Source organism: Neltuma alba, unplaced genomic scaffold (genome assembly GCF_004799145.2).
Source record: "Neltuma alba isolate B1F8T4 unplaced genomic scaffold, ASM479914v2 tig00010097_pilon, whole genome shotgun sequence".
NCBI classification, from domain to species: domain Eukaryota; kingdom Viridiplantae; phylum Streptophyta; class Magnoliopsida; order Fabales; family Fabaceae; genus Neltuma; species Neltuma alba.
The window spans coordinates 265,068-337,156 of record NW_021635051.1 but is presented as its reverse complement, the minus strand read 5'-3'; the positions used below and the strand labels follow the sequence as shown (position 1 = coordinate 337,156).

General features: G+C 35.3%; 3 protein-coding genes across 4 annotated transcripts; all 3 read left to right on the top strand.

Annotated features, from left to right (window-relative positions):
* Window positions 1–33,837: 33,837 nt before the first annotated feature.
* LOC114754193 (uncharacterized) lies at window positions 33,838–34,476 on the top strand. Its single transcript, XM_028942963.1, has 3 exons — window positions 33,838–33,859; window positions 33,990–34,298; window positions 34,393–34,476. Exons 1-3 carry the CDS (start codon window positions 33,854–33,856, stop codon window positions 34,474–34,476), a joined length of 399 nt encoding a protein of 132 aa, XP_028798796.1. The 5' UTR covers window positions 33,838–33,853.
* Window positions 34,477–35,116: 640 nt separating this feature from the next.
* LOC114754192 (uncharacterized) lies at window positions 35,117–36,272 on the top strand. The gene is made up of 4 exons (XM_028942962.1): window positions 35,117–35,312; window positions 35,392–35,652; window positions 35,729–36,006; window positions 36,083–36,272. Exons 1-4 carry the CDS (start codon window positions 35,160–35,162, stop codon window positions 36,270–36,272), a joined length of 882 nt encoding a protein of 293 aa, XP_028798795.1. The 5' UTR covers window positions 35,117–35,159.
* A 21,779-nt stretch (window positions 36,273–58,051) lies between these two features.
* On the top strand, window positions 58,052–61,704 carry LOC114754185 (protein DETOXIFICATION 35). 2 transcript variants are annotated; one of them, XM_028942952.1, is made up of 7 exons: window positions 58,052–58,352; window positions 59,132–59,757; window positions 59,952–60,008; window positions 60,291–60,529; window positions 60,628–60,746; window positions 61,222–61,308; window positions 61,435–61,704. In XM_028942952.1, exons 1-7 carry the CDS (start codon window positions 58,065–58,067, stop codon window positions 61,522–61,524), a joined length of 1,506 nt encoding a protein of 501 aa, XP_028798785.1. In that variant the 5' UTR covers window positions 58,052–58,064; the 3' UTR covers window positions 61,525–61,704. The 2 variants fall into 2 exon arrangements, with proteins under 2 accessions (XP_028798785.1, XP_028798786.1); XM_028942953.1 differs by lacking the exon at window positions 59,952–60,008.
* Window positions 61,705–72,089: the final 10,385 nt, after the last annotated feature.

The following is a 72,089-nucleotide window of genomic DNA, read 5'->3' as shown; positions in this document are numbered from 1 at the left end:
AATATTTCTCATGGAATTGCTCCAGGAACACTTCCCATGTCACCCTCGTGTTCCAAGCATCCCAAATAAGTTTAGTATTCTTCCACCAGCGGTCAGCATCTTTCTCTAACTTGTAAATTGCCATTTGGGCTTTCCACTCCATCGGGCAGTCTAATACTTTAAAGATCTTCTCCAAGCAGTTAATCTAGTCTTCTGCTGCTTAGACGTCAAACACTCCGTTGAATGCGGCGGGTCGTACTTGTAAAAGCGAGTCATCCACTACTAGATGCTATCTGGGTCTACTGCTGGCATTGCCGGTCTAAGCAATGATTCTATTGCTTATGCTGCTGAGGTTTCTTCCTCTGGTTGCCTCCTGTCAAGGTTAGCCATTGTCGCTACTACCACTGCAGCTATCGCGGTGTCCCTCTCTTGTTCCTGGCGAGCTTTTACTGCCCTCATCTCTTAAATGGTCTTTTGTTGTTGCTCGAGACGATCCAGAATTATTTGTAATGGGTCGGGAGGGACCCTTACGTCCTGATCTGGGGGTCTCTCTGGTGAAGGATTTTATCGAGTTCTAACCATCGTATTTAACTACTCGGATAGTATAATAAAGGAATAAGAAGTAAACATCATGCTTGGATTTCATTTACCAAAACATTCAGCATACAATACTTATGCATCAACCAAAGCAGCAAGTTCATAACATATATGAAAAGCAAACAACAATATAACCAAGCATGACCAGCCTAACCTACTATGGTTAGCTGAAACAAAACATGTCCTATGTTAGTATTACGAGGATCTAACTATCTAAAAGTAGTGTAGCATAACAAAGTTTTCAAGACACTGAATATAATCCTTAACACCTAAACCCACTATCTGGTCCAGGCGACAAAACTCATTTACCCATGAGGGTAAATATGGAAGCATGTCCGTCATCATGTAAACCCAGTCTTCGGTATCTAGATAAAGGTTATCTGGTCCATAAGTCTGATACAACACCTTTACCCCCTAAAGGTAATCTAGGTAAATGTTTGGCTCTTACTGATCCTCATCTTTCTTGATATGACGACCCAAGAACTCTAACTTTCCTTTTAGCTGCTCATGACTATGGATCCTAAGCTCTGTTAAAGCAGGGTCAGGCATTGTAGATGCCGGTTTCACTGGCCTGGTACAAGGTCCGAGAATGTCGCATGGACGCACCTTTGGGGTAACAGGCTGTTTGATGGATTGAATGTAAAGGCCAAGATCCAATGGTTCCTGGTATAGGCTAGTTACAAGATCTATCAGGTCACTGGGTCCAGGTAGGTACAGTAATTATTCTTTGGTAATCCCTAAAAGGTTAGCCCAATGTTCTGGATAAGTGTTGAACCCCTTTGCTGAGTATCCTGGGCTAGTAGTCTCCATAGTCCATTTAACTAGATCCTCTTCTTTGGTGAGATCAATTGTCACACCTTACTTATATAGTACCTTAGCATTCATTTAGAACCATTCCAGACCATGTTGGATGGTCTTACACTTAAAAATTTCAATTTGGACGTTAATTTTCGGAAAATTACTGTTCACTGTCTAGTTTTCAGATTACAGGTCCAACTTTGAAAAATCATAACTAATTGTAGAAAAATTGTATGGAGGTGTTCCAAAATTCTATGGAAAGCTCTTTCAATGCTCTTTAAGGGAAAAATATTCAACTGAACTCACCCTCACTAAAAACGTACAGTTTATTGGATTAAGATTACTATTTGCTTGGTAAAATCTGGACTTTCCAGATTCTCCGCCTTAACTTTGAAAATTCATATCTCTTCGTATACACATCCAAATGAGGTGATCTACCTCTCATTTTAAAGCTTGGGATGTGTACTATAAGTCTACCAAATCTCGTGACTTAACTCATTCATTTGATAGGTCAAACTGAAGTTCAAAACTAACTGCTTCAGGACCTACGTTTTATCCCTTAACATCTCTTTACTTTAATTCTTTTTATTTCTTTGGCATGCCTAACATGGGCTTACTTTTTCCCATTCATGCTCATGCATTCCTATACATACCATAATCTTTATAATTAAATACATGACATTCACAACATAATTATAACATAGGAGAATTATACATTGAATATTAGTATCAATCATTAGCATCAATAATTCTCCACTTCTTCTCCTTGCTTCTCATGCCATTAGTGCCCATCATTGATTGACCTAAATGGTTGGTTACGAAGGGGTGAGATTCAGGGGAATCTCAGTAGTAAACATTACCACATACATGCACAAGATGGATGCTAGTGTATGGTGTGTAGTTTTTCATAAACTTAAGTTAACTAGTGACATGCCATCATACTTTACGCTTGGTATAAAAATGCATGGCCATGGGAACATATTAAAAACATCATTTCTAGCAACAATCATCATGTCACAACATCATTCAAATAACAAATACAAACCAACACATGAGCATACCATGTCAAGCACATAAAGGGTAAGTTCACTACCTTGCACCTCAAGCTTTCCTCTTACTTTTCCTTTGACTCCCTTGACTTTCCAACCATGTGGGCATTCGGTCAATATCGCCAAACATCCTCTTGGATGTTTCAAAGGTCCTAAACATAACCATAACGATCACACAATCCATTAGAACCATTAGATTACATAAAGTTCAAGACTAGCTTTCTTGAACCTTAACCCTTTCTCTTAGTCTTAGGGTTTTCTTTCTAACTTTTATAATATAAATCTTATCATTTTCCATCCTTAAAATTCATTTCTTGTCAATTAGGACCACTTTAGATAGCCTTAGATTCAAGAATACCAAATCTGGAAATTTTGGTTCACGGGTACTGTTCACGCAGAATCTCCAGAATTTTTTTTTCTCAATTTTGAAAATTCATAATTAAATCTATAAAAATCCAAATTGAGTGCTTCCAAGTCTCACTGAAAGCTCCTTAAGTTAAATTTAAAGGAAAAATAGTTTCAGGAACCAATTCTATGCTGAACAATACCAGAATTGTACGGAACTCGACACTTTCCCAAAAGTTCAACACTGTTTCCATATTTAGAGCCCTAACTTTGAAAAATCACCATAAATCGTACACATATCCAAATAAAGTGTTCTACCCATGGATTTAAAGCTCACAGAGTGTACTTTAAACATACCAAATTTCAGAACCAGATATGAATAGTAACTAATTCGAAATAGGCATCAAATCAGCTGTCAGCACATAATTCTTCCAATTTTCACATAGATCCACTTGGATCTACCATACTTTGAGGTGTTCTAGCAAGATCTAACAACCAAACTCCCTTCCCCACTCATCAACCATTTTGACCAGCCATCAAAAGGGAGAGAAGACAGATTTTTCAACCTTAAAAGAGAAGGAAAACAAGACAAGAATACATCTAGAACCAAGATCTCACCTTGAATCCTTGATTGATGACCAAAGTTGATAGCTTTCTTTGGTTTTCCTTCCAAAACCCTCTCTTTTCCTCTCCTCTTTGCCTTGGACGAAATTCCCATCTGATTTAGGGGAGAGATGAGCTCATTAATGTGTACAAAATATCCCACCAACCATCATTAATGTTATGCCAAGTGTCATTAGCCTACTTAATCTTAATCCTCTCTCTTAATTAACTTAAATCATAATGTAATTAAATTTCAAAGTCAAGATCCTCTCCATTGGTAGCTTGACACTTGGAAAGCTTTAATTACCATCCATTAACGGCTTGACAAGTGGCGACTTGTGGGCCAAGCAAAGTGTAAGACTCTGATTAACACTTTATCGGTGCACTTTTACTCCGGGTTTAACTTCTTTTCTATAATTACAGTGCTCTGGCCTCTGTAATTATTTTTTGTTAGATCCATAAATTCCCTTTAATTCTAGAGAGTATCTATGAATTTTCTTAGGCCATAACACTTCCTTTAAGCCTTGCATAAAATTCATTTACTAAAATACCCTTTTATCGGCAAAACCGACTCTTTAATTTATTAAAGCCACTCCACTGGCCTTTTGGTTGCGGGACTAATTTTATAAATTAGTACAACCTTTTAACCATTTAATCTCATTTTTGTATACATTTTTGAGTTCTCTTGCTATTTTAAATAATTACCTCAAATGGTATACTTTTTACTGGCCATAATCTCATAAATTCCATTTAAGCTGCCTCAGGGGTATTTTTGTCATTTCTCTTCACAGAAGAGTCTTAGAATATTATTTCCCATTTTCTGGGATTTTTCTTAGAATTTTTTGTACCCTCTTCCACTTTTACCCCTGTTGGTCATAACTTTCAGAATTTACAGTTTAGTCCCTGGTTGGACTTAACTTCATATAATCCTCTCTTTGAGGCTTCTAACTCAACCTTTGGCCTATATCTAGTCTCTTTTCTCTCTCTAGGCCTTCAAGACTTTATTGGAGTCTCTAACCTTGATTATACTGAGCCCCCTGAAAAACTTTTACTTTGCAGTTTAGTCCCTGAAACTGCTTTGACTTCCTTTCTCATCTTTGGGACTTCTGCTCAAAAAGGGTTTGGTAGCCTATCCAATTCAGGCTACTTCTAATGCTTCTAGGCCCAAAAGTCTGGATGTTACATCAATTATGTTAGTATCCTAATCATTAACTGAGGCCTCTGATCTAGCATCCCAATCCATTGTGTTTTCCATCTCAACTCTTGCAAAAACTTGTCAGTTCCTCCTTAACCAACCCTGTTATCTAACGAGCAACTTAATCAGAGCGTTCTATCCTATGCCAGAACCTCAGCTCTGATACCAAAAATATTATAACTTACTATTGTATCGTCTTAGGGTTCAATTAAAACCATTTTAGACCACATTGGATGGTCTTGGGCTCAATTTTATCTAAAAAATGCTAATTTTCGTATTTTCACTGTTCATTGGGTAAACATCCAGTTTTCTGGCCCAACTTCAAAAATTCATAACATAATCTAGAAAAATCAAAATAGAGTGGTTCAAAATTTTGTAAAAATTTCTTTGAATGCTCTTTCAGGAAAAAATAGTCTTGTGAACCAATTCTATTGGAAAAAGCATCAGGGTTTTGTGAAAGTCACCTCTGTCTATTAGGCAAAAACCCTTTTTCCAAATTCTGAACCTTAACTTTGAAAAATCATTAAAAATCGTGTAGTTGGTCATTTTTAATGTGTTAGCTATCAAAATGAAGCTCAGAACATAACCTACAAACATGCCAAATTTTGTAATTAAACACATTCAGAAACTTAATCAAAACGTCACTTAAAGGTGGCGGTGTCAGTGAATTTACAGCACTGCCCAGCATAATATTACATAACCCAAAAGTCCATGAATTTTTATGGTATGATACCATAAATTTAACCTTCAATCTACAGCTTGCCCTTAGATATTTTAGGTCCTAAAATGTTAGATTGTATTTAGGGAATGAGATTTCATTGAAATCCCAATAGCAAATTAACCAACTATATCATCAACAAGCATCATCATTATGCATAACTACATTAACTACTATTGGCGAACTAGCATGCTTATCATTTGGCAAACTCAATCATGCAAAGGCCAAAGCAAGAAAGTGCAAAGAGCAGCCACATCACAATCAAGAAAGTTCATCCACATAATAGCAATTAATCATGCAATAATTAATAATGCCAAGTCAATGTTAGTAGTTAGGTTCAACTTGCTACCTTGCTCCAAAAGCTTGAGTTTTCTTTATTTCTCTTCTTCTCCTTCACAAATATCAAACCCTAGCATGGCATTCCACCAAAAAGGGCAGCAAGAATCATTAACCAAACAAAGTAAAAGCAAGAACACAACTTAAACATAACTCTTGCTCTTTAAAGCTTCCACCTTTGTTCTTTCATTTATGACTTTTGTTTTCCATAAACCCTAAAATTACTTTTTGACTTATTCCCACATGATTTTTCATGTAGATTCTAAATATGTGCTTAGATTTGAGAAAATAAAATTTGTCCTTTTAGTTCTCTCTTGACCGAACCAAAAGGGTTCATTATCCAAAAATTACAACTTTGATTCTTATGGCTTCCAACACTTGTTCTTTAGGTTCATCCTATACTATTTTCGATTTTGAACATAATGGAAGCCTCAAAATTTTGAAAAACACATCCTAAGGTTTAGTTTTGAAAGTGGCCGAAAGGTCCTTCTAACAAATCCACCATGAAAAACTTCCAACCACATCTTAAACCACTTGAAAACATCATGATTTAAATTGTTCTAACAAGATTTGCCAACAAAACTTCCTCCTCTACAATATATATGTTTTGGCCAGCATCAAAAGGAAAGAGAAACTAAAATTTTCAACCATACAACTTAAGTAAACAAGCAAGGAATCATCTTAGAACAACTTTCCAAGCTTGAATCTTAGTTGGAAGATCAAAGTAGGTTTCTTTTCTCTTAATTTCCATTCAAGCTCACTCTTTTCTCTCTTGATCTCTTTTTGGCCAAATTATGATCTGATTTAGGGGGAGGAAGAGCTTAATTAATGCATCAAAATATCCCAACCGCCATCATAAATGAGTTGCCAAGTGTCACCCTCCTACTTAGTCTTGAAAGCTCTCTCTTAATTAAGTAAATTATAATGTAATTAAATTCCAAAGTCAAGATCCTCTCCACTTAATGCATGACACTTGGAAAGCTTTAATTACCATCCATTAGATGCCTGACAAGTGGCGACTTGTAGGCCAAGTAAAGTGCAAGACTCTAGTCTTCACTTTATCGGTGCACTTTAGTCCAGGTTTAAATTCTTTTTCTATAATTACAGTGCTCTGGCCTCTGTAATTGTTTTCTGTCAGATCCATAATTCATTCTCTTCATTTTTATCTTCCTAAATTGTCCTCTTTGTCTCAAATTTAATTTCCCAATAATTAAATAAAAGGGAAAACTAATTTCCTTCTCTTTAGTGATTTTTCCACTTTTCAAAGAAATTGAAAAGAAATCTTAGATACTTGAAGGTCTTCTTTTAATTCCATAATCTCTTATAATCCCTTGGGACATCAAAGGAATTTTCTTGGAATTTTATTCTCCTTCCAAATATTTATTTGGAATTTTCTAAGTAAAAGGCCTTAAGCTAGCTTAAATCGCCCTTAAATTCCTTTGTAATTTCTGTAAGGGTAATTTGCTTATTTTTCCTTAATTTTCTTAGGCTTGGAAATATTTTTCATAATTATTCTTGATCAATTTTTCTTAATTAGTCAAACTTTTCATAATCGACTTGGAAAAATTATAATAATTATTTTCTATCAAAATTCTTCTATTTCTCCTTGTCACTTTTGACCCTTAATTATTTAGTAATATTCCTTATTCCTAATTACCCTATTGCCGGGTGTGACAGATCACACGTTTGATAAATATGAAGAATACACAAGAATGCTGAAGACAATTATCGATCAAGTTATGGAGCAATAAATTATCGATCACATTATCGATAAAAGTTAATGAGAGAAATGCGTACCTGGTCTGGTTTATCGATCATTTGATCAATTAAAGGTTTATCGATCAGCTTATCGATAATTCTTACCATCTGATTCTGAAATCCTCGTTGCTCTTGATCGATGTGTTGATCGATACCTAACTTATCGATCAGCTTATCGATAACATTCCTTCCATCTTCGTTCTTTTCTCTATATACCTTATGTAGGGAATTGAAAGACGACGCGCAGCGGAAAAACAACTCAAAATTTTAAAAACTTTCAACCCCTTCCCGGATCTACCAATCGCGTTTAAGTCAGGTAGTAAGAAACATTACCTTTGGTGTTCGATTTCCTGGTGACTCGATGATTCGGCCGTTTAGGATGCTTCTGATCGCCTCCTTTGTCGTTCGAAGTCGACAACTCCGGTCGACTTCCTCTACCGGTATCCACACGAGTAGCCCTCAAGCTCGAACGGCGTGCTAGCGCCTATGTCCGTCTAGGGTTTTCAAAATCCGTCCTCTCTCCTCTCTTAGGCCGTCTCTTATCTGTTGGTGCTCTCGCTCTAAAACCCTAGCTCCTCATATCAAATATATAGGATGCTATAGGTTTAATGAATAATATTTAATTTCGAAATTAACTCTAAATTAATTCCGAAATTAATACAATATTAAATATTGCCTAATCAGATAAGAGAACAATTAAATAAATATGGTTTAAATTAAATCCGTCTCACAGATTTAATTCACTTATTTATTTAATAAAGAGATGACGGAATTTATATATTTAATTTATCCTTATAAATTAATATCTCTTATATTTATATATATATATATACGAATTTATTTATATACATATCCACCCTATATTATTCATTGAATCTGGACATATCTTAGATTCAATGAATCTGGACATCATAACTCGCGTTGGGCTATTTTGTGTGCGACCCTGTAGGCCCATATGAAGTTGGCAGTGGGCCATTAACTATAACGACTCACAAGTCGTAAGTAGTCTCTAGCAAGACATCACGACTACCCAAAACATATGAGGATCATAGAACGATGCAACCTTTCATACAACCATATCACGTCCCTTTTGTCACACGACATTTTGGTCATGGATGAGGCATGGAGAACGTCATCCTCCTATTCATGACCGTTACTTTCTCGATCCCTGAGTAGTCTGAGTATAGAAACGGAACTGCCTTTCCATTATAGTATGGCCATACATTTCTCAGACTCACTCATCGAGGGGCCCAGTAATGTCTCTCTACGAATGTGAGGGACAAATTCCATCTTGACCATTCACATTCCTTCGCATGAAAAACCACTAAGCCTGAACATAGTCTTTATGATCACTCGGTCAAAAGTGACTTTTGACTAGGTCAAAGCTAAGCGTTTCTCATGTAGGAATCCATGATGATCTCAGGTCAAAGGGCATAGTGACGTGGTTTGTATATGAGAGAAGCTTATGACTTAACCCATGCAGCTCTCTCATAGCGGGTCGGTCCAACACCTTGTACTCTTACATGTGCCTATGACTTTAATTTATATCTCTATATATCTTTAAAGTCATACTGGTCTTATTTCATCTTTGCTCCCACATAGATGACCGACCAGGGACATTTAGGATAAACCATGAGTTATCCAAGGATAGTCATCACAGTAAACATGCAAATAATATGATAACTTAATTAATAAATTCATAAATTAACAATGTTCAAAACAGAATGATTGGCCCCTAGGGCACAATTTCCAACACCTTATTTATCGATCAATTGATCAATAAATCAATCCTTACTTACATTATGATTATCGATGTCCTTATCGATCATTCTATACTTTGTTTGCCTCTGTTTTTTCGTGATAAAATAGAGCTTCCTGCAAAACAAATTTCTATACACTCTGATGCTTAAGTTAGTCTTTTAATCATCAAAACATTAAATCTAAAGACACAAATTAGAGAGATAATATGAGATTTCTTATAGCTTATTGGGATTTACCATTCCCAATTCTCTTCTGAAGTAGTTGAACTTCTGTTGATCGAGAGGCTTCGTGAAAATGTCTGCTATTTGATATTCAGTGGGGATGAATTCTACTTTTACATCTTTCTTTTGAACATGATCCCGAATGAAATGATGTCAAATGTCAATGTGCTTAGTTCAGGCATGATGAACTGGATTCTTGGACAGACTTATTATACTCGTGTTGTCACAAAGAATTGCAATCTCTCTCAAGTTGATTCCCAAATCTTGTAGTTGTTGTTTTAACCATAGAATCTGATCACAACAGCTGGCAGTGGCAATATATTCTGATTATGTGGAGGAAATTGCCACAGTATTCTGCTTTTTACTTGACCACGAGACAAGACATCCTTCGAGGAATTGACATTGACCACTAGTACTCTTTCTGTCTGTCTTATAACCTCCATGATCTGTATCTGAAAATCCCATTAGATATTCTACTCCCTTCTTCAGATACCAGATTCCCAAATTTTGTGTTCCGATAAGATATCTGAGGATTCTCTTGACGACTTCTTCATGTGATTCCTTGGGGCCTGATTGATATCTTGCACACACTGAATTGAATATCTAGTCTGCTTACTGTGAGATAGAGTAATGACCCAATCATTCCTCTATACTTGGTTAGATTCACGTCCTTGCCCTTCTCATCTGCATCCAATGAAATGGTTGAGCTCGTAGGAGTTTTTACACTTTTGGCATTTTCTAATCCATATTTCTTTAGTAATTCCTTGAGATACTTTGTCTGGGATATGAATATCCCATTTTTCTTTTGCCTAATTTGCAATCCCAGAAAGAAGTTCAGTTCTCCCATCATCAACATTTCGAACTCACCCTGCATTAACTTGGCAAACTCTTGACAGAGATCCTCATTAGTAGCTCTGAATATAATATCATCCACGTAAATTTGAACAATCAACAGTTCCTTTCTACTTCTTTTAATGAAAAGTATAGCGTCCACTTTGCCTCTTTCAAAACCTTTTTCTATCAGGAAATTGCTAAGGCGTTCGTACCAAGCTCTAGGAGCTTATTTTAAACTATATAAAGCTTTTTTCAGTTTGTAAACATGATCAGGGAAGTTTGAGTCTTTGAAACTAGGAGGTTGTTTGATAAAAACTTCTTCTAAAATATAGCCATTCAAAAATGCACATTTAACATCCATTTGATATAATTTGAAATCTTTTATGCAAGCAAAGGCTAAGAGTACTTGTATGGCCTCCAACCTAGCTACTGGAGTATATGTTTCCTCATAATCAATTCCTTCTTCCTGATTATAGCCTTTAGCTACTAGTCTGGCTTTATTTCTAACGATTTGTGCAGATTCATCGAGCTTATTCTTGAACACCCATTTGGTGCCTATGACCGGTCATTAGGTCTAGGTACCAATTCCCAAACTTGATTTCTTTCAAATTGGTTCAGCTCTTCCTGCATTGCAACTATCCAGAATTCATCGGATAGAGCCTCGTCAACATTAGTTGGTTCAATATGTGAGATGAATGCAGAGAAGCGCACTTCATTGAACACTTGTCTTCGGGTTTTGACCCCTTCATTGACTTCACCAATGACTTGTTCCAAAGGATGGTTTCTATTATGCCTCCAAGCCTTAGGCTATTCTAAATTTTCTTGTGGAAGAGGTTCATTCGAATCATCTTTGTTTTCTAAAAATTCTTCTGAAGGTACTTCATTTGAAGATTTGTTTAAATTCATTTTTTGAAAGTTTTGAATGATCTCAGCATCATCATCTAGAGGTTTTGAAATCGGCTCAGTTTCAGCAAACACGACATGTATTGACTCTTCAATTATGAAAGTGCATTTGTTGAAAACTCTATAAGCTTTACTGCGATTAGAGTAACTGAGAAATAAACCTTCATCAGCGTTAGGATCAAATTTACCGAGATTCTCTTTGTTGTTGTTGTTAATAGAGCACTTACTCCTAAAGATCTTCAGATGAGCCAGGTTAGGGTTTCTTCCTTTGTATAGCTCATATGGAGCTTTCCCGAGCAGTGTTCTGATGTAAGCTCTATTGGAGATGTAGCAAGCCTTGTTCATTGCTTCGGCCTAGAACACTTGTGAAATCCCTTTCTCATTCAGCATTACTCTTGCCATTTCCATGAGCACTCTATTCTTTCATTCTACAACTCTATTTTGTTGAGGAGTTCTTAGTGCTGAGAAGTTGTGATCAATCTCATTCTCGTCACAGTAGTCTGCGAATTTGTTGTTCTTGAATTCACCTCCGTGATCAGATCTGATTGATGCAATAGAAATACCTTTCTCATTTTGGACCTTTTTGGCAAAAACAATGAATGCATTAAATGTCTCATCTTTAGAGGAAAGAAACAGAATCCAGGTGAATCTTGAATAGTCATCAACTATCACAAGAGTATACAAATTTCCACCAAAACTTTTGACTCTTGACAGACTAACCAAATCCATATGAAGCATTTGGAGTCGCCTTTCAATTGAGACTAACTTCGTTGATTTAAATGAGGACTTTGTTTGTTTACCCTTCTGACAAGCATCGCAAATAATATCATGTTCATATTGAATTTTTAGTAAACCAATAACCAAGTCCCTCTTTGTTAATTTTGAAAGATGATTCATGTTAACATGTACAAGACGTTTATGCCAAACCCAACTTTCCTTGTTTTTGCTAATAAAACAGTTTTCAGAAAATTTTGAATCAATTTGAAGAGTATAACAATTACCATCCCTTGGAGCTCTTAGTTTTACGTTCAATTCTTCCTTCTTTAGTGGCAAGTCATCTTTGCTTATTACTAAGCATTCTTCTGAATCGAAGATTATCCAATTGTTTTTGTCAGTACTCTGACTCACATTAAGTAGATTGTGACACAAGCCTTCTATGTAGTACACATCTTCAACCTTCATCCCTTTGTCCCTTCCTATTTCTCTGATTCCAGTAATTCTTCTAGATTGATTGCCACCGAAGCTTACTTTGCCTCCTTCTCTTAGTTTGAGTGGTGTGAATTTCTTGGTATCACCCATCATATGTCTGGAGCATCCACTGTCGATGTACTATTTGTTTGTTCTGGATGCTTTGAGACATACCTACAACAACACAATCATGTTTTAGGTACCCATGCCTTCTTGGGTCCTTTTTGGTTAGTATGGATTGTCCTAGGCACATAAGTACCTTTGGGCACCTATTTTAATGTCCCGTAAATTCCTTCTTGTGATAACAAGAAGAGGTTGTATGATCTTTACGATTGCAATAAGAACATAATGCAAAAGGGTTAGAGGAATGAACAGTATTTCTAAAGAAGGTAAGATACGACCGACCACCACTTTTCTTCTTTCCTTTTGTCTTATCTTGAACAGGATCATATCCTATTCTTGTTTTATCCATTGAACACTGTTGAGCTCCCAGAATCAATTTGAGCGTTTCACTACCCTTAGTGAATTTTTCCAAGGTTCTTGTGAGATCCTCGGCCTTTCTTCTGTTCTGTTCATATTCCATACATATTGGAGGTGGAACTATGTTATCTTTCTGCTTCGCTTGCTGTTCCTCCAAAAGCTTTATTTTTTTCTTAGAGCTTACCAACTCCTTTGCAATTATGACTAATTCTGAATGTAATGCATTGTATTCAAATTGTAATTCATCATAGGAGGGTTCAGAAGTAAGTACCTCCTCTATCTCTGAATCTTTATCTTCCTGAGCCACGAGACAGATGTTAGCGGTTTCTTCGTCGTCGCTTTCTTCTTCCTTTGAGGAACTATCTCCCCAGATTGACGTGACAAAGGCTTTCTTCTTTTTGAAATTTTCTTTCTTCTTTTCTTTGTCCTTTATCTTGGACAGCTGAGGACACTCTGCTTTGATATGCCCCGACTTTTTGCATTCGAAGCAGATGATTGGTTCCTTTGGCTCATTTTGAGATGTGGAGATTTTGCGTTTTGATTGAAACCTCCTTCTGGCTTTGTTTCTTTAGAATTTCTTGAACCTTCTGATGATAAGACCCATTTCGTCATCTTTCGGGTTCTCTTCGTTGTCATCTTCACTCTCTTGAGTTCTGAGAGCAATGCTTTTGCTGTTTTTCTCATTCATTTCCTTTTTATATTTTTGCTTGCTCTCATATTCTGCAAAACTTCTAAATAGCACTGCAACTGAGCCAATTGATTCTCCTTTTGTTTCCTCAATAGCTGTTACTTTCGGCTCCTATTCTTTTGTGAGATCGCTTAAGATTTTCCTTACCTAGTCTTCCTGACTATACTTCTTTCTGAGTGCAGTGAGGTGATTTATGAGGTGTGAGAATCTAACTTCCATGTCTCATGCACTCTCCATCCTTCATTCTGAATAATTTGAATTCTGTGGTGAGAGTGTTGATTCTGTTCTGTTTTATACCGATGGTTCCTTTGTGTCACACCTTACTATAATATTGACTTAGGTTCCTTTCAAAATCATTTTTGACCACATTGGATGGTCTTGGGCTCACTTTTTACCATAAAAACGCTAATTTTCGGATTTTTACTGTTCATCGGGTAAAAATCCAGTTTTTCTGGCTCAACTTAAAAAATTCATAACTTATTCTACAAAAATCCAATTGGGGTGGTTAAAAATTCTACTTAAATCTCTTTAAGTCCTCTTTCAAGGAAAAATAATCTCATTGTCAAATTCTTTATGAGAAAGCGTCAGGTTTTTGAACCGGTCAGGGTCAGTGTGCTTCCTTATAACAAAAAGTCACGTGAACCGGTCAGGGTCAGTGTGCTTCCAGCACTGTTAGTTTAATATGTACATGACGAAAATATTATCACGAAATTTTGTGGCTAAACTCCACAAATAAACCTTCAATCTGCAGCTTCTCCTTGGAGGATTCAGGTCCTAAAATGTTACATTATTTTTGGGCGATGAGATTTTTGAAAATCCCAGTAGCAAATTAATCAACTATAACACCAAGCAAGCATCATTATTATGCATGATCATATTAGCTACTATTGGTGAACTAACATGCTTATCATTTGGCAACTCAAACATGCAAAGGCCAAAGCAAGAACTATAAAGAGCAGCCATATAACAATCAAGAAAGCTCAACCACAATAATAGTAATTAACCATACAATAATCAATAATGCTAGTTAGTGGTAGTAGCTAGGTTTAACTTACTACCTTGTTCCAAAAGTCTTAGCCTTTCTTCCTTCTCCTCTTTCCCTTGGCAAATATCAAACCCTAACCATGTGATCCAACAAAAATGGCAGCAGGAATCATTATCCAACCATGAAAAAGCAAGAACATATATCAAAATGATTCTTGAACCATAAAGTTCCCTCCTTTGTTCACTAGTTTTAGATTTGGTTCTCTTTAACCCTAAAAATCACTCCTTGACTTGTTCCTACATGAATTTTCATGTAGATTCCAAAAATGGGCTTAGATTTATGAAAATAAATTTGCTTCTTCCAGCCATACCTTGACCAAACCACTAGAGGTTTTGACCTAAAATTTTCAGCTTTGCTTTTAAGCTTCCAACACTTGTTTCTTCTAGTCTACCCTACACCATTCCTCATTTTAAGCATCATGGAAGCCTTAAAACAATGAAAAGCTCATCCTAGGGTCCAGTTCTTCACTTGGCCAAAAATAACTCTCACAAAAACAACCATGAAAAATGCTTTAAAATCACTTAAACTCACTTGCCAACACTAGGATCTAGCTTGTGTTGTTGTGTCTTAGCAAGTGTTATGATCAAAACTTCTTTCTCCTTTTTATTAATCAGTTTGTTCCACATTAAGAGAGGGAAGAGACAGATTTTAAACCATAAAAATGAAAGAAAACAAAGTAAGAACACCTCTAGTACCAAGATCTAACCTTGCAACTTGCTTGAATGACCAAAGGTGCTCCCTTTCTTCTTGTTTTCTCTCAAACTCTCTCTTTTTCTCCTATTTTCTCCCTTGCACGACTTGAACATCTGAAAATGGGGAGAGAAGAGCTTGATTAATGCTTCAAAATATCCCAACCACCTTCTTTAATGATAGTCCAAGTGTCATTACCCTACTAAGTCTTTATTCCTCTTTCCTAATTAACATAATTCCAAATGAAACTAATTACTAAAGTCAAGATCCTCTCCATTTATGGAATGACACTTGGCTAATTCAAATCTTCTCCTTCAAGAGCTTGACACTTGGCTCATTAGGATCCCTTGGATTTGCAAGACACCAATCTTGCTTTATCGGTATACTTTAGGCTCTGAGTTTAACTTCTTTTCTATAATTACAGTAATATAGTCTCTGTAATTATTTTCTGTCAAATCCTTAATTTATTCTCCTCATTATTATCTTTCCAAGTTGCCCTCTTTGTCTCAAAATTAATTTCCTAATATTTAAATAAAAAGGAAAATTAATTTCCTTCTCTTTAGGGATTTTTCCACTTTTCACATTTATTTGGAAAAATCTTGGACACTTGAGGATTTCTATTTAATTCCATAATTCCTTATAATTCCTGGGGATCTCATAGGAATTTTCTTAGAATTTTATTCCTCTTAAAATATTTATTTGGAATTTTCCAAATAAAATCCCTCAATTAGCCTAAATCACCCTTAAATTCTCTTATAATTTCTCTAAGGGTAATTTGGTCATAAAACCAACTTTATAATTTCATATAACTCTCAAAGGATATTATCCCTATTTTTTCTTAATTTTTCATGGCTCGAAAATATTTTTCCTTATTTACATTTGACCAATTTTCTTTAATTAGTCAATTTCCTATAATTGGTTTGGAAAATTACTGTAATTATTTTCCATCAAAATTCTTTGACTTTTCCTTATTATTTTTAATCCTCAATAATTTGAGAATATTTCTTATCTCTAATTGTCATAATGCTGAATGTGACACTTCGTGAGCAATCTTTGGTGCTTCCCATATTTCCTTTGCAGTTTCCAAACTGGAAACTCAGAAATATTCTCTTTGGCTTAGTGCACAGGTTAGTATGTTGATAGCTTTGTCATTTAGTGTCACCAACTTCCTTTCTACTTCATCGAACTCCCTGGGACTCTTACAAACTTGTTGTCCGTCTATGATTTTCATTGGATTAGTTACCATGTTCAATCACGTCCCATAATCCATACTCGGTAGCTTTGATGAAGATTTTCATCCTCATCTGCCAGAAGGTATAGTTTTCTTCGTTGAAATCAGGTGGCTTTGATGTTGAACACCCTTTAGGTAGCACGCTGTCTCCAAAACTTGCTATGGGATCTGTCTTCGGATTGCTAAGTCTTTACAGAAGAGACCTACTCTGATACCAAATATTAGTGGCAGTCTCACTCAAGAGGGGGTAAATTGGGTGAGTTATAAAAATCTTGAGAATTTAAAAAAAAAAAGCTAAACAGAAACAGAGAGCATAAGTTAGAGTGATTTCACCGTAGAGAGTAGACACCAAATTTATACTGGTTCGGTCTCAACCACTTGACCTACATCCAGTCCTCAAAACACCTCTGAGTATTTCACTAAGTTCCAAGATTAATCGGGCTCTTGGTGCCGCAGTATAGTAATTGGTTCGCTCAATCACTCCCCTTTACTACCCCTAAGGTTACAGACCTACTCAAGAGTCCACACTGTTGAGTTTCACTCAAAAATTAATTAAAGATGATATGTAGAGCTCTCTCACAGAGTAAATAGATGAGAAACACTGAAGCTCAGTACAAACAAGAACAGAGTATTGAATGCAACTGTAAGTTATCTTGCAGAAGGTAGCTCATGTATTCAATCTCTTTCATTCAATGCTTCTTCATGCCTTTTATAGTCGAGAAAGTTTAATAACTGTTAGACGGAAGAGCTTCTAGTTGTTGAGAGTTTGGTTACGTGTTTTCCTAATTGCAATGGTGTTTGCCATTAATGCTTCTGACATGGTAGGTTACAGGCTACTAAACAATCGTTGGATAACTGTTGAGTTCTTCTTCGTAATCTGTAATAATACTTTAATCTAATAAGCGTCTATTGCAGAGTAAAGCTCAGGAGCATAACTGATCAAATGATAAGAATGAAAATTCATAGTTTGAAAGTGGAATCAATCAGTTGCTAAATGTATTGAACAAGAACTGGACATCCTTGATTAAAGTGATGATCAATGACTGGTTGATCGATCAAATTATCGATTGATCAAATAGACAGAATTTGAAACAGGTAAGTTTATTTATTGATCAAGTTATGGATTGATAATTTATCGATCAAGTAATCGATAAATGAAAATAGTAACTTCAGAAAAACATACAGAGAGAAGGCTCAAGGTCACTTTTGATTTTGAATCCCTTAAAATAGAGAATTAAGATAAACAAAAAGGCTGAGAAAAGCTCGAAGGGAAATAATCAACATATTTTGAGAATCACGGTAACTTGTTGATGTTTAACTGGAAAGAGTCAATGGTCGATCAAGTCATCAAAAATTGCCTAATCGATTAAGCTATCGATAAAGCAAAGTGAGATAGAAATAGATTTTCAAGAAACAATGATTGAGTATTTTATCGATAAATGAATGATGGAAGACTTGATCAATAAAAGAGATTTAACAAAAGTTTTTCAAAGGGCACAAAACAAATGATAATCGATTAACTGATCGATTAATGTTTGATCGAGTAAGTGATCGATAAAATATAATAGAGAGACTTAGTTCTGAAATGCCAGGGAAATGTTTGATCGATCACGTTATGTGAAAACGAGACATTCAGATATATGGGTGATTGATCATTTCATTGATAATTAGATTATCGACCAGGTGATTGAAGAAACATAACTTAAAAAGTAGAGCGAGATAGTGATGATCAATCATTTGATCGATAAAACATTGATCGATCAAGTGATCGACGGATCAACCAGATAACAACCTTAAACAAAGACATATTGAGTGGGTTACCAAGCAATGTTCGATCATGTTATCAAAAAGTCTCTGATCGATAAAGTGATCGATAAATGATGACATAACCGGAATATAACCAAAGTGAAAGAGCTTTACCATTTATCTGTCTTCTTATCGATGACCTATTTATCGATCAAGTGATTGATAAATACTTACCAAAATTGTGTCCCATTATCTAATAGGTGTTCGATCATTAGATTATCGATGAATTGATCGATAATATTCTGCAGACTTCTATACAAAACAGTGTTAATAATGATCGATCAATTGATTGATCAATATATATAAACTGATTTATCTATCAAGTTATTGATTAGCATTTCTGCTAAGTTACTCGTTTTCATAGGGATTTTATCTGACATGTGATCGATAAACCCTTGATCGATCAAGTGATCAATCAAATTACCAAAACATAGATTACCCAATTTGTTATCATCAAAACCTTAAATCTAACATCAACCATAAAACTTGACAGTCTAAAAGATCTTATTTTTAGCTTTAGAATGAGTGATAAGTCATTAAATTTAGAGTTTTGTACAAAAGGTTCTGCTTATCTAAAGTTAAGCATAAATTTTGAAAATTGGAAAATTTATCATATAAATAGTACACATTCATGTGAAAACTGGGCACACATGAGATAGATTCATAACCTAAAATATTTTTTTCCTGAAAGATCTCTCTGAAAGCTTTAAATAAAACTTGGAACCACTTCATTTTGATTTCTAGAATTAGTTATGATTTTTCAAAGTTGGGCCAATTTTAGGGTTATAATCAATAGGAACCTGAGAAGGTTTATTTTGAAGCTTAAATTTTTCTTACTTAAAGACTTAGTGAGTAGTTCCAATTACTTTTATTTGATCCGATAAAAGGTTATAAACTAAGGTGTCATAAACGGTGGCATGTACACCTCAACATTTGTCAAGAAAAGGCTGTATCTAAAGAGGATAAAAGACACATGGGACGAGGAAATAAATTTTATGAACAAAAAAAAAATAGAGAGTTGAGGAGAGAGCAGACTAAATAGGACATGAAAAATAATAATAGAGACAAGATAAGGTACTTGGTGGTAGAGATTGCTAGTGAAGGATGTTAGATGAGTGTAGGGGGTAGAAATTAGGTTTATGTTTCTCATAAAAAATTTTTTAGCAGCAGCAGCAGTAGTAAGAGTATCAATAGTAGGAATAGTAGCAGTAGCAGTAGCAACAGTAGGAGTAGTAACAATAGCAGCAGTAGTAGCAGTAGCGATAGTAGTAGTAGTAACAGCAACAATAGTAGCAGTGGTAGTAGTAGCAGTACTTGCAGTAGCAATAGTAACTGTAGTAGCAACGGTAGTAGTAGCAGCAGCAGTTGTAACATCCCGAATTTTGGCTCAGAGGTGCAGGAAAATTGCTTAAGATGTGAAGGCTACTAGACCTTTTGGCAAGAGTCCAGGAGGTTTCTTGGAGGGACAAAGGGATTCCTAGGGACTAAATTGCAAGGTGAACATTTTTTGGGATTGAGGAAAAAAGAAGATAGAGACTCTAGTGGAGTCTCAGTGGGTTGAATATGAGGAATCGAGGTGATAAAGGGCTAGAGGTTATGTTGGAAATCTTACTAAGAGGATTCCTGAGACTAAACCTGAGTAGGGAGCTAAACGTAAAGTAGAAAAGTTTCAAGCTGAAAAGTACAGTGATAGAAAGTAGGCCTAAATACATTAAAAAAATTCTAGAAAAATAGGAGTGAAGTCGAGAGGCCCATATAAAGCTAAAAATGACAAAAATACCCCTGGAAGGAATTTATGGAATTTCGAGGGTTTTGGCTAATTATGTTTAGTAGCTGAAAGTGAATTATTTAAAATATGAGGAGGACTCAAATAATTGCAGAAAAATAGAGAATAATACTTGAAGAATTATCACAGGTTTTAAAAATAATTTCGTCCCTAGAAAGCGAAGAGGTTGGCATTAATAGAATTTAAAGCCTCTTTATACATTATCTGGGGAAAGTCAAAATAAACTGTCTATGGATTGACTTTTGACTTAGGAAAAATTAGAGAAATTTCCCATAATGAAATATTCGTATTGGTACCCAGAGAAAAATTCTTAGAGTTATGGAATGATAAAGAGAATTTGGTCAAGTTTATTTCAAAATAAATATTATTAAATGTTTTAAGGAAAGAACAAAAGGAAAAGCATCACTTCCTCTTTAGGCATGCTATATAATGCCATGTGAGGTTAATTGTAATTGGAAACAAAAAAGTGCCAGAGCATGTCTCAGTAGTACTAGGTAAGCCAGGACTTGAAAAAGTACCTAATATGGTGTACAATGGCAAAATCAATGGAGGAATACCTATGGGCTGCATTTTGCACAAACTTCCTATTAATTTCCTCCCTATTTTAACGCCAAAATGATAAAGGCACATGAATAGAATAATACACTTTGTTAAGGGTTAAGTTAGCAAGAATGGAATTATGTACTAAAATATCATACTTTCTTATTTATATTAAATGAAGAGGATACTTTAGAGGGCTAGGTGTTAATAATCAAGATGACAAGGGGCATATGGCAAATAGATTAAATGAATGGCCAAGATCAAGCGACAAGCACACAAGATCAAGGGCTAGGATAAATTCCCTTTCCCCTCCCACATGGCCAAGATTTTCGGCCAACACAAGAAAAGAGGAGGCAAGAAGCTGAAAATATGAAGGGAGAAAGGAGAAGAAGAAGATCAAAAGGAACCATGTAAAATATGTTCATGGTTTTTGATGTAGCTTCCATTACCTTTGTTATTGTTGAGCTTAGTTATGGGTTTTGTTGGATTTTAAGAGCTTGAAACCCTAAGGGAACATACTACACAAAATTGATAGGTCTAAGGATAGATGAAATTAATGTTAGAAGAATATTCAAGTGCTTGAAAAGAACAAGAATCAAGTGGTTTTATGATGAGTTTGCAAGAAAACTAACATTTCCCTAACCTTTAAAGAATTTTGACCAAAATTAGGGTTCATGTTAGGGTTAGATTTTGATGATTTTGATGCTTCTAATGTGTTTAGAATGAAAAATTATGTGGGGTAAAGGTAAGAAAGCAAGGGAAAGGAAGTCGATTCTAATTATTTTGAGCTTAGAAATCAATTCTACATACAAAATTATGAGGGAACAATATGTGGAATTAATTTTAGAAAGGTTAGAAATCAAGCTCAAAAATTAGAAGTTAATATGGTTCAAAGAGAACAAAGTATTGATGTTGTTAGTTACCATAGCTCTAATGAATAAATGCAATTATATGTTGATATATTTAGGTCCATGAGGCATCAGGGAAGAGGAATCGAAAGATTTTTCAAGCAATCTTGGTGGTTGGAAGCAAAGGGAGCCAAAGAGAACAAGAGAAATCTTAATGTTGCAAGGTATTGAACTTACCTTTCTTGTATGCTTGATATATATGTTTGTGTGTTAATGTGCATTATGTTATTTGATGATGATGGGAGATGCAAATGTAAGTATAATGCTCTATTTCTTTTATGCATGCACGTTAATGTGAAACATTGAGTACGAGAACATGTTATAAGTAAGCATGTGTTAGATCAAGTTGGCATATCATACGCTTGCATCCATCTTAATGCATTAATGGTTATATTTGCTATTGAGATTCTCCTAAATCCCACACTTCCTTAACTAACCACAATAGGTAATAATGTGCAAGAGGAGGGACATAAGAGGTGGCATCAAGAGAGAAGAGAAGATTTGAAAGAAAAGGGTTAGGGTTCAAATATATTGATTTCCTCTTGGTTAATGTATGAATATATGAGCATGCCATTGATATTATGTGTTGATAAATGGTAATTGGCACATATGATTAAGTATAATGTTGTATATAGAACTAATGCATGGATTTTTGGAGAGGTTACATGCATGCAAAGAATTAATTATGAATTGTTAATGCAAGTAAAAGGAATAGATTATCCCTAAATGAGCTATGAATTTGTGATAGATTGAAAGTGAGACAAATGAATGAATATGCCAATGAAATTTGGTGAGCATCTATGGCCAATCCAAAGCTTTAAAAAAATAGTAGATCACTTAAATTGGATGTATGTGCTAAAAGTTATGATTGCTCAAAATTAGGGCAAAAAATTTGAAAAATACTGTTTTGACCAAATGAATAGTAAACTTCACACAATTAACTCTATGATTTGGCAAGGGTTAAGTCTAATTTGATTTGTTTTCCTATAGAGAATTGAAAGATATTCAAATAAAATTTTGAACAACCTCAATGCAATTTTTTTTATAATTAGTTATGAATTTTCAAAATTAGATCAAAAATCTAGAATTCACCAGTGAATAGTAACCTGACTAATCAATTTTAAATTTTCAATCTGCGGGCTTTACGGGCTTGTTTCGCAATCCCCTTGAATCATAACGCTTTTGAACACATGCTAAAAAGGGTTTATGAAAGGATGTTTTAGCATTAGCAGTAGCAGTAATAGTAGTAGTAGCAATAGCAGTAGTAGTAGCAATAGTAATAGTATTAGTAGCAATAGTAGTAGTTGAAGCAGTAGGAGGAGTAGTAGTAGTATCCCACATCTTGCTATATGCCTTAGTCTTCTAAACTTAATTCAAATTCCTAAATCTTTTGGGTCACTATCAACATCAAATAACTAAGCAAAAAGGGGGATGTTATACTTGGGCTCATATTTAACACTATCAAATAGGCTTACTTGTCACTAACACTATGAAAAATACTGAGGTGGACACTGACTAGACTATATGACATGGTTTTGGGGGGAAAAAAAGCTCTCTCCTTGCCCTTCCTAGTCGACCACATTGATGCTTCTCCTACTAAGACGACTCAGCTCTAGCTTAAGCCCGACCAATAAAGAAGAATGGTTCTTTCCTTTCTCCTCTTCTCACGTCGACGTCACTAGTTCCCCAGTGAAGATGATGATAATAGTATTCCTCTTTGTTGTTTGGAACCTATGGTGCTTGTATATGTTAACAACACCTCCATTAATCTTCTATTTACATGACTGCACCCTTCCACGCATTGTGAAACTCAACTAAGATAGAAGAATGACCTAACTCTAATGTAACATCCTGAATTTTGGGCTTAGAAATACAAGAAAGAGCCTCAAATAGAAAGGTTATCTGACCCCTTGTGGTAGGAGTTTCAAAAGTTCCTTAGAATAGTAAGAGGATTTTCATGGACTAAATCGTAAAGTAAGAAATTTTTGAGACCAAGGAATGAAAAAGATCAAACTTCTGATAAAGTCTCAAAGGTTGAGTATGAGGAATTGAGATGAATAAGGGCCAAAGGTTATGCAGTGAGATGGCACCTAAGGTTAGGCCTGAGCAATGACCAAATCGTGAATTCAAAAGGTTTTGGCCAAGTAGGGACTAAATCACAAAGTCAAAATTTTTATGGCCAAAAAATGGGCAATGTTGAAAGAAGACCCGAATATTTCAGAAAAAGTTCCAAAAAATGAACTTAGATGAGGTTAATAATGAGAAAAATACCCTTAGAGCAAATTGAGAGGTCCTAGGGTTTCGACTAATAGTCAAAATTGAATTATTTAAAATAGGATAAGGCCTTAGATAATTGGAGAAAAATGAAAAATATTGGTTAGGAATTATTATAGGTTTTGAAAATAATTTCATCCCCAGAAAGCGAAGAGGTTGGCTTTAATAGAATTTAATGTCGATTCATATACTATTTGGGAAAAGTCAAAATAGATTATTCATGGGTTGACCTCTAACTAAAGAAAAATTATAGAAATTTCCTATGACAATAAGACATAGAAGGTACCCAAAGATAGATTATCAGGGTTATAAACTAGTAAAAAGAATTCAGTCAAGTTTATTTCAAATAAATATTATTAAATGCTTTTAATGGAAGACAAAGGGAAAGATATTCCCCCTCCGTGGCATACATATATAATGCCATGTGGACTTATTTGAAATGAAAATAAGTTGTCAGTACATGTCCTAGTGATACCAGGTAAGCCGAGGCCTGAAAAAGTACATGATACGGTGCAAAATGGCAAGATAGGTGGAGGAATACCTAGGGGCTGCATTGTGCACGAATTTTTCTTATTGGATCCTTGGTTGAAACTTGATGATTTTTCCTTGTTTCGGATGGTTTAGGGTGCTGTTTTTAGGTGACTAGAATTTTCCCTTATTTTCCCAATTTTGGTCGAATTATGCTCTTGTTAAGGGGTATTTATAGACCTCTTAAGTTGGCCATAACCCCTTCCAAATAGCCTGATTTGCTGCCACCTAAAGGGATATGTGTCGCTCTTCATAACTCTTCAAGTTTGGATGGTGCCAAGTGTCCCTTTTGTCTTGTTTTTTCTTCATTATTTTGGGTTTGTTTTGGGCTTAGGTTGTAAAACCCTTGATCCCAAAATATTATAAACTCGTCATAAAATCACTACTATGGTAGAAAAGGAAAGCTGTTAAAAGGAACTACCATAGTAGAAAGAACTTTGCATATTTTTAGAAATTAACATTCAAACTCGAGTCAAACCCACACTCTGTTGCATGCAACTAGAAATCATTCATTAACATTCACTAGGCCTTCGAGCCTCCGGTCCGGGTAACAACAGACATCACATCAGCCCATCTAAATAGTTTCCAGCAAAATAAAATCAGAGTTTTCTAAGACACTAGAAATGGCCTCCGGCCAACCAAAATGAGGAGATAACATTCTCTCCAGTTTACAACAAGGCCGGGTAATCAAAGTATTTCAAAAGGGATCCTAAGTGTGGTGTGGCAATATATACTAGTCATACTAAGGGCTAGAGGCCTAAAGCTAACCAAGCTCAAGCCTCTGCGTCTCTTTCCAATGGCACACGCCCAGAACCTTCACCTGAAAATATTGTAAACCACGGGGTGAGACAACGTCCCAGTAACCAATCTTTCCAATTCAGGGTACTACTAAATAGGTGCTCGTGAGGTGTCAAGTGGGGCATTTCACAAGTAATATTATGAATGATAGCCACAACAAGTAATGCAAGTGCAATGATGCAATCCCATCAACCATATCCCTCACTTTGGTGGATTTCCAAGAGCCGAACCCGGCCTATCCCTCACTATGGGGGACGTAAAGAGCCAAAAGGCCTATCCCTCACTATGGGGGACATAAAGAGCCAACCATCATGCATTAATGGAGGCCTTACCACGTGGTAGTAACAATCAAAACTCTCACCAATTCCCAATTCATGCATCATGCTCAAACCATAATCAAAAATAAATAATCATTTCACAATTTACTTCTTTCAGTGGCCTATCTTTCACAAGTTACAAATTCAATCAATATCAATTTAAACCCCACAAGACGGTTTTCCTTTTCAATATACAATATACACTTTGAACACATTTGTTATCCGGAGCACAAAACATAAATTCACTCACAATACCACAAAAGCATGTATAAAGGATTGGAAAGTGGTTACCTCTCGCCTGAGCAAGAAAAAACAAACCAACAACAGGCCCCGTGCACCAACAAGGCTCACAACCGGTCTACACAAGCACACAAACATACAACCACCATGTATTAGCTTTCAACTAATAATGTGGCCAAAACAACAATTGGGGGACACAAAATTCCTAGCTCTAACCAAAACTCTACTCAACTCAAAGGGGTATAACGACTAAAACAACACTCCAAAGTCATAAAGATCCATTAAAACCTTAATTCCTCTCCAAATATCAATTTAGGATTCAAACCTCAAGGATCTACTATAGGAATTCAACACCCAAACATCCCATTTGAACAATTGAAGTCTTAACAACATTCTAAATCGATTAAACATCCAATTTAACCCTCCTTAACATAACCCAAATCACAAAACTCAAAATCAATCTCCACATTGTTATCCTCAGTCACAAACCTCCCAATCTCATGAACCCTAACTTCAAAAACTCCAAGTTCTTTAAATCCAAGAAAACTACACCGATTAAATACTTAGACTAACCCAAAACAATCAATTAAACTCAAAACAATCGGTCAAAAATCTCAATTCTATCACAACCTAGAAAACTCTAGGGTTCCACCATAAATCCTCAGAAATTCCAAGAAAGGAAGTAGATTAGAGGTTAAAATCACTTACTTGAGGTAATGGATCCTTAGAAATACCTTTCCCAAGCCACAACACCGAAACCCTAGCAAAGCTTCTCACTCCTCCTTCAGATTTTCTAATTTTTGCACCCACAGACTCTCCCACGATTATATAGATTCGGCACCCTTCGCCGCGGCGAACTAATCCGAAGAGGGATTACTTACCTGAAAACCTGACTTCGCCGCGGCGAAAGCTTCTCGAGAGGAAACTCTCGCTCGCCCAGAAAACCTTCGCCGCGACATACCCCTACCTTCGTCACGGCAAAACCTTCCTAAGAGGGAAACCTCGCTCACTTGAACAACTTCGCCGCGGCGTCCCTCTGACTTCACCGCAGCCAAACCTTCCCGAGAAGACACTCCCCCTAGAACTCCCGGTTCGCCGCGGCGAACATACCCTGAGAGGGGTATGTCCACCTATTCCTCCAACATACCTCAATTCCAACCCAAACACCAAGATCAACATTAAATCGCTAATCTATCCTCAAAATCAACCAAAAGAGGTTATTAAAACCCGATAAAACTCAGAATGTTACATAGGTTCTCCTGACATAAGGGACCATGGGCTACACGAATTTTTTGTGCTTTCTTGGCCCAAAATGAGTCCAAAATGATTACAAAGGAAGGGAGAGTATGGCCCAATCAAAATTATCAATTTCTAATCAAAACTCATTATACTTGTTACTATTTACAAAAATAGTTCTGGGCCTCCAAAAATTCATTTCTTTCCATAAAAAATTATCTTTTAATATACATGAATTTTTCTAGAATTTATTTCGCCTCTAACCTTCTGTATTGAATTTTCTCTAAAATCGGGTCTTACTGATAAAGTTTCATAATTAATTATCCAAAAATAATTTCCTTCACATCCTGAAGCTAGAGATAATTTTAAAATTCATAACAATATGCTAAATAATTTTTTCATATCTTTTTCAAATTTATTGAGACCTCGGGGTAGCTTAAATAAATAATTATGGCAAAAAATTCTTGTCTGATCATGAAATACAAATAAATCTTGAAAATTCTGATATAAATTATTTTTACTCCTTTTTCACCTTTAGGACCTCATATACTATTCTAAATCGTCAATTATTCATTTTTCCTATTTTTGGAGAATTTTTCAATTTTTCTGGCACCCCCTTGCAATCTATCCTACTTATACCAGATATTATGAAAATATCAGTCCAAACCCTGTCTAGATTTTATGTCATGCATAGCTTCTTCAACCAGTCTACTTTTCCTATTGGCCCTAATTTTTTATTCTCATTATCAGGGTTCAAATTTATAAGATGTGACTGCAAGCATCCATCTAAAGTAAGCTCAAGCTTCCATTAAGGTTTTAATTAATATGATTTGGGCTTGATTTAGATTTAATTTTAATAGAGCTTAGGGGCTTAAAAATCTATGGAAAGTTGCTGCCCAAGTTGTTTTAGAACATGACATGATTGAATGGAAGTTGAACTAAAGGTTAATGGCTAGAAATAGATGAAAAACCTATGCTTGTGCTTGATTTATGGAAAAATTCCAATTCTCTATATTGTGTATATGTCTTGGCCTAGGAGAGTTCTTGGGTTTAGGGTTTGATTCAAGTTCATTTGATGCATTCAATGTGTTTAAGTGATAAAAATTGTGTAGGAAAATGTTTTAGGAAAGTGTTTGGGAGCATTAGAATTAAAAATAGAATTTTGAATCTCCTATCCCTTATCTCTCGACCAAGTAGAATTTTATAGGAAGGAGTTGGGTTTTGATATATCTAAATGGAAAAATAAATTCTACATGAAAAATCATACAGGAGAGGCATATGGCAATGCCTAAGAAAAAGAGGAAGTAATGATCATAAAATTAAAAGAAAGGGTTAGAAAAATTGAAAGAGTTTATGTTTTGAATTATTTGTAATGTGGAATGCTCCTCTTGAATAATTGAGAGGCAATTGGCATTGGTAAAAGGAAAGCTCCAAGAGCAAGAAAGGGAAGCAAAGAGTAAAGCTTGGAAGAGGGAGCAAGAACTTATAACTTAATGTTAACTTGCTATTTGGGTTATACCATGACATGGTTGAGCTAAATATATTATGATTATAAAATTCCATGTGTTTAATGCCTTGGCAATATACATAGTTAAGTTATAGAATGAAATGATATGATGGCATGCTCCCTTTCTATGACATGATAGAGAACATATGATTTATGAGATATGTATTGATATATAACATAACATGCATTGCATTATTGATATTTTGTTGTGGTTCTTTACTAATGAGATTTTCATGAAATCTCACACCTTCCATATTCAAATTATACAACCTAGGGCCTAGAACACAAGAAGCAAAAGCAAGGAAAAAGAAAAAGGCATGAAGAGCTAAATGCATGCATGAGATTTGGCATATAGTTGCTATGAACTTTGCATAATTGTAAATGATTATAAATGGTTGTATGAACCTATGATAATGCCCTTATGTTCATTATAGTTTTATTATGAGAATATGCCATTATGCACAATTATTGGCTTTCATGGGTTAAGAATGGCTAAAATGGCTTATTGAATGGCATAAAAGAAATAGAAATTGGTTAAAAAGGGACTAATTTATTGAGTATGTAAGGCTGAGCAAATAGAGGAGTCTAACCACAAAATTTAGCAGACCTATAGAGCTTATTTTAAACTCTAAAATGTGTGATGGATCACTCCAATTAAAGTTTTGTACAAAAGTTATGCATCTTCAAAGTTAACATAAAAATCTGAAAAGTACAGTTTTAACTAAATAAATAGTAAACTTTAGCAAATTAACTGTACGAATTGGTTTAAGTCTAGATATATATTTTTCCTATATAAACAATTAATAGACTTCAAATAGAAATTAGAGTTACTTCGTTTTGATTTTTCTTGAATTAGTTATGAATTTTCAAAGTTGGTCAAAATTTTAAGGTTACCCAGACTACTACAAATTGGGGAATACTTGACGCTAAATATTTGACGGTTATCACAAAAACCGTCAAATATAATCCCCCAGAAGAAAACTTGACGGTTTCTAAAGAAACCGTCAATTTTAGTAGAACAATAATTGACGGTTTCTTTGAAACCGTCAAGTATTCCAAAAATACTTGACGGTTATTTTATAACCGTCAAGTATATTATAGGTAAACTTGACGGTTTAATGAGAAACCGTCAAGTTTAGTAATACTTGACGGTTTTGATTTAAAACCGTCAAATATTCTTTGAGAATACTTGACTGTTATTAATAGAAACCGTTAAGTATTGTGATTAAAAACCCGTCCCTTTCCTGTTCAGTCTCTTCAGTTCAAAATTTCTAACGCCTCCTTCCGCTTCGGACTCTCCAAGCCGCCGTACCCACCACTTTTTCGGCCGTTCCCTTTTGTTTTTTTTGCTCGTCCTTGCTCGTCCTCCATCATCGTTCCTCTCGGTGTCCTCCATTATCGGTGTGGCATCCTCCTGCTTCGTCATTGTCGTGCATTCTCCCAATTGCGCCCCCTTCCGCTTCGGACTCTCCAAGCCGCCGTACCCACCTTTTTTTCGGCCGTTCCCTTTTACTTTTTTTGCTCGTCCTTGCTCGTCCTCCATCATCGTCCCTCTCGGTGTCCTCCATTATCGTTGCGGCATCCTCCTGCTTCGTCGTTGTCGTACATTCTCCAGATTGTCATTTCGGCTTCAGGTTGGTAATCCTTCACTCACTCCCCTTATTTCCTTTAGTTCTTCCTTTGAGAAATGATTGTAGTGGAAAGGGAATGATAGGATAATGCTAGGACCATTCACCATGCACACACGGAAAATGGGTTTGCTATTTGGCCGAATGGGTTTTTTTTCTGTTCTTGATTCTAAATGGGTGTTTCGCATTTTGATCAGTTTGGGTTTAGGGTGTTTTAGTTTTTTGTTTTCGCCATAAAGTCTGGGGAATGCAATGCTAATGTTTCAATTTTTGTTTTTGTAATTGAAATTGACTATGTGCTGGTTTGGTTTTCTGCCATAAAGCCTGGGGAATTCTAAGTTATAAGCCGTTATGCTGCCGAATTTTTTTCAAATGGAATAGCACATTAGTAGTAGTAGAATATTTTTCAAACTGAAGTGAAAGTAAATTTTTGTTGAATTACTAGTTGCTAACAACTACTAGTTGTTAGCAAGTAGAATTAAAGAGGGATAAATGTGATCAATAGTGGCTCATGTGTTGACTTTCTATTTTTGTTTAATTCTCATAATATCTTTGAGTCACTGATCACATTTTCCTCTAAATGATTCATCTTAGTCGGGGACCATGGGCAAATAATGGATGTCCGCCAATCGTCTATCAAAAGAATATTGGGATGGGGTAGAAGATTTTATTAAGTTTGCGATTGAGCACGCCGATGATCGCAATAGGATTATTTGCCCCTGTCTTAAGTGTTGCCTTTTGAAGTGGGTTTTGCCATCCGATTGTGAGAGCCACTTAATTATCAATGGAATTGATCAAAGTTACAAGTGTTGGACAAAGCACGGAGAGACAAGAGATGTGAGTAATAGTAGTCGAGGGCATAGTGAAAGCTGTGGATCATCTAATCTTGACATGAGTACATGTGAAGCTGATCGTCTTGAGGAGATGACAGATGCGATTGAACGGGAACTTGACGATTGTCCTGAAATGTTTGATAGATTGAAGTGTGATGCTGAGACACCTCTATATGAAGGTTGTACTGATTTCACAAAATTGTCTGCAGTGTTGAAACTGTATAATTTGAAAGCAAGAAATGGGTGGAGCGACACAGGCTTCACAGAACTGCTGTTGCTTGCTAAACAAATGCTACTGAAAGAAAATGAGCTTCCAAGTAAAACGTATGATGCAAAGCAAGTGTTGCGCTCTGTCGGCCTCAGCTATGAGAAGATACATGCTTGCCCCAATGATTGCATTTTGTTTAGGAAGGAGTATAAGTCACTAACTGAGTGTCCTAAGTGTAATGCATCACGCTACCAAGAGAATAGGAAGAGCCCGAAGAAGGCATTATGGTATTTTCCCATAGTGCCAAGATTCAGACGCTTGTATAGTAATGTAGAAGATGCGAGAAATTTAAGGTGGCATGCAGATGAAAGGGTTAAAGATGGCATGCTTCGCCATCCTGCTGATTCTCCAGAATGGAAGAAGTTTGATATTGAGTATCCTGAATTCGGGGAAGAAGATAGAAATCTACGCCTTGCATTAGCCACTGACGGGATGAACCCTTATGGGATGCAAAGCAGCACCCATAGCACATGGCCAGTGATTTTGTTTATATATAACCTTCCTCCATGGCTATGCATGAAACGCAAGTATTCAATGATGTCTATGATAATCTCTGGGCCAAAGCAACTGGGAAATGACATAGATATATATCTAGCTCCATTAATTGAAGACTTGAAAGTATTGTGGGAGAATGGAGTTGATGTATATGATGCATATAAGGAAGAAAAATTCAACTTGAGAGCTATGTTATTTGGCACAATTAACGACTTTCCTGCGTATGGTAATCTCTCAGGGTATAGCATTAAAGGACAACTTGGTTGTCCCATTTGTGAAGAGAGCACAGATTCCATAAGGTTGAAGCATGGAATGAAAAATTCATATATGGGACATCGTAGATGGTTGCATCGTGATCATCCTTACCGGCGATTCAAAAAATATTTTAATGGGAATTCAGAAGAAGGTAAGGCACCAACACCGTTGATTGGGGAGGATGTATTTCAAAAGGTGAAAGATATAGATTGTGAATTTGGAAAACCTTTCGCGAAGCATGTTGGGACAAGTGGGTGGAAGAAGAGGTCTATTTTCTTTATACTGCCGTATTGGATAACCCTGAATGTGAGACATTTTCTTGATGCTATGCATATTGAGAAAAACGTATGTGAAAGTCTGTTTGGCACATTACTCCATATTCCCGGGAAGACTAAAGATGGCATAAATGCCAGGCTAGACATGGTTGAAATGGGGATAAGGGAGGAATTGGCACCAGAGGATAAGGGAACTCGTACATTTCTTCGTCCGGCAGCTCACACCCTTTCTAGAAAAGAGAAAAGTAGTTTTTGTGAGTTTCTTGCTTCAGTAAAAGTGCCGGAAGGTTACTCTTCTAACATTAGTAACCTTGTGTCAATGAAGGATATGAAGTTAAAAGGTTTAAAATCTCATGACTGTCATGTCTTAATGGAAAACTTTATTCCAGTGGCAATACGGGCTATTTTACCTGATAAGGTACGAGTTACGATCACAAAGTTATGTTTCTTCTTTAAGTCTCTTTGCAGCAAAGTGATTAATCCTAGTAAATTGCCAAGATTGCAAACCCGAATCATAGTTACGTTATGTGAACTTGAAATGTATTTTCCTCCGGCCTTTTTTGACATCATGGTCCATTTAACCATCCACTTAGTTAGAGAGGTCCAACTGTGTGGCCCAGTGTATTTAAGATGGATGTACCCAGTTGAGCGTTACATGAAAATATTGAAAGGGTATGTGAAAAATCGAAGTCGGCCAGAGGGTTGTATTGTAGAACGATATATTTGTGAAGAGGCTACTGAATTTTATACCCATTACTTAAAAAATGCAAGTGATATTGGGGTTCCAATGTCTCGTCATGAGGGAAGGACAGATGGAGAAGGGATTATGGGAAAGAAAGTCGTAACTATTTCAAGCCAACAGTGGGAGCAGGCACATCTATATGTATTGCACAACTCCGAAGAGATTGAGGACTATGTGCATGAGCATATTGATGAGCTAAAGAGGGATAATCCCAATAAACTTGAAAGTTGGTACACCAAAACACACAATAAACAATTTACAGCATGGTTGAGAGAGCAGGTGCATGGCAAGTATAATAATGATCCTAATTCTGTTTCGAAGAAATTAAAGTTGTTGGCAGATGGACCGAGCAAACATGTGATTTCTTTCACAAGCTACCTTATGAATGGGTTCACTTTCTATACTAAACAACAAGATGATCGGAGTAAACAGCAAAATAGTGGCGTAACTCTTGTAGCTAGTACCATGCATATATCGAGTGCCAAAGATAAAAATCCTATCTATGCACGTATGTCATACTTTGGAGTGATTGAGGATATTTGGGAGTTGGATTACATTGAATTCAGAGTTCCGGTATTTGGTTGCAAATGGGTGGATAATAATAATGCATTGAGGATTGATGACTTAGGGTTTATACAATTGAATTTGAATAAAGAAGGATACAAGGAAGAGCCATTCATTTTGGCTTCTCAGGCTACGCAAGTGTTTTATGTCCCTGACCCGGCTGCCAAAGGATGGTCTATTGTTTTGTTGACTAATAAAATGGATATTGAAGAGACGGGGTATGAAGACAATGCAATTGAAGATGATCCATTTCAAGGGGCCTCACTTGATTCTCATTTAAATGAAGATCAATCCATGTATGTCAGGCATGATCACAACGACGGAATATGGATTTCAAAGAGGGGGAAAGTGTTTCGTAAGAAGATCAAAACAATTCAAACCAAGAAGAACATGCAAAAACATAAGAGTAGAAAAAGAAAAAGATCTTCTTAAACATGCATGTAAATTCTCTCATTATTTTCTTTGATTCTTTTATTTGTTTTAATTTTGTTCAAATAAATTTCGTCATTAATGACTTTATTTTCATTTAATGGATTCTGATTCATTTTGTTTACTTCAATTTCATTGCAGATGGCAGACGATAGCGGATCTAGCACTGATAACCCATCTCAGCCGAGAGATGCCTCTGAGCAGGAGAGACAGTTGCAAGAGGAGGCAGCACGCATACAGAGGGGCCTTTGTGTCATGCAAGAGGTCGTGAAAGCTCGAACAGAAGGAAAGAAATTTGCCGTACAGTGGAATAAGAAAGGACAAGCTGTACGGTCAAATAAATTTATCAGCTATATTGGGGCAGTGGCACGAAGCACCGTGCCCATTACAGCGCAGCACTGGAGGAGGGTTGATCGTTCAGTGCGAGACACTATTTGGACAGATGTATCGGTAATATATTATAACAACTCAAATTTCGTTTTCTTACAAGCTGCGTGACACTAATGTGTTGTTTTATATGTTTTGCAGTCTGCATTTGATATAGATGAGAGCAGGAAGAGGTTTGTGGAGGGGAAGGCTGGGAGGGCATTGCGCTCTTTCCGATATTTTGTCACACACAAGTACTTGAAGGATCCTTCCACAGCCGACGAGTCCCAGGTTCCTAGCTTGATACGGGACTTGGTCAAACCAGAGGATTGGGCTGCTTTTGTGACGTCACGTCGTGATAGGCAATTTCAAGTAATAATCCTCGCTCTTTTTGATATTAAATAGTCCATTTTGTTTAATCTATATATTGTTTAATTGTGAATCTACTTTGTTTTTGCAGGAATTAAGTTCCCAAAATAAGGAAAGGGTAAAGAAGAATGAGTATCCCTACCGAAAGGGCCGCTTGGGTTATGCGGGCCTTGAGCAAGAGGTGACTCAGAAGGAGGGATCAGATGTCACTGTATCACGTCAGATGCTGTGGGCACTGGCCAGGCAAAATAAAGATGGCCAAATTGATAATCCTCGCGTTAAGGAGGTCGTGGACAGGATGGTGAGTATTATTCTAAATTAAATAATCTTCACGTTATTGTCAAATATCTTTAAGTATGAATAACTATATCAATGTTTGTTGCACAGGAGAGTTTGTCCCAGGAAGTTTCGCAGGGGGCATATTCTGCAGATGACCAGGATATATTGAGGAGGGCATTGGGGACTCCTGACCATCCTGGTCTTCTTAGGGGCGTCGGTTATGGAGTCACCAAGAGAGATTACTTTGGGTACCGACAAAAGCCCTCTTCATCGTGCACGCCTTCCTCTGCTGAGTTCATGGAGCTGAAGGAAGAAACACGCTGGTTAAAGGAGCAAGTTAAAGCGCAAGCGCTCCTAATCGAGCAGTTGATCAAGAATCAAGCACCACAGCCGGCTCCGAATCTCAGCCCAAGTGGCAAAGACAGCTGCACATTCCCCTTGCTACCTGAGGTATAATACTTGTGTTTATATAATTACATTCAATAATTTATATATCTAGCTAACTTGTCTCTCATGTTAAACAAATCAGGGTGAAGCGGACGTTCAGTGTATGGCGGATAGCCCTAAACATCACACTGTTGCAACGGGCCGCATGTTCAATTTACCGGGGGAGAGTATAATTCATAATGTTCCTCTCCCTGCTGATCATGTGAGGGTGCAGTTGAACACTGCTATTGATGCGAATTATGCCCTCCCGATACCCACCCCAGATGCAGAGACAGTGGCTCAAGCAGTGGGTAGCTTTGTCGCTTGGCCTGGCCGTCTTCTTACATTAGGACATCCTTCAAAGGTATATATGTATAGGTCTACAAATTCAGCTGATTTAAAATAAACTCTATTTTAATTACTAACAGTCTGTTTGTCAGTCTAAGGGGAAGAAGAGCCTATTGGGTGATCACTCATTATCATCACCACAGAAGCAGCCCTCTGAGCCCGTTCAAGTGGTATCATCAAGATTCCGAATATGTCTTGAGGAATATGCAATTGGGGCCAGATTAGAACATGGCGAGGATTTCATGATTCCCCTAGAGTTTGAGCCAGAGGTATACGGTCGACCCTCGTCAGATTATGTCACAAATGAAGTATTGAAAGAGATTCTGACGCATGGAATGGCCAGCACAAATGCCTGTAACTTTTATATCAGGTATTTGTTAAAACCTTAACTAAATACTTAAGTACTTGAACATTTATTCTATTGATATCTTCGTTTGTTGATTTAGATATCTTTTCAAGAACTTCATAGCCCCTGGTGGCCTTGATGACAAGTTCAAGATTATCAGCCCCCACACTTTTGCTGGCCACGGACCTAATATGAAGAAAGACTTATCCAGAGACTTGTTGGATATCTTCATTTCTAGGGCAACACCGGGGGCTCAGACTTTGTTTTTGGCGCCTTATTGTCAAGGGTAAACTTTCCTAAATTCTTTCATTTTCAAAATAATTTGTAATAGTTCTAATTGTCTTTCTTATACTTAGGGGACACTGGATGCTGATTGTGGTCAATCCCACAAAGCCGAGGATTTGGTATCTTGATTCTCTTCATGGGGATCCAACCAATCGACCATTTATGGTTTCATTGTTCAACAAGTAATATTTATCTCTATTATTTAAATTTAATTTAATTTCTTGCTTCAATCAAATTTTTGACAATCATTAATATTCAATTTTATTGTCTTCTCAGGGCTTTGTGGCTATACTGCACAAATCAGGCCTTACCCTGCCCCCCGATAAAAAACGGCCAATTTGACGATACCTTCCCGTGGAAGAAAGTGAAGGTATTCACTACCATTATTTACTATTCTACTAAATATGGTTTATTTATATGATTGACTAATATTATTTCCTTTTCCATTCTTTACAGTGCCCACGTCAGCCCAACAAGAGCTCCCATTGTGGATATTGCGTGATGAAATTTATGAAGGAGATAATTCTGCACAATGCTGACACAATTCCCACGCAGGTAATATGCATTTGTTAAGGTTCAATTTATATATTTAAGAATTATTGTACTTACTGTAGCTTTACATTTCTATCTAACTTAAGTCATAATTTGTGGTTGCATACAGTACTTTGCCGACACATATTGCACAGTGTATTCATCTGCTCAGATGGAAGAAATCGTTGAGGAGTTGGCGATGGCCTTATTCCGTCAGTGGGCACAACATAGATAGGGAAGTGTACATTAAGACAGTGTATGTACGTACAGCTAGCTTTGGTTTCAATATAATTTTGGTTTTGGTTCATTTTTGGCTGTTGGTTAGTTTTAGGCATTGCACAACTTTGGCAATTGGCTAATTTTGGAATTGGTTCACCTTTTGTACTTGCCAGAATTTTAATATATCACAGTTGGTTTTCATTGGTTCATGTATATATATGATAATGTAAATTATTTTTGGTTCATTAAGATATATGTATATGGCTGAATTGGTTTGAATGCTGGCCTGCATGATTCTGTTGAATGAGCCTTTGTTATCGGTTTCAAAATTGCAGGGGGCTGCTGGCAAAGGAGAACGAATATTAAAAAAAAAACCAATAATACTTGACGGTTATTAGTTAAAAGCGTCAAGTATTCTAACATACTTGATGGTTACTTTTAAAACCGTCAAGTATTAAATAATGCTTGACGGTTTTTCAAAAATAACCGTCAAGTATGTTTCATAATACTTGACGGCCACTTTTGGAACCGTCAAGTATTACAGAATACTTGACGGTTTTTGGAACCGTCAAGTATACTCTTAGAATAATTGATGGTTTTTCTTTAGTAACCATCAAGTATGATTAAAATATTTGACGGTTAATAACCGTCAAATATTTGCTGTTGAAATATATGACGCCAGTATAGTTGACGGTTTTTAACTGTCAAATATGATCCAAAATAACCATCAAGTATTTTTCATTTTGTAGTAGCATGAATAGTAACCGAGAAGAATGTTTTGAAAACTTGATTTTCTAATTTTGTGGCCATAAAATGTGGTTTCTTTTACTTCTATTTGATAACTTTTATGGTGAAAAATGAGAGATATGACATCCAACACCCCTATATGTGAGGAATGAAATTAAAAAAAAAAAGACTAACAGAGGACCATACAAGTTTCATAATTATAAGGAGGACCTTCCCTGTTTTGTAATAGAAAAACAGAGTAGACTAATGTGCCCATTATCAAAATAAGGGCTACCACTAATGATCTAGAGTACTATTGCAATCTCCCAGGCCTTTAAGAATCAATTGTATAATTTTTGGAATCTGCCTTTTTATATATATATATATATTTTATATTATATGATTGTGGAATCTCTGTAATTTTCGTTAGATCAATATGCATATAGCGAGAGTACTCAATGAGGGACCTGAGCTTGCTTTTAATTTACGAAGAGCAATTGTATGCATTAAAAGGCCATGTGGGTTTCTTAACTTTTTCTGCTTTACCTAGAAAATCAATGAACTCATGTGGTTTCCCGGTGAAGATGATGCGATGATGAAAATGGCGACGACATGAGAGGAAAAGAGAGGAGATTGCCATGCTTCTTCATCGTCTTGAGCTTAAGCTGGAGTTGGGTCATCTTGGTGGGAGGAGCAGCAGCAGCGCGGTCGACTGGGAAGCGTAAGGAGAGAGCCTTTTTTTTTTAAAAAAAAAAAGCCATGTCATATAGACTAAACTTATTTTACGGTGTTAGTGACACGTAAGCTTATTTGACGGTGTTAAATTTGAGCCCAAGTCTTTCTAAAAATATAACGACCAAGTTTTAAATGGACTAAACTTGAAGGATCAGAAACAAGGGTTTTAAACTTGAGAGATGAAAACCAAAATGAATGTAAGCTGTGAGGACTAATCATTATATTAACCCTATATTGTTTGTTTGTTGGTTGATTTGATCATTGCAAAAATTATTTAGGATTCCTTATATTTAAGGAAAAGCTCTGTTCAAACTTCTACAAAATAAAAAGGCAACTCCTTTAATTTGTGGTTAAGAATTAGACAATTCTAAAAATAATTGGATCATATTTGACTCAGAAGAATGATTGGTCATTAGCAAAGATGATCTCAAGCTCAACATTAAAGAAATCAGAGCTAAGTTGAAAGCTCCAAAGAATGGTAACTGTTATACTATTTCTTTTGATTCTAACCCATCAAATAACTGTTTTATCTGTCAAGCTGGTATTTAGTTACCTTGATTAGTGATTGTTTTGGATTTAATTTGGATGGAGAAAAATGGTAAAAACCCTATGGTACCATGCTGTCCAAAATGCCATATGACTTGCTATGAATGATTTAAAGATAGCATAGGGGTTAAAGGATGGAATATGGTTAGAAAATTGTGTTGTAGCTTGATTTATAGTAGAATTTCAACTTGTAGCCCTAGAGTATATAATTCAGCCAAGCATGGAACATGAGGCTCAAGTTTGATTCAAGTTGATTTGATACTTTCATTGAGTGTAGAAGATGAAATTGTATAGGATCATGTCGAGAAAATGTATTTGAAAGTATTAAAATTAGAAATAAAATTTTTGGATTCGCTTTCTTGACTAGATTAGAAACCATAAATGTCAAGAACAATCAAACATAGCAAAGTTTTGTGTAGTGTTTTCAAAAAAGAAGAGAGTCATTAGCATAGAGCATATGAGATATGTGTTGTACAATTTGTGAGCTTACCATTGAGTTGAATATGGTATTGTATCGTTGAAAGTCATTGTTGAATCAGATTAATCCATTTATTAGGGAAGTCTATACATTTCATAGTTGTAACAACAAATTTCTAAGAAAGTCTGTCAAAAGATTTTGAAAAATCAATTTTTAAAGATGCCAATTTCTTTCTCTTTACCCTAGCTGAATGAACCTAGGACATTAAATCTGTTGCTAACATGATGTTATCAAAGATCAATTGACCCTTAAGGAAGCCTCTATGGTTAGGAGCGGTTAGTCTTTCGATTGGTTTTTTGATATGACTGCAAAGCACTTTAGAAATAATTTTTTAAGTCACGTTACAAATTCTAATAGGCCAAAAATCTTTAAAGGATTGAAGCTTATTAGTTTTTGGGATAAGAATAACCACCATTTTATTTAGAGATTTTGAAAGATGGTCAAAGTGCCATAAGTGAAGAACCATATGAATGATGTCATTAGGTACGAGATCCAATGCCTCTGGAAAAAAAAAAAAAAAAACTTGCACGAAACCCATCTGGAGCAGGAGCACTATCTTTGGGTAAGTCAAAAATAGCTTTTTGACCTCTAACAAAGTTAAAGGATTCATGGGACGTTGTATATGCTCCATGTTAAGAGCAAGCATAGAAATATGAGAAAGACCATTCAAAACTTCCTCAAAGGATGACAGGTTCTGTTGCTAGAAGATAAAGCTAAAATGTTCTATTGCCAACTCCAAAATTTCAACTTGATTGAAGGTTCATCTTCCATTAGGTTTTTCCAAGCTACGAATGGTATTTTCAGCTATTCTCTTATTAATCATAGCACAAAAGTATTTAGTGTTTGCAAGCTCTGAGGGGTATTTGTATATTAACCATAGCGTGATAGTAACTATTTGATTTTTGCACGCTGAGCCCACTAGCTAGCTTCATAATCATATATGAATTCCAATTCATGTTTGGTATCCTGGAAATGAGAAAGTTGAACAAATGAGATGGGCATGCCCTGATCAATTTTCATGGATATATCATGAAGGTTCTTTTTTTTTTTTTCAGCTAGAGAAATAGGAGAGGTGCAAGATTGCCCATGTGTATTTTGCCCCAGCCAGTTGAGGTAGAAAAAGTCCTATTTAGCTTACTATGGGCTCTGAAGTAAGGAAAACCTTCAATCTCTTGAGACCAACAAAATGAATGATTTGCTCACATTCTTTGAATTGATGCCAAGAGGCTTCAAATCTTCTTGGAAGCTTTTTGTGAACTACACTTTTAAAAGAAAATTTTTTGACTACAATCGGATGCAGTGAGAGAAAGAGTGGTGACATGAGAAGAGGGCAAGACTTGTATCCAATCAAAATTGCAGAAAGCCATGTCCAATCTTTCCGTTATATTTCCTAAGCCATGCCTATTATTGGTCAAAGTGAAAGCCGAACCGTGTTGAGTGATATTGATAAAATTGGGATTTTCAAGACATTGTAATAAACTAGTCCAAGCAGTAGAAGACCCAATAGAACAAGTTTTATCATCTAAAGATAGAATCTGATTAAAATCTCTAAGAAGCATCCAAGGTAAATCAATATTAGAACTAACAGAGTCAATCCATCACTACAAAAAAAAAAATCATGTGATTAGTAATGGAATTTAGTGACAAAATCTAATTAGCGACAAAATTTGTTTCATCACTATTTGTTCTGTTACTAATTAGATTAGTGACCAAATTTCAAGTTGCTAATTATCAACGGAACAGTTTCATCTCTAACCTAATAATAGAAAAATTTACATCACTAATTAGTGATGGATATATTCCATCAATAATTAGTGACGACATAACTTAGTCGTTAATCCATTACTAATTGGATTCTTCTAAAAAAAATTAACATGGCACGTTGTGCCTCCACTAGCCATTACCTTATCACCAGTGGCTGTAGCCATGTGTCACCTACTACCTTATCTTTGCCTGCTACATGTCACATCTCACCTCCATGTGTTGCCATCTCGCCTATGACCTCATTAACATGTGCTCTCACCATATAATTCATATTACTATTTATTTTATAGTATTTTTCTTTCAAAAATTATTTTGAATATAATATTAATTTAGAATGAAACTGACTTTTAATTTGAAATCATAAATAGTTTTTCATAAGTAGAGTGTTTTTAATTTAATTTTTATTTTTCATTGACATTGATTAGATATATAATTTAGTTTTATATGTATTATATCATATTATATTATGTTATCTTTTTTTTTTTACATATTTGATAAAAACTATTTGTAATTAATTAAAAAAATCTAATTATTAAAAAAAGTTATTATAATAAAATCTAACTAATTATTCTATATAAAAAATTAAATGGTTTGAATAGATTATAACAAATGCCTTCTCCTACTTATATATGTATCCTACATAATTTCTTTCTTAAAAATTCTTTATATATACCATTTGTCTTTATATTGAAGATCGAAATCAATCTATATTATAAGTTATTAATTACTCCTCTGGTCCTATTGATAAATCACTTCTAACATGTTTCATACAGACTAAGAAAAACCTTAAACTTCATTAACTCTCATTTAAAATTCAATAAATTTTCAATTTTATCCCTATTTAATATATATTATACCTTATGTAAACAAAATCAACACAACAATAAATGAAGAATGAAATTATACATCCATACAAAAATTTTCTCTCAATGCCTATAAATAGGACCAAAAAATGTCTTCTATCTTTGCTCTACAAATAGGACTAGAGAAGTATATTATAATCAAAACTTTGCCGATGGAGCTAAGAAGCACCTACAAACTTTTAATGCAAAATTACATATTTATATATAATATTTCAAATGATAAACACAAACTTATATATAATTTAATATGTTATTATATATTTCTATTTAATTTTAGTATTTTACTAAATATTTATTAATCATTAATATTTTTTTATTCAAACAATTTAACAAAATAATATGTATACTATATATATATTTTTGTATTTATAATACTTGTATTTTTGATAATATAGTATATTGTTGAAAAATTATCTTATCTTATATATTAATTTTAATAATGAATATTAAATTTTTTTTATATATTTACATTGTAATTTTTTCTAATGAGTTAGTGATGGAATATAATTACATTACTAATTTGCAGATGGAATAAAATTTTGTTACCAAATTCTATTGTTAATTTTAGCAACGGACTTTATGACAATTTCATCATCTAAAACTAAGAGAATCAAGATACTTTATATTAGAGATTAAGGGCCTATTTGGTATCATCCAAAACCATGGTTTGGGAGGCAAAACCATGATTTGGATTAGATGACGTCTAAACACCCTAATACTTTGAGAAACCACAGTTTTAATCTCTAAAACCATAGTTCTGTGAAAAGCGGAATCATCTCACTTTTGATGCTGAAATTTTGGCTGTTGGGGTGTCAGAAGGTGGGCAACATTATCTGGACAAAAAATGCCCCTTGACTTGCTTGAGTCTCACATGGCTTGTTGGCGTGGAAGAATGGTCTCTTGTTCCAGACGCAGCACGAGAGAGAGCCTGAGAGAATCATATAATGTGTTGTGTGTTTATTATTAATTACTATAATAAGTAATAAATTGTTTTAATGTGTGCATATTTAATTTTGTCAAAAAATATCATGGTATTTCATATTTATAATCTTTAAAATAAAATAATATTTTTCTGTTGGTAAAAAATATTCATTTTTTACAGAAATATTTTTAATCTTATATTTTATAAATATATGTACACATATTAATTATTTATTAATTATTTTTTATATATTATTAATTATGTTGGTAAAAAATATATTATTGACAATTTTATTCCTTTAATTTAAAATATATTATGAAATCTATATTTTATGTAATTATTATATTAACTTATGTCTTTTTTTAATAATTTGCACATATAAAAAGTGCTTTTGATAACAACTATCCAAACACTCTTATTTTATCTAATCACTTTTTTATAAAATCTACTCTTCACAAAATCTATTTTTCAGAAGCTATTCTCCAAACCATGCTTTGATTTCATCCAAGCACCCCATAAATATCACAAATGGAATTGTAAATATCACAAATGGAATTGTAAAACTCCCTTAATTGATCTCAAAACCCAAGCCATAACTACCATTTCGTGAAGAATGATATTTCTGAATGCCCATCAAGTATTATAATATTTGATAGTTATTAATTATTGTTAGAAGCAATCTCACCCAAGAGGGGGGTGAATTGGGTGAGTTAAAAAATATTTGCGAAATTAAAACCAGACAATATCGGAAACAGAGAGTTAGAGTTAAAAGGGATTTCACCGCAGAGGGGAAGACACAGGATTTATACTGGTTCAGTCTTAACCACTTGACCTACGTCCAGTCCTCAGAACACCTCTGAGTATTTCACTATCTTCCAAGATTGATCGGGCTCTTGGTGCCTCAGTACAGTAATTGAATCACTCAATCACCCCCTTACTCCCGTAAGGATACAAACCCACTCAAGAGTCCACACTCTTGAGTGTCACTCAATAGTGATTAATAAAGGATAGATATCAACTCTCTTACAGAGTGAAATTTAAAGATGAACACTGACGCTCAGTAGTATTGAAGAAACAAAGTATTGAATGCTAGACTTAATAATCATAGATGGTAGTTTCGGTATTCAATCCTCTCATTAATGCTTCTTCGCGCCTTTTATAGTTGAGATCGTTAAGTAACCGTTAGACAGAAGAGCTTCTAGCCGTTGTGACTCTGTTTGCGTGTTTCGCCAGTTCTAACGGTTCCGCCATTAATGCGTCTGAGCTTTCTGACATTGTAGGTTACAGGCTACGTAATCCCGTTGAAGAGCCGTTGTAATTTCTCTTAGTAATCTGCATCCATAGTTTAAACTTAAACAAGTAAGAGTCTTGCGGTGTAAGCTTTAGTCATGAACCAGGAAGAATGACTAATTGATTACTCAATGATTCTAGATGAAATGAATTATCTGTAAAAAGTGCAGAAAGACATTCTGGACATGGTTGATCGAAGTGGTGATCGATTACTAGTTGATCGATTAGGTTATCGAAAAAATAAAGAGAGAAAATTTCGATCAGTAGAAGAGGTTTATCGATCAGATGATAGAACAATGGTTTATCGATCAGGTGATCGATAAAGTGCAACAAGAAATCTTAGGCTGATATGTAAATCAGAGTTCCTTTGAATATACATCACTTAGTAAAGTAATCATGAAGATTGTGCAAGCTAAAAAACACTTTGGAAGTAAGTAGACAAGTGAGTATGAGAAATGTTATAGCTCGCTGAAATTAAGCTGACAGAAGTCAATGATCGATTAGTTTATCGAGTAAAGGTTGATCGATCAATTTATCGATAATTCAAGTGTTACAGAATTGAAGCTTTAATGCATGTTGATCGAACACATTATCGATAAGGTTGTGATCGATAATGTTATCGATAAGAGTCAAATGTAAAACCTTTAGTGAGAAACAAGAATACCAAGAATTATCGAATAGGTGATCGATCAAGACATGTTCGATCAGATTATCGATAAACAGTGAAGTGAAGAATTTGTTCTAAAGTTGTTTATCGATCATGTTATCTGAAAAAAAATGTTATGTAAGAGAGCTTAATTATCGATAAGGTTATCGATAATTTAGTTCTAGGAAAAACTAAGTAGAAGCAACTGGCACACAGATTATCGATCATGTTATCGATAATTTGATGATTGATAAAGTTATCGATCAATAGTCTATAATCAGTTCCTGTATTTCAGAAGGTTAGAGCTCAATGTTTGATCATATTATCGATAAAAAAATGATCGATAATGTGATCGATAAACAATGACAGAATCAATAATCAAAACAGGTAGAGTGCCTTACCATTTATCGATGTCGTTATCAATAACTCATTTATCGATCACTTGATCGATAAGATCAGCTTAGATTCACTTCTTTTTATCTGTCACTTGTTCGATCATCTTGGATCATCGATTAATCTATCGATAATCGATAGTTACCTTATATGACTTTTACGTTAGCGATAATCGATCATTTTATCGATCAATGAATTATCGAACAGCTCATCGATTAAAATACTTAACATTAAACTGATTTATACTAAACAGTTATCTGACAGCTTATCGATAATCATTTGATCGATCAAAACCAGATAAACACTTAACCAATTTAATCTAACTTTGTTATCATCAAAACCATAATCCTAACAAATATAATTATAAGACTAAAGTATACATTTAGTCTTTCAATTCTATAAAAAATTTCAATTTGGTCCCTTAACTTTAAAAAGTATACTTTTAGTCCTTTAATTCTAAAATTGCTAATAAAAAATGATAGTATTAAGATTTTAAATGTTGATAAAACATTCTCAAATGTCAATATATTAAATTTAATTTTCAAAACAACTATGATTGTTACAAAAGATCATTATTTAACCTCAACGAATTTAGGGCTAAAAGACTAAATGTATGCTTTTTAAAGTTAAATGATCAAATTAAAACTTTGTCTAAAGTTAAAAAACTAAATATATACTTTAGCCTAACTATAAAATATAATCTCTCATTACTTGACAATTGCATGCAAAGAATTATCGAGTATATTTTTATTTTTTAAGAAATAAAATATTACAACAATATCTGATGGTTGCTTTGTTTAAATTGTTAAGTATTTAATAAACATAGTTCACAACTTTTATCATAACCATCAAATATAATTAAGTTGCGTGATCTCCATTTCATCATATTTGATGGTGCTTCTCTTTACTGTTTTTTTTTCCCCCGGGTAGGGAAGCATCAAATACCAACAATCCTATCGTAGTGAATTTTTTCCTAAAAAAATATTGTAAACCCAAAATCATCCTTGTCCTAATTAATGGTATCAACTTCCATATCCCATTATAGCATCTATTATCTCCATTGTCCATTATCAAATGAGCCATCCTCACTGTCGATTTCCTTTAGCTACTCCTTTCCTGTGCATCTTGTCAATCTTCCTCTTTGTCATGCATTGAAGCCAAACCTTCATGTTCATCCTTTGTCAAACTTCAACCATAGCCATATCTAATTTTGATCTTTGTTGTCCTTCCATTCCATGTGTCATCACTTCCTCCTTTCATTGTCTACTATTTTTCAACTGTATGAATTCATAGTTAGAGATATTAGGTGAAAAATTCATACTCTTCCGGTCCTTAATATAAGATCTATTTAACTAATTTGATTAGATTAAGGAAGTTAGATAAGTTAGTTAATTATAAGAAATATGACATGTTTTTTTCTAAAACACCACAATCATCTTCCTTAATATCCCCTCTTCATTTTCTACTTGATTATGGTTGAGGGAGTATCAATAGGGATGATTTAGGAAAAATTAATAAACATGAAAAATGGGTCTTATATTTATGACCAAAATTGACTTAACAATTAGGTCCTATATTAAGTGTTGGAGGAGTATTTTATACAAATATATTGTGAAGTATGTCAGAGATTCTTATAACGAAAGAGTATATGAAACCTTAAATTGGAATCTTCAATTAGGAAGGAAGGTGTATGAGAGGAAAGTTGTGTATCTTTAAAGGGCATCATGGTCTTTCTATATCTTTGATCTTCCTTTCCATGTTAAATTCATATATTCCAAAAAAAATTATATCAAAATTTCATTTTTTTTAAGAGAAAATGAAACTTATCTTTAAAGCTAGTTCTTTTTTCTTTGCTTTGTTTTTTATTTCCATTTGCATTTCAAATAAAATTCTTCCATCAATCCAAACCAAGTCTTAGTTTTCTCTATAAAATATTTACCACTGAGGGGTGTTAGCTGAACCGGACCAAGCTAACATATCTGATATCCAAGGCTTTAGTCCAAGTAAGGCCACTCATTCTCAACTCATCAACGGGCCATGTTAGGACTCTCAACTTTAAATACCAGATCTAGCATAACTGGAAAGATTGTCACTAAGCACTCCTTTATGGATCGTGGTCAGATTCTATTTCCTGATGCACAAGATCCTCTTTAAAGAGGCAAGTGCAGAGCATACTCAGAATCTCTGGTGACAGAAGAAAGACATTATTTGTGAGGCTTTCAGAAGAAGAGAGAAATTTGGAGAGAACTCATGTGGAAAGCACACTAGTATTATACAAGGAAGTTGATACAACTCCTTCTGCCTGTAACTAATGGCAGAGTGGGGTTTATATAGAGGCTCGGTGCCATTACATGATAAAGTCCTAATAGTAGATATCATTATGACGGGTAGGGGTTATAATGACTTGCTATCCTAATAATGACATAACTGCCAACTACTTTAATAAAGGCAACTACTTTACTGATTACAAGAAAACGAAATAGACTACAGGACGAACTATTTTAATAAAGTAAAAGTAGATAACAACATAAAGTAAGAATCTGGCGGGTCCCCCTTATCTTCAGAGTATCACAAAAGGAGATTTCTTGATAATGGTGTTCCCTAGTCTTTGTAGATAGGTTCATGGCTAGGGGATAGGTTCATGATGCCTTCTGGGTCAAGATCATCCGAGTCATAATGTCTCCTTGTACAGTAGGATTCTTCAAGTTCTGGGTCAAGGTCATCTTGGTTAGGATCCTGCGATTCTCTTGCAAGGAATGGGAGTTGTGACTGAAGACTTGGCTGAGGGAGATAGAGTCCTTCAGGCTGAGTGAGTTGAATCTGTGAGTCTCCGTCATAAGGGTCTTGGGAAGCTTTTGTCGGTAGAGGGACTTGTGACCTATTTGGCGGAGGTCTGACAACACTCATGATGAAATCTCTCTGGAATTCTTCAAGTGTTGTGCTGCTGGCTGACGGTGAGCTTGGAGGGAAAGGTCCAAGAGAAAGGCATGAAGTGTCTTCTCCTGTGTCAGGCTGATTAAGTGTAGTTAATGTTTTTCCAATTTTTTCCATTAACAATGCTTCATTTTTTGGCCATGACGGGTAGTGACTTGGAGAATCAGACGGTTGTCTGTGTAAAGCCTTTGGTGAGCACTTATACCATAGTTCCTGAACAAGGTATACAAACAGAAAAATCTCTTTTGTTTTGGAGATGGTAAGTCCCAGACATTATGTTCCTTGAGAATTTTCTAAAGTTTTCCTCTTCAGTAGGGAAGAGGAGCAATCATCTCAAAGAGTGTAGTAAGAGGAGAATTTTCATTTCTGAAGTCATTCAGGTGGTCATATACGACTACGGCTAAGAAGGCTATGGCACAAGTATAATTGGCTAAGACAAACCAGATGTACCATAAGAGTTCCTTTGGTATGGGTCCTTTGATGATGGGAACAGTGAGGTATGGAGCATCAGCATCAAAGTGCTGAGGATATAGGTGAATTCCAGTATCTACAAGAAGATGGTGGAGCCAGTAGAACATAGTGCTTCGGGCGAGGTTTTGGACATCTGCTGGAGATTCAGGATGGGATCCAGGAGGAAAAATGGTGGCTCTCATTCTGTGAGGCATTTCTGGTTCAGAGATAGTTAGGATGAAAAGAGGTTAGTGCTTGGAGAGTGAGAGGAGTTTTGGAGGCTGAGAAACTTTCTGAGGCCTTGTGAGGAATTTGCTATGATGTTTTGGTGACCTTTGAGGTGATAGACAGAATTTATAGCGAGAGAACCAGTCTTTCCATCAAAGTAACTGGCTGTCTGGTAAAATCTTTCCCTTGGGATTAAGCATTCTGGGAAAAGATCTATTTCTACTCTAAATTGATAGGGACTGAGATGAAAATTGAACTTCTCGATTCCTCTTTTGACTGCAAGGATCTCCTTATAGGTAACATGATAATACTTCTCTGACTCCTTGAATTGTCCGCTTGCATGTCCACAGTAGAATGTCTTTCCATCTATTTCTTCAATTAAGACAGCTCCCCAAAAGTCATCACTGGTATCAGTCTGGAGGATCCGTAGTCCTTTGTCAGGGATCTTTAAAGGAGGTGGTTACCGTGCAATTCTTTTGAGAGTCTTGACAGCTGAGGTCTGCTCTGTCCATAAAGGAGTGCTTTGTGACAATCTTTCCAGTTATCCTAGATCTGGTATTCAAAGCTGAGAGTCCTAACGTGGCCCGTTGATGAGTTAAGAATGAGTGGCCTTACCTGGACTAAAGCCTTGGATATCAGACTATGTTAGCTTGGTCCGGTTCAGCTAACACCCCTCAGTAAGTTCCAGTCAGTCTTGAGAGAAATTTTGTAAGAACTTCCTCAAGATTTGTATTATGCCTGGCAAGCTGCAGGTCAATCCATGCGCCAAATTCATGGAGCCTGTCTCTCTATTTTTCTGGAGGAAGGTCATCAAAAGTGAACCATGGACCTGTAGTAGGTTTATAGTTTGTTCTTCTAGGCTCAGATGTATGAGGGACAAATGGTTCTTCATCAAAAGGATCTTCAACTGTAGGATCTGGTTGGACCATTGCTACTTTAGAAATATCAACATGATATTTTTGAGAATCAGAGTTAGAGCTGTATTCAATAGAAGGATCAGACTCAGTTTCAGAGCTTCCATCTATTAATGATTGATCTTTATTCAAGGATTGGAAAGTGGCTATGGTTTTGTTTGGATGAACAACTTCTTTTCCTTTTTCTCTGTCAGGGGTAGGAGTCTGTTTTGGTAGAGATGATGGTGGAGTTCTTATTATAACTCCTTGAGAGGATGGTGTTGGTTCGATGGATTTAATGTATGAGGATGATGGCTAGAAAAGTCTTTCAGATGAAGGGAAATGAGGTGGTCTTATTAGAGGTCTAGGAAGAGGATTTGGTTGTACTGGTGATAAAGTGGGTTGGGGCTTTCTCAACTGTCTCAAAATGGGATAAGACATTTTGAAAACCTTGCTATAGTCAGATTCTCTAGGGTAAGAAGGAGGTGATGTTGGATATGTGGGAAGTTGGAAACTAGAGGGGTAAGATGGATAAGAGTCATAGATGGTTTGTGAATGATCCTTTGTGATGTCTGACTCGATTCTTTGTAAATCCTTTTGGATTTGTGACAATTCTTGCTCTTTCTTGGTAAATTCTAGTCCAATATATCCCTTTTCAATAAATCAGTTCAAATCTGCATCCAGTTGGTAAGCCTGAGAAGACAGAGTCATATAAAGCTGTTTGACTTGATCAGAGACTTGGTCGAGTCTGCTTGTCAGAGTATCAGTTCTAAGAGTCAGTAGGTCAAGCTTCGAATCAATCTTTGTCAGAGTTCTGTTCTGGCCGATCGCATTCTGGGTCTGCCAGTTAAGAACTTCTTCTGCTGCTGAGACTGGTCTAGCTTCACCAGTAGGAGAGATTTTTGTTAGAACAGAGAAAGGTCTTACTGTAACTTTTGTTTCTTTGTTGGTTCTTCTTTCAAGGGGAGGAAAATCCTGCTTCACACAAGATGGATTGTTGGATAACAGGAATCACTGGTTCTGGCCTCTGTTTAGGAAGGAGATCTTCATGACCTATTTCTTTCAGCAAATCATATAGAGATAATTTGCTAGTAGGAACAGTAGGGACAGGAGCCTTCCAGTTTCTGGCTTTCTGTTTTGGACCATGATCATCATCATCATGGTGATGATGGTAATGCTTGTGGGAATAAGGAGATGTATTCTTCTCCTTTTTCTTCTTTGCAGCATATCTGATAGGATAAGACCATCCATCTTTATCTTCATCGTCTGATGCTTCCCACCAGTAAGGTATATCACATTCACAATCAGGATCACATTCTTCTGGTACATGATCCCAAATGAAATGGCCATTTATGTGAGACACATAACATGGCTCGGCATTTTGATCTACCCAAGCAATTGGAGGGTCTCGCTTGGATGGAACATAGGCCGGGTGATAGTCAAAACACGTCCAGAAGGTACAGAAGGACCTTCCTGGCTTAGCTTGGTGAAAACAATTTTGATTATGCCATCCAGAAGTCTTTTTATCTTAGGAGGAATGGAAGTATGGACATCTCTTTGAACACCATGAAAGTGTTTTTCATAGTTAGTGATCCACTCAAGAGGCATCAGCTAAGCAAGTTCCTCTTTTGGGATCTGTCAGGGAATTTGGATGATGGAGGTATCATCACCTCTATCAGAAACCACATAAAGAGCATCTTTAGTAGAATTTGGAAAATGAAGGTCAAGAGCATGGTTCTAGAGTCTGTAGATGACTTAATGATGAAGAGTTGCTGCGATAGCTCTGGGATCTTGTTCTGCTCCAACTATCTAAACTTGGATTTTTCATCTGTCCGTCAAAGTTGGATCTGAAAGCTTGATGTTGAAGTCCGGAGCCATAGTAAGGATGACACTACCATTGCTAAGAGTGGTCAAGACAGCACCAATCAGAGCATTATTATAAAAAGTATAGGTAGTATGAACTAGAGCAACTTTTGCAGTGGCTGGAAATCCTTTTCTCCCATGGAGTGTAAGAATAAGGCGTATAGCACTATATGAAGATGGGTATAACCTTGAGCTATCCATTCATTAATCAAAGGTTGAGGTATATCAATAGTGACATATTGTTCATAAGAAGAGGCAGGAAGACCACAGTTTTCTAAGTTGGTAAACTGGACAACTTCTTTTACATGGGGTCTTCCAGTGGAAATCAGGTTTCTAACATTTCTAGTGATACGATTAGTACGGTGATAAAGACTAAAGGGCTGAGAAGACGTAGATCTATTTCCTGAACTCTAGCATCTTTAGGAAGATGATCTATCTCAACAAGATTTTCTATTTTTTTAGAAAGGGTTCTACGAACAGAGGAGGGAAGTCTTTGTGGGGTAAAAGGAGAAGAAAGGCGAACGGGTTCAAGGTTGTCTGAGGTTTCACTCATGATAAGAAGAAATATTTTCTTACTCACCTTCACAAACAATATCTCACTTCTGTCAAAATTGTGTTGGCTCTGATACCATTGAGGGGTGTTAGTTGAACCGGACCAAGCTAACATAGTCTGATATCCAAGGCTTTAGTCCAGGTAAGGCCACTCATTCTCAACTCATCGACGGGCTACGTTAGGACTCTCAGCTTTGAATACCAGATCTAGGATAACTGGAAAGATTGTCACTAAGCCTTAGTGATTACCAGAAGATAGCAGCAGCCAGAGTTGATAATGCAGGAACTCTTCTGGGACTCATTCACAAGGAATTCATTGGTGATTTTCAGATCATTGACAAAAGGCATTGCCAAGAATACTTTGAGATGAAATGCTGTTCTTTAGATAAAAGAGACCCGCAAAAGCATTTCCAGAGAATGTCTGAAAAATACTACATGCTCAGAGGAGCTAATGATGTTAATCTCAGGCACACTTTTATTGCCTCTCTTCCAGATGAACTGCAACCAGAACTTCATAGAGCTATCAATGCACTCCCTAGAAATATGTCTGACATTTCTATAGGAGAAATATATTAGTTGGCGTTAGCAACTATGGACAAGCTTTGTGAACAACAGAAATTCTTCAAAGGAATGCTGAAAGGACAGTCAAAGCTGAAGCATAAAGTGCAAAGACGATAAAGATTGCTCTTGTTCTACCAAGAGAAAATCTCATTATCATCGATTTAGATATCCAAAGGGTTCTTATTCCAGGAGAAGATTCAAAAAGCCTTTCCTAAGATACTTTAAAAGGCGCAGGCCTTATTCAAAGAAATCTGACAGGTGCTATCTGTGCAAGAAGAAAGGACATTTTGTAAAAAATTGTCCTAACAAGACCAAAAAGGATGTGAAAATGCTAAAACACTTGCAAACTGTTCTAATGATTAATGAAGATGAAGATATTGAATCTGTCATCGAAGAACAAGATGCTTAGGATGAAGAAACACAATATGTTCTTCCTTTCTTGAAGATGAAGAAACTGATTCTGAATCCTTATCCCAAGAAGATGATGATCCTCAAGGGTTTTTATATTCCCTTGAACAACCCGTGTATCCATCTTTCCTTGGTTCCCTGGCTTCTCAGCCAGACCACAACAAAGTTACTCCCAAGCCAAATGTCAAAATCCATATCCTTCCAGGAAGGTATGAAAAGCTAATTCCTGTTATTGCTTTCATAGATACTGGAGCTAGCAGAACCATCATGAATTCTAATATCTTTCCTTCTGAGGCATGGATCCCTTGTGATGAATCCTTCCTTACTGCTGATTCAAAAACATTCAAGATTGAATGGATTACTAGAAGGAAGATTGGTATTCAATTCTTTCCAGGATGTGTTCTATGGATGAAAGTTCTTGGTAGTGATCTCCCCGGGAAAGATATTCTTATTAGATTTGATGCTTATTATCATACTAGGAATCTTCAAGTACTGCCTAAAGGAATTAGATATAAAAATTTCTTTAGTCCATATACTGAAATTCCTAATTTCTTTGAAATCCAATAAGCACCACCAGGATATGAAGGTATCCGAGATCATCTCTTCAAGTTTTGCATTGATAGTCATCAACAATTCTCTCATCCATTTCCATTATGGAAAAATCAAGAGTTTTTCATAAAACTCCCTTTCAAGAAAAATGAAGATATCAATCCCACAAAAGCACTTCATCCAGGAATGAATCCAGAAGATCTCAAGCTCACCAAAAAGGAATGTACTGCACTTCTCAAACAAGGCCTTATTGAACCTACAAAATCTAATTGGGCTTGCCAAGCATTCTATGTTGAAAAAAGATCAGAAATCAAAAGAGGGAAGAAAAGGTTAGTCATTGACTATAAGCCTCTTAATATTTTCCTTCAAGATGACAAATTCCCTTTACCAAAGCCCAGTTCACTTACAGTCCATCTTAGAGATGCAAAAATCTTTTCCAAGTTTGATGTTAAAGTAGGATTTTGGCAATTGAATATCCACCCAGAAGATCGACCCAAAACTGCTTTTTGTATCCCAAATGCCTAGTACCAATGGACTGTTATGCTATTTGGGCTCAAAGTTGTCCCATTACTATTCCAAAAGGCCATGACCAGAATCTTTGAACCTATACTTGATAACCTCCTCATTTATATTGATGATCTTTTACTCTTTTCAAAAGATGAGGATTCCCATAAACTCTTATTGACCCAGTTCGGGAACATAATTGAAAAATATGGGATTATGTTGTCGGCAAAGAAAGGAGAAATAGGTGTCAGACACATAGAATTTCTTGGAATGGATTTTGAAAATGGCCAATATCATCCTAGACCACATATTACAGAAGAATTGCTCAAATTCCCAGGCGATAATCTTACAGCAAAGCAAATCCAACAATTTCTGGGGATTATTAATTATCTTAGGGATTTTATCCCTCATGTGTCTAATCATACCAGCCAGTTGTCCAGACTTCTTAAAAAGAATCCTCCCGCGTGGGGGACAGAGCAGACCTCAGCTGTCAAGACTCTCAAAAGAATTGCACAGCAACCACCTCCTTTAAAGATCCCTGACAAAGGACTACGGATCCTCCAGACTGATACCAGTGATGACTTTTGGGGAGCTGTCTTAATTGAAGAAATAGATGGAAAGACATTCTATTGTGGACATGCAAGCGGACAATTCAAGGAGTTAGAGAAGCATTATTATGCTACCTATAAGGAGATCCTTGCAGTCAAAAGAGGAATCGAGAAGTTCAGTTTTCATCTCAGTCCCTATCAATTCAGAGTAGAAATAGACAACACGTCTTTTCCCAGAATGCTTAATCCCAAGGGAAAGATTTTACCAGACAGCCAGTTACTTCGATGGAAAGACTGGTTCTCTCGCTATAAATTCCCTGTCCATCACCTCAAAGGTCACTGGAACATCATAGCAGATTTCCTCACAAGGCCTCAGAAAGTTTCTCAGCCTCCAAAACTCCTCTCACTCTCCAAGCACCAACCTCTTTTCATCCTAACTATCTCTGAACCAAAAATGCCTCACAGAATGAGAGCCACCACTTTTCCTCCTAGATACCGTCCTAAATCTCCAGCAGATGTCCAAAACCTCGCCCGAAGCACTATGTTCTACTGGCTCTACCATCTTCTTGTAGATACTGGAATTCACCCATATCCTCAGCACTTTGATGCTGATGCTCCATACCTCCTTGTTCCCATCATCAAAGGACCCATACTAGAGGAACTCTTATGGTACATCTGGATTGTCTCAGCCAATTATACTTGTGCCATAGCCTTCTCAGCCGTAGTCGTACTTGACCACCTGAATGACTTCAGAAATGAAAATTCTCCTCTTACCACACTCTTTGAGATGATTGCTCCTCTTCCCTACTGGAGAGGAAAACTTTAGAAAATTCTCAAGGAACATAATGTCTGGGACTTACCATCTCCCAAACAGAAGAGATTTTTCTGTTTGTATACCTTTTTCAGGAACTATGGTATAAGTGCTGACCAAAGGCTTTACACAGACAATCGTTTGATTCTCCAAGTCACCACCCCCTCATGGCCAAAAAATGAAGCATTGTTAATGGAAAAAATTGGGAAAATATTAACTGCACTTAATCAGCCTGACACAGGAGAAGACACTTCATGCCTTTCTCTTGGACCTTTCCCTCCAAGCTTACTGTCAGCCAGCAGCACAACACTTGAAGAATTCCAGAGAGATTTCATCATGAGTGCTGTCAGACCTCCGCCAAATAGGTCACAAGTCCCTCTACCGACAAAAGCCTCCCAAGACCCTTATGACGGAGACTCACAGATTCAACTCACTCAGCCTGAAGGACTCTATCTCCCTCAGCCAAGTCTTCAGTCACAACTCCCATTCCTTGCAAGAGAATCCCAGGATCCTAACCAAGATGACCTTGACCCAGAACTTGAAGAATCCTACTGTACAAGGAGACATTATGACTCAGATGATCCTGACCCAGAAGGCATCATAAACCTATCCCCTAGCCATGAACCTATCTACAAAAACTAGGGAACACCATCATCAGGAAATCTCCTTTTGCGATACCCTGAAGATAAAGGGGACCCGCCAGATTCCTACTTTATATCGCTATCTACTTTTATTTTATTAAAATAGTTTGTCTTGTAGTCTATTTCGTCTTCTTATAATCAGTAAAGTAGTTGCCTTTATTAAAGTAGTTGGCAATTGTGTCATTATTAGGATAGCAGGTCATTGTGACCCCTACTAGTCATAATGATATCTACTATTAGGACTTTGTCATGTAATGGCACCGAGCCTCTATATAAACCCCACTCTGCCATCAGTTACAAGTAGAAGGAGTTATATCAACTTCCTTGTATAATACTAGTATGCTTTCCTCATGAGTTCTCTCTAAATTTCTCTCTTCTTTTGAAAGCCTCACAAATAATGTCTTTCTTCTATCGCCAGAGATTCTGAGTATGCTCTGTACTTGCCTCTTTAAAGAGGATCCTGTGCCTTAGAAAATAGAATCTGACCACGATGTATAAAAGAGTGCTTAGTGACAATCTTTCCAGTTATCCTAGATCTGGTATTCAAAGTTGAGAGTCCTAACGTGGCCCGTTGATGTGTTGAGAATGAGTGGCCTTACCTGGACTAAAGCCTTGGATATCAAACTATGTTAGCAGATGTACCATAAGAGTTCCTTTGATATGGGTCCTTTGATGATGGGAACAATGAGGCATGGAGCATCAGCATCAAAGTGCTAAGGATATGGGTGAATTCCAGTATCTATAAGAAGACGATGGAGCCAGTAGAATATAGTGCTTCAGGCAGGGTTTTGGACATCTGTTGGAGATTCAGGACGGGATCCAGGAGGGAAAATGGTTGCTCTCATTCTGTGAGGCATTTCTGGTTCAGAGATAGTTAGGATGAAAAGAGGTTGGTGCTTGGAGAGTGAGAGGAGTTTTGGAGGCTGAGAAACTTTTTGAGGCATTGTGAGGAAATCTGCTCTGATGTTCTGGTGACCTTTGAGGTGATGGACAGAGAATTTATAGCGAGAGAACCAGTCTTTCCATCGAAGTAACTGGCTGTCTGGTAAAATCTTTCTCTTGGGATTAATCATTCTGGGAAAAGACGTGTTGTCCATTTCTACTCTGAATTGATAGGGACTGAGATGAAAACTGAAATTCTCGATTCCTCTTTTGACTGTAAGGATCTCCTTATAGGTAGCATGTTAATGCTTCTTTGACTCCTTGAATTGTCCGCTTGCATGTCCACAGTAGAATCTCTTTCCATGTATTTCTTCAATTAAGACAGCTCCCAAAAGTCATCACTGGCATTAGTCTGGAGGATTCGTAGTCCTTTGTCAGGGATCTTTAAAGGAGGTAGTTGCTGTGCAATTCTTTTGAGAGTCTTGACAGCTGAGGTCTGCTCTGTCCCCCACGTGGGAGGATTCTTTTTGAAATGTTTGGACAGCTGGCTGGTATGATTAGACAGATTGGGGATAAAATCCCTAAGATAATTAATAATCCCCAAAAATTGTTAGATTTGCTTTGCTGTAAGATTATCGTCTGGGAATTTGAGCAATTCTTCTGCAATATGTGGTCCAGGATGATATTGGCTATTTTTAAAATTTATTCCAAGAAATTCTATGTGTCTAAAACCTATTTCTCCTTTCTACTTTATATGTAAATATCAAATATTATACTTCTGATGAAAAATCATTAACAAGCACTTGTAGGTAGCGAAGGGTCCATGTTTGGTAACACCACCCAGTCTTCTCTGTAACGAGATGGAGGAGACTCATACACAGACGACGGCTCCGTTAATCTGTTCGACGGAACTGGTGGCAGAAGACGGCGACTACACTCCGTTGGGAAGCTATGAGGCTTTGAAGAAGATAATTTGGATTGAGAGCATCAAAATATGGAAGATTGCTCTTCCCATTGCTGTCAACATCCTCTGTCTCTTCAGTATCAACTCTGTCACCTCCATCTTCGCCGGCCACATCGGCAACCTCGAACTTTCCGCCGTCGCCGTCTCCCTCTCCGTCATTGCCACCTTCGCCTTCGGCTTCATGGTTGGAAAATTCTTTCATTTATCTTTATTCTTCTACTCTTATTTTTCTGTCTTATACATGCCAACTGAACTGAAAATTTGAATCTGACGAGCAAAGGAAGAAACAACTACTAATTTTAGACAAAATTCTTTTTAGGCTAATATGTAAATTTGTGTTGAAAGTTTTTACTGAGTGCTTCGAAAGTTTTTTTGAGAATAAATATGCCTTGCAAGTTTAAAATCATAGCAATAATCTCATTGCTGTTAAAAATGTTAACTCGGCACTTCTGAGTCAAAACCTTCCAGATAAATTTACACTTTAAAACTTTCGAAAGAAAGGAAAATCCTAACTAACAGGTAGCTTCACTCTACAAGTATTGCTCGGGATTCTCTTGACGCAAGAGATTCGTGTTTATTTTCCTAGTGTTTCACTCTATCCCGTAATTCTAGAGTGCTTAAGTATTTTCGTATTTCACCGTCTTTAGCACCCATATTGTGGAAATTAACGTGCAATGTTCATTGCCATTTTATTTCAATCGCTTATAAAGGATTTTAAGTTGCCCCTCAAGAAGTTTATGAAAGACTACTAAAGTTAACTTTGAACTGAATAAAAGAATGTTATAGCTCTCAGTTAAAATTAGATACTAAGATACTATCTTCACTAAAATAACATCCCAAGTGTTAAGATGAAAATGCATAAGCAAGAAAGACTTTATGATAATCTTTTGGCTTTATTATACAGTCAATTTGAAAGGAGCTTATTGATTGCCTTTATTATTATTCTTTGCATAAAACTTGTAGTTTGGCATGGGAAGTGCATTGGAAACACTGTGTGGGCAAGCGTTTGGAGCAGGGCAGATACATATGCTAGGAGTTTACGCCCAAAGATCATGCATAATCTTATTCACATCTTGCATCATCCTCTCCCCAGTCTACATCTTTGCTTCCCCAATTCTAAAGCTTCTCGGCCAAGAACATGAAATCGCAGATCTCGCCGGCAAGTTCACTCTCCTCACATGGCCCTATCTTTTCTCTCTTGCCTTCACTTTTCCCACACAGAAGTTCCTCCAAGCTCAGAGCAAGGTCTATGTACTGACATGGATTGGGTTAGTGGCTTTGGTCTTTCACATTCTGCTGCTCTGGCTCTTCATTTATGTGTTCGGTTGGGGAATTGCTGGGGCTGCCATTGCATTTGATATCTCGAATTGGTTAATTACTTTGACTCAGATAGTTTATGTAGTTGGATGGTGTAAGGAAGGATGGCATGGATTTTCGGTGCTGGCTTTTAAGGATATTTTGGCTTTTGTGAGGTTGTCTCTTTCTTCTGCTGTGATGCTTTGCCTTGAGATTTGGTATTTGATGGCTCTTATTGTTCTCACTGGTCACCTTGAGAATGCCGTTATTGCTGTTGATTCCCTTTCTATTTGGTAAGATCTATCATTGATCGTACGTCTGTTTTGTCTGAAACTTAATTTTGGTACAAGACAATAATAGGCCAACAGTTATAACTTGGTAAGATTTATTGGGCACTTTTGGTTTTTTCGTATCACATTATTACATGTATTATAAACTGATATGGCCAGTAGTGTTGCATTGTTACTTACAACACGGTGTATTTCAGCATGTATTTTAATGGATGGGAGGCTATGATATTTATTGGACTCAATGCAGCAATCAGGTATGAGTCCACTAGTTTTGTACCCTCTTCCATTTCACAACAACTTTTAATTTCCATCTTTCCAAGATCTCATAACGTGAAAGCCACCAACACGAAATCAGATATGTGTCTGTGCGTGTATTCTTCACACCATTATTGCACTCCTAATAAGCGTTAAAAGTGCAAGAAAAATTAGGAATATTAATAGGTTAGTTTATAAAAAAGTCATATGTGAGCAAATTCAATAAAAACTTGCTAATGTTTATTCATTAAACTAGTTCTTTTAATTTGATCAATTTACAGTGTGAGAGTTTCAAATGAACTTGGGATGGGCCATCCCAGAGCAACAAAATACTCAGTCTATGTGACTGTGTCAGAATCTCTGATGCTTGGGATTTTTTTCCTGACTGGTATATTGATAGCTAGAAAGTACATAGCCTTAGTTTTCACCACCAGCAAGATTCTGCAAGAAGCTGTGGCTAGCCTTGCTTACTTGCTTGCCATAACTATGGTTCTTAATAGTGTTCAACCTGTGATCTCAGGTACGGTGATTTTATAAAATGCACATTTTTCCATTTGCTCTGTCTCAAAACTACGATGAGTTATTATCTTTTAGCTTTTGAAATCATATTTATTGCAGGGGTTGCTGTGGGAGCGGGATGGCAAACATTAGTTGCTTATATCAATGTTGGTTGTTATTATCTTTTTGGGCTTCCTTTGGGATACCTCCTTGGATACAAAGCAAAATGGGGAGTCAAGGTATTTTTTTTTTTTCCTGTGGAGAATGACAACAAATTAATTTAATAATAGTTACATCATAAAAAAATTTCGCTAAAAAATTAATAGTAAATAATGCTTTTTTGGCCAAAAATTGTAAATACTGATTTAAAACTCTGCAGGAGTCATAATTGTAAACAAGGCATTTAAGTCTTATATGTCATTTGTAAAAATTTGCAACTTGGACTGTCATATCTTCAACCACCTATAATTATAAATAAGGCATTTAAGACTTACATTTCATTGATAAGGATTTGCAACTGGGACTCTCGTATCTTCAACTACCTAATATGTTATTCGTAAATCATCTTTCACTAAAAATTCTTGGCACTTAAATATTATTAAATCAAACTTTTTGGACCAATTTGTCATGTTGCCCCCTATTTTTCCCATCTTGTTTCCATTGAGCACTGTTTTCCAAGAATTTGAGTTAATTTTTTCACTGATTTGTGTTCAGGGACTTTGGGGTGGTATGATACTTGGAATTGTGCTACAAACCTTGATTCTCTTGTTTATTCTCTACAATACCAATTGGAACAAGGAGGTAATTAAGTGATACTTTCGGTAAAATTCCTGTGGATAAAATTTTACATACAAGACTGTAGCAAGAAAGACGTAATTAGTGTTAAAAATTAGGGGTAAAATAGTAATTTTATGCCGTCACTCACAGGTTCAGCAATCAACTGAACGCATGAAAAGGTGGGGAGGAAAGGATTCAACAATTGTGGAACCTAACGAGACTGGAGAAAACCCAATTTAAGAGTCATATATGGGTATTTTATGCGTGTTAAAACACAAGCCATGTATTAACCTGTATTGGTTGTTGGCTTTGTTAATTTCGTATTAACTTATTTTGTAATTTATTGTTCTTTTTTAATACCTTTTTTTCATCTTGTGATTATACTGTGCTTATTTTGTTATCTAGATTTTTGCATCTGCAGATTCTCTAGTAGGAAATCCAGCGTCTGCTGAAGTACAGATGCTTTATCTACGCGACACCCAAAAGATGGAAATAAATTAGTCTAGCAATCACCCACGATACTAGGATACGGGAAGCAAAGACATTCCGCTGAAATAGGAAATAGATTCATTCTATAACGCACAAATTTGATAGGCAACATAAGGGTACGAGCTACAAAATCATGGAAAACTTAGTTAACCAGCGATTAGGTATTAAATTTCCTCTTTTCATTGAAGTTGAGCAACCAAAATTGAATATAAATTGAGTGAAATGAAATTAAAATAAAACAAAACAAAAATTAATCAAATTAAAGTACAGCAGATATTTAAAAAAAAAAAAAAAGGCCAACCTTGCTTCTTTAACTTTGTTTTCACTTAATTAATTATCTTAAATGTTAATTTTGTTAATCTAAAGTATGATTAACTAAACATGCCTATTGGTCAACTTATAAGCGTCTCTCAAGTCTCAAGTATAGGATGTTACCTCTAACACAATTATCCAAGAAGCTAACAATTCCATATTACTTGTCAACAATTATACGGGTAATTAGGTTTATTCTAATTACAAATTAGATCACAATCCAATCTCATATTACTTAATCTTAGAATCTAATTAAAATCCTCTTTGTTAAGGAAAATCTTAATGCTCAAATTCGTATTGAAATTCAATGGTGACACAAACAATAAAAAAACTAGATTAAGAACTAAAATTAACAATAAACATCATCAATTAATGAAAACAAAGTTCAGCGCTCTAATAAGCTCATAGTTTCTCTCGGTTGAGAAGAAAAATCAGCTAAACATGAATATAACCAGTCTCAGCTTTGCAGCAAAACTATCATATTCAAAACCCATAATGGAAATCAAAGGCAAAGGAGAAAGGAATTGAAATTGTGAGATAGAAAAATGGAAGAGGTGCTCTGGTCCGGCTCGTGTCTTCCCTGAAGAAGAAGAATGGTGAACGATCCCCAATAGTGCCCTCACCCAATCGCGTATAGGTCTCCCAAAGTAGACGATGATTGCTTCACACCATTTCCATAGCTTGCTGAACTAGAAGAAGAATAGTGAAGAAGTTGCAGTATGCAATCTCTCACTTCCTCTGGTTGAAGACAATGGTGTCTCTCTCCTCCAGTACCAGCATCATTGACCTCCTCTCGTCTTCAATCTCTTCAGGTTAATGAAAAAGACAATGAAGCTTTCTCCCTCTGAACCAGTAACTCCGCTTCGTATCCCTCACAAATCCCAGCGAAGAAGATAATTAACAGTGAAAGAAAACTAGACTCCCCAAGCTCTACGAACCATGTCTTTCGAGACCCACCAAAGCCCATAGCTTTTGTCTGGCAAAACGCTATCATCCAACACTACAAAAAAAGAAAAAAAGAAATTAATGACAATATTTAGTGACAGAATTTTATATTGTTTCTAATCTGTCACTAAAATTAGCAATTGTATCCAATGACAAAGCAATAAAATAGTGACTGAATTTTATTCCATCGTTAAATTTTGTCATTAATCCGTTACTGATTTAGTTGTAAAAAGACTAGTGACGGATCATTAACTCCTATCACAAAACATTTCACAATGTAATTAGTGATAGAATGTTACAACTTAGATTTTGGGCCTAAAAGTTTAGGAATAAGCCTAATTTAAAGACTACTAAGCTCTTTGGAGCAAAAGTTTCATAAATGTTCTAGAATGAGAAAAATGTTTTCAAGAACTAAATTACACTTTGAAAATTTCTTTAGGGTTAAAGCATAAATATGGTTAGAGACACTAGCGAAGTCTCGACAACTGAATATGAAATGGAGATGAATATGGGCCACAAGTCATGCTAAAAACCTCAATGAGATAATTTTTGAGTTAAGCTTGATTTGAGATAAAATTGTAATTTTAGAAAGTTTCGAGCTAATACAATTGAGTTAATCACCAAAAATATGATAAAAAATCCCAAAAAAAATTCGAAAAATGGGGAATAACCTGTTTGAAGTTAAAAATGAGAAAAATACTTCAGAAAAGTGAAATTATGATATTTTTAGAATTTTGGCTCATTAAGTGGTATTTAGCCAAATCTAATTATTTAAAATATAAGGAGGCCTGAAATAATTGGATAAAAATAGGAATTAATTATTTGAGAATTTATGTGAGTTTATAAAAATGATTTGATCCTCAAGATATGAGAAGTTTGACTTTAAAAATATTCAAAACATATTTATGCTAAAATAGGTAATTTTCAGGAAATTTAAATAGAAGTACTTCCAAGTCAAGTTTTTCAGGAGAATTTCTCTATGTTAAAGAGGGAATTTTTGGAGGCAAGGAACTAATTTTATGAGTAATCAGTACAAAAAAAAAAGAAGTGATTAGCGACTAAATTTTTATTTAGTAACGGAATTAGCAATGAAATCGCATTAGTGATGGAATTATCAATGAAATTTGTTTTGTCACTAATTTTTTTGTCACTAATTAGATTAGTGACGAAATTTTTTTGTCACTAATTATCGAAAAAAAATTTCGTTGTAATACGTCACTAATTAGTAATGAAAAAATTTGTCACAAATCTGATCTTTTAAAAAAACATTAAAAGGCCACACGACGTCTCTCGTAGCTGCCACATCATCACTGGTGACGGTAGCTACCACCTCACCTTCTGCCTGCTATGTGTCACCACCACATAATTCCTTCTCAATGTGATTTCTCCATGACTTAAACCATGGACCTCGTCTATGTGCGTGTACGATTTTACCAATTTAGTTGCAATGAACCTACTGACTTATACAAAATTAAATATATAATATTTTTTTACACAAACAATTATATATACATATATATTATTAAAAACTACAAATAAACTATATGATAATTTTAATCATAACTATTTTTATGACAAAATAATTTTTAAATATTTGTTTTACTATTTGTTTTATAATTTTTTTAAAATATTTTTAATATAATATTAATTTCTAATGACAATAATTTTGAATTTTAAATCATAAATATTTTTTTATAATTTAAATTTTTTTTAATTAAAAATGATAAGATATATAATTTTGATTATATTTGTATTATATTAAATAATCTATATGTATTTGACATATTTGATGAAAATGATTTATAACTAGTAAAAAGATCTTGTTATTCAAAAAATAGATACTATAATAAAATTTTATAAATTCTTCTACATAAAAAAGTAAATATTTGAATAGATTATGATAAACAATATTCTCCTACTTATATATGTATCATTTATAATTTATTTTCTTAAAATTCTTTATATATACCATTTGTTTTTGCATTGAAGACCAACATCAATCTATATCATGGGTATTAATTATGTCATGATTAAATTTTATTACTTAATGATTGAAATTCAAAATTCACTTTAACATTAGTTTGATTTATAATCATAAATTGACGTGTTCCTATAAATTCATTTTTCGGTTTTGAATTTTCATCATATATTACATCTTTCAATATATTGTTTATATGATAAAATTATTTCTTTCTTAGATCAATTTGTATAAAAAAATTATTAATATTTTTATCATATTTTTTTAATTATTATTAATAATCAAGAGGAATTGATTTTAATGAAATATAAATAATTTTTCTAAGAAATTATCTTCCTATTCTTAGTATATATCTAATGGTGAGATGAATGATAATGATACTTTTATGAACACCAACTCCATAATTATATCAATTTATTTTAAAATTGAAAATATATTTAAATTATTATATTCTTAATTATGTTATTATATAAATTAATGTAAGATTATAAGATAAAATAATAAAATTTAAAATTCGCGATAGATTAGCCATATAATTGCGATGGAATAGACTTAGCAATGGCATTAGTGACAGAAATCTCTATGACAAACAATTTAGCAACGAAATTTTTTTGTCGCTAAAAATTTTATAATTAAAAATTAGCAATAGAATTAGCAACAGAAATTTCTAACGAAAAAAATTCTATCACTAAATATTTATTGACAAATTTTTAGACAGATCAGCGATGAAATTTAGTAACGAAATAAAATTTCCTCACTAATTCATCTCTATATTAGCTATAGAAAAATTTTGTTGCTAATCCTTTGTTAAATTTAGCGGCAAAATTTTCATCCATAATCTATAAGAAATTAGTGACAAAATAATTTTTTGTAACTAATTCTATTGGTAATAAGTTGTTTTTTTTAAAATAGTGAATAGGCCATTACAAAAATATGGTTAAAGTTACTCCAAAATAAAGATAATTAATGTTTCCTAAAATGGGACAAACTTTTAAAATATCTCTCCCTACATGTGACTTCATCAATGAGGGAGGATAATAAAGAGTTTTATGACAAGGACTGGAGGTTAAATATCATAGCTTTCTAGATGATTAGATTTCAAAAAGTCTATATGATACGGTATAATTTTGCTATGTGGTATTATGATATGATCTAAGAGATGCATTAAGCTAATTCTTTCCACATTTCTTCATATGAAAGCTCCCCTTATTGGTGAAACTTTTCTGAGCCATGTGGAGAATACAAAAAGAATTAAATATTAGTCTGGATTTTAAAAGATTATCAAATCTGGTTTTGGATTCTAAATGACTTTCTAATACAATTAAATGCTATGTATGGATCCTATAGGAATGCCATCTCGTGCTTGTAATTCTTAAGAGTTAAGTTTCTAGGAATTAAATATTAACTTCCAAAAGAGATGGACTTAAAAACTTTATTTAATGGAATTATGTAACATCTTAGCTTACAACCATTTATAGAGCCAAAATATGTTAAATGAAACTACATTGCATGGTATTAAGCTTAAGAACCCGTACTTTGAAAAATTACTTTTCTAGGTTACTATTCACTTACTAACCCTAAAATTTTGGCTAATTTTGAAAATTCATAACTAATTCTAGAAAATTCAAAATGAGGTAGTTCCAAGTTTATTTGAAATTCATTCATTTGTTTATATAGAAAAATAGCCACTGGTCTATTACTCATTCCATTCGGGCTTCATTTTGTTCTCAAAAAGTACTATTCATTTGGTCAATTTTTACTTTTTAGCTTTTTATCCTAATTTTAAAAATTCATAACATTTTGTATAAAACTCCAAAATAGGTTTTCTACCACTTTGTTTGAAGCTGAAGATGTGAAATTCAAGCTCACCAAATTTCAGAGCCAGACTCCATCATTTGGTTAGAAAAGTCATTGCCTTAAAAACTAGGTTTTCAAGTATTTCTCAACTTGAGAAATTTAATCCCTAACTTTCATTTTTTCCACAAACTATCCATACCATCATGTATTATGCATCATGATACCTTCCAAGAGGTGGGAGCTGAAGGGAATTGATAGACGAAGCGCAGCGGAAATCAACTTAAAATTTTTAAAACTTTCAATCCCTTGCCCGGATCTACCGATCGCGTTTAAGTCAGGTAGTAAGAAGCATTACCTTCGGTGTTCGATTTCCTGGTGACTCGATGATTCAGCCGTTCAGGATGCTTCTGCTCGCCTATTTTGTCGTTCGAAGTCGACAACTCCGGTCGGCTTCCTCTACCGGTATCCACACGAGTAGCCCTCAACCTCGAACGGCGTGCTAGCGTCTATGTCCGTCTAGGGTTTTGAAAATCCATCCTCTCTCCTCACTTTTAGTCGTCCCTTATCTCCTTAGTGCTTTCGCTCTCACTCTTAACACCCTAGCTCCCTAATATCGAATATATAGGATGCTATAGGTATTATGAGTGATATTTTAATTTCGAAATTAATCCCAAATTAATTCCGAAATTAATACAATATCAAATATTGCATAATTAGATAAGAGAACAATTAAATAAATACGGTTTATATTAAATCCGTCTCACAGATTTAATTCACCTATTTATCTAATTCAAAAATAAAGATATGACGGAATTAATTTACATAGATCTAATTTATCCTTATAAATTAAATCTAACAATTAATATCTCTTATATTTATATATATAATATATATATACGAATATATATATACACGTCCACCCTATTTATTCATTGAATCTGGACATATCCTAGATTCAATGAATCTAGACATCATAACTCGTGTTGGGCTATTTTGTGTGCGACCCTGTAGGCTCATATGAAGTTGGCAGTGGGCCATTAACTATAATGACTCACAAGTCGTAAGCGGTCTCTAGCAAGACATCACGACTACCCAAAACATATGAGGATCATTGAACGATGCAACCTTTCATACAACCATATCGCGTCCCTTTTGTCACACGACATTTTGGTCATGGATGAGGCATGGAGAACGTCATCCTCCTATTCATGACCGTTACTTTCTCGATCCCTGAGTAGTCTGAGTATAGAAATGGAACTACCTTTCCATTATAGTATGGCCATACATTTCTCAGACTCACTCATCGAGGGGCCCAGTAATGTCTCTCTACGAATGTGAGGGACAAATTCCATCTTGATCATTCACATTCCTCCGCATGAAAAACCACTAAGCCTGAACATAGTCTTTATGATCACTCGGTCAAAAGTGACTTTTGACTAGGTCAAAGCTAAGCGTTTCTCATGTAGGAATCCATGATGATCTCAGGTCAAAGGGCACAATGACATGGTTTGTATATGAGAGAAGCTTATGACTTAACCCATGCAGCTCTCTCATAGCGGGTCGGTCCAACACCTTGTACTCTTACATGTGCCTATGACTTTAATTTATATCTCTATATATCTTTAAAGTCATACTGGTCTTATTTCATCTTTGCTCCCACATAGATGACCGACCAGGGACATTTAGGATAAACCAGGAGTTATCCAAGGATAGTCATCACAGTAAACATGCAAATAATATGATAACGTAATTAATAAATTCATAAATTAACAATGTTCAAAACATAATGATTGGCCCATAGGGCACAATTTCCAACAGGAGCAACAATCCATACAAGCATACATTAAGTATAAACAACATTACACAGTTTTACTCATCATCCATAATTACACAACATTTAAATGTTCATAATTGCATGATATTTCAAGCTTCCTTTAGGCCTTCACATTCATTCCTTTCACTCTTGATGAGCCAACCCCTAGTTGTGTTAATTATACATAAAGGGGGTGAGATTTTAAAGAAATCTCGGTAGTAAAGAACAACAATTATATTAATAACAATGCAAAGGGTAGTTCATGCTATATGCAATTAACATTCTCACACATTTACTTTTATTATCATGCCATGAAAAGGGAGCACATAATATACCATTCAATAACTTAACTATACATATTGCCAAGGCATAAGTGTAAGGAGTTTAACACAATAAATCATAACTAACTCAACCACGTCATGTCATAGCACACATAGCAAAAACAACCAATGCGATTCAACACTAAAATTATGAGTTCTTACTACCTCTGATCAAACTTTGCTCCTTGATTCCCTTTCCTTGTTATTGACCTCATATTGCTCAAATCTAATGCCTATCAACTTCACAATAATGGCATTTTAAATCAACTCAAACAATTTCATTAAACACTTAACTTAAAGCCCTAACCCTTTATCCTTTATTTTAGGGTTTTTATATCATCTTTCTTAACATAACTCTTATATGCTTTTCCTATATGATTTTTCATGTAGAATTCATATTTAAACTTATTTTTATTAAAATCCAATTCCTTCCTATTGTTTTCTACTTGGCCGAGACATCAGAGTTGATATTCAAAATTTTTCATTTCTTAATTTTAATACTTCTAAACATATTTTCTTCACATAGTCCTACACAATTTCACCTTCTAAATCCATTGGAAGCATCAAATTAACATGAATCAAACTATAGCCTCATTAACCAAGTTTGGCCAAAACATATACATATATTTCATAAGTTGGAATTCTTTCAAAAACCAAGTTAAAACACTAGTTTCCAACTATTTTCTAACCTTTAATCTATGTACCATCCTTAAATCATTCATATCAAATCATTTGGCATTTTGGGTAGCATGGTTTTCCCAGAGTTTTAGCCATTTTCAACCATCCAAATCAATTTCAAATCATTTACTAATCAAGGTAATTAAATCCTTAATAAATGCTTTAACTTACCTTGGATGCTTACTTGGAGATAATTTGGTCTTCTTATTCCTTTTTCCTCTTCTTTTTTTTTAAAAATCAATTTTAAGGTCAAAATCTTCCCCTCTCATTTTTTTTGGCCAAATTGTTTGAATTATGGGGTATTTATAGACAAATTTTTGGCTTGTGATGAACCTTGTAATAAGGCTCTCAAAACAATAACTAAGCTAATATGCATTAATAGGGCAACTAACCTAGATATCAATCTCTTTGAGGAGATGATTACAAACTTCTAACTAACTAGATGTTAATTGCAAATTAACTAAGGGAAGTGGCAAAATTGAATAACTATTTTAAACTAAGGAAGGATAACTATTGTTTACAGTTTTCTAATTTTTATGATAGAATCGATGATAGATGTAGTAAATCTCCTTGATAGTTGACTTAGCTACACTTCCTTGTTTCGCTTGTGTTAATTTCAATTACATCTAACTAAGCCAACACTCTTAGTACCTAATTAACATTGTTAACCACCTAAATGATAAAGTGTCTTAGGACTTGCTTATTTTGGATTCACAAAGGTTCTTTAGCTCTCAACCAAACCTAGACACCTAGCACATTCAATTAGAAGCTTCAAGAACATAAACATTCAATTACAATAGACAAGATGATATGAAGGGAATGTACGACCGGCTAGAATCAAGTAACGAATGGACAGTTGATCTAGGTAGGACCTTAAGAGAACCTGTCTCTTACAACCCTAGCCATGAAGACACCATAAGGTTGATCAATCCCTTGATATTGTCGAGTATTCTCACGAGAATACAAGGATGCAAGATAGCTCACATAGAGAGAAATAAACTCAATTCTCATTCATCTAAGTCTCCCTAAGAGTTTGAAACACCTCATGCAAGTGAATAACATGGTCATTTATTGTTCTACTATAGACAAGAATATCATCAAAGTAGGCAACCACAAACTTCCCAATAAATGAATGAAAAACATGATTCATCAAGCTCATGAAAGTACTAGGTGCATTAGTTAACCTAAAAGGCATAACTAACCATTCATACAATCCAAATTTAGTTTTAAATGTTGTTTTCCATTCATCTCCCTCTTTCATGCGAATTTGATGATAACTGTCACATCCAGTAATATGACATTTACAGAATAGGAATATTCCTAAATATTTAAAGGCCAAAAATGACGAGGAGAAATAGAAGAATTTTGGTGAAAAATAATTATTATGATTTTCCAAGTCAATTATGAAAAGTTTGACTAATTAAGGAAAATTGGTCAAGAATAATTATGGAAAAATATTTCCAAGTCTCAAAAAATTAAGGAAAAATAAGGACAATGTTCCTTAAGAATTGTATGGGATTATAAAATTGGTTTTATGACCAATTTGCCCTTAGAGAAATTACAAAGGAATTTAAGGGCAATTTAAGCTAGTTTAAGGTCTTTATTTGGAAAATTCCAAATAAATATTTTTAAGAAGAATAAAGTCCCAAGAAAATTCCTATGATATCCCAAGGAATTATAAGATATCATAAAATTAAAAGAAGGCCCTCAAGTATCCAAGATTTTTCCCAATTCCTTTGAAAAGAGGAAAAATCACTGAAGAGAAGGAAAATAGTTTCCCCTTTTTATTTAATTATTGGAAAATTAAAATTGAGACAAAGAGGCAATTTGGGAAGATAAAAATGAGGAGAATAATTTATGGATCCGATAAAAAATAATTACAGAGGCCAGAGCACTGTAATTATAGAAAAGAAGTTAAACTCGGAGTAAAAGTGCACCGATAAAGTGTTAATCGGAGTCTTGCACTTTAGTTGGCCTACAAATTGCCACTTGTCAAGCCTTTAATGGGTGGTAATTAGAGCTTTCCAAGTGTCAAGCTACCAATGGAGAGGATCTTGACTTTTGAAATTAATTTCAATTGTCATTAAGTTAATTAAGAGAGAGGTTTCAAGACTAAGTAGGAGGGTGACACTTGGCAACTCATTTATGATGGTGGTTGGGATATTTTTGGTGCCTTAATTGAGCTTATCCTCCCCCTAAATCAGATCATTATTTCGTGCAAGAGGGAACCTAGAGAGAAAAGAGAGAGTTCAAAGGCAAATCAAGGGAAAAGCTACCAACTCGATCATACAACCAAGGATTCAAGGTTAGTTCTTGATTCTAATTGGATCCTTGCCTTGTTTTCTTTCTTTGTATGGTTGAAAATTTCAGTTTCCTCTCTTTTTTGGGTGCTGGATGAAATGTTTATTGAGTGGGGAAGGAAGTTTGGTTGTTAGATCTTGCTAAGACACAACAACACAAGTTAGATCCTAGT

What these genes read in the sequence shown, in the direction of transcription:
- LOC114754193 (XM_028942963.1), top strand. An exon ending in CTATTTGGACAGATGTATCG is followed by an intron (nt 34,299 to 34,392) that starts GTAATATATTAT and finishes CATTTGATATAG; the next exon opens with ATGAGAGCAGGAAGAGGTTT.
- LOC114754192 (XM_028942962.1), top strand. Translation starts at nt 35,160, where the DNA reads ATGGAGCTGAAGGAAGAAACACGCTGGTTAAAGGAGCAAGTTAAAGCG. An exon ending in CATTAGGACATCCTTCAAAG is followed by an intron (nt 35,653 to 35,728) that starts GTATATATGTAT and finishes TCTGTTTGTCAG; the next exon opens with TCTAAGGGGAAGAAGAGCCT. An exon ending in GCCTGTAACTTTTATATCAG is followed by an intron (nt 36,007 to 36,082) that starts GTATTTGTTAAA and finishes TTGTTGATTTAG; the next exon opens with ATATCTTTTCAAGAACTTCA.
- LOC114754185 (XM_028942952.1), top strand. Translation starts at nt 58,065, where the DNA reads ATGGAGGAGACTCATACACAGACGACGGCTCCGTTAATCTGTTCGACG. An exon ending in CCTTCGCCTTCGGCTTCATG is followed by an intron (nt 58,353 to 59,131) that starts GTTGGAAAATTC and finishes TAAAACTTGTAG; the next exon opens with TTTGGCATGGGAAGTGCATT. An exon ending in ATACCAATTGGAACAAGGAG is followed by an intron (nt 61,309 to 61,434) that starts GTAATTAAGTGA and finishes CGTCACTCACAG; the next exon opens with GTTCAGCAATCAACTGAACG.